Source organism: Camelus bactrianus, chromosome 2 (genome assembly GCF_048773025.1).
Source record: "Camelus bactrianus isolate YW-2024 breed Bactrian camel chromosome 2, ASM4877302v1, whole genome shotgun sequence".
Classification (NCBI taxonomy): domain Eukaryota; kingdom Metazoa; phylum Chordata; class Mammalia; order Artiodactyla; family Camelidae; genus Camelus; species Camelus bactrianus.
In genome coordinates, this window is record NC_133540.1 from 17,667,586 (window position 1) to 17,739,327 (window position 71,742).

Consider the following 71,742-nt stretch of genomic DNA (forward strand, 5'->3'; position numbering starts at 1 on the left):
AGATCCTGAGACAAGGGTTTAAGCAGAGGGAACTTATTTGGGAAATAAGGAGGAAACAGTGAGGAGGTAGTGAGTGTGAGTCAGGAAGGGAAGGGGGAAAAGCCAAAATCGGACTCGTTGTCGAGATCAATGCTGTAGACAACTGGGGATTCCTCCTGGAGATTTCGAGAAGGGTACAGGGTGCCTTCAGAATTATCTTCTGAAAAATAGGATGCTGGGCCATTTATCCATGAGAACTCCCCTCTTGGGTTCGTGTTTCTGTGTCTGCCACAGTCTTTCACTGTTGAGTAAGAACAACTGGGTTGCAGGGTAGGGTGGGGGACTGCAGCAGTTCCGAGCTTTGAGGGTTATGTGAAGGGGGGAATGGAACGTTCCACAACAGATTACAGGTGCTTCTGTTAGAAATCAACACTGCAATGGCTAAAAGAACGAAGTAAATTCCTGTTGCTTTGTAAATCGAGCCCACCCCAACTTCTTGCTAATTCTCTTTTCTTGTTCTATCTCATGGGTTCACTTCTCTATCTCCTAGTCTTAGAAATCACAAAGTAAGAGCTAGAAACATAGGTTTTTATTTGAAAAAAATCTTAATTTATTTTGGATGTTCTTTTAATACTCTTCTATGACACATTTGAGGGGAAAAAAAGGTCATTGTGTCTCCCAGGTTTTCAGTGTCTTTACTTCTAAAACAGATTAGATGTTTTCTAGGGTTTCTTTCAGAATTGGGCATGATTTGTGCCTTCTAAGCACGCTCATCCACCAGCTCTGCCTGCCGGGTATTCCTTCTGTAATCTGCGTGTACGCAGAGTTGTGTGCATAAAGAGACATAATAACTTTACAGGATTACCACCAGCCATGCATGTACCCATACATTCTCCCCGTTTTACCTTCTGTAGTGCCCGAGGTTCTCACCCTGAGCTTTGATTCTCTGAGTTTAAGTATACTTCTAGAAGGTCCATATAAAATACCTAGTAGCTAAAATATATTGGGAGCAGTAAACACTATATTGGTTAAATAAATTTTCAATCTGTTTTTACTGTATAGCACAGGGAAATATATTCAAGATCTTGTAGTAGCTCATGGTGAAAAAGAATATGAAAACAAATATATGTATATTTATGTATGACTGAGGAATGGTGCTGTACACCAGAAATTGACACAACATTGTAAACTGACTGTAACTCAATTTAAAATAAAGAAATTTTAAATTTGATAATGAAGAAGAAATTTTCAATATGAGGGGAATATCCGATTGACAAATTGGTGCCCAAGAGGCAACATGTAAGCATCAGCAAGATACTGACCAGACTATCACCAGTCATACATTTCATAATACTTTCTATCGCAAAAATTCATGGGAATACATGTGTTTGAGGGGTTGCGATTGTTACTTATTGTCCTGGCTGAAGGAACCAAATTTTTCCTCATTAACTTATAATTTCCCTGATGCTCTGAATTCAAACCTTTGAGTAATCAGTTCCGGTGTTGCTCAGGCAAGCCAAGGAATTGACAGTACTTAGGAGATCCAAGTGGAATGCTATTAAAAAGAAAAGAAAGAAAATCTTTTTGCTTCTTAAAATATTTAATTTTTCTAATTCACAGTCAAAAAACATTTCTTTATTTCTTCCACTAGTATGTGGACCATTAAGTGAAGAACAATTCTCACTTGAAAGACTTAATGAGAATAGAATAAAGTATTTAGCTTTATTCTTGTAAACACATATGCCCAATTGAATAACCAAGTGGAGAAAGAGAAGCTATTAAATATTTGCTCTTTCTTAAGGCTCTGGGCCAGGGCACTGCTTCTGCTGCTGACAAACCCCTGTCCTGGGTAGAAGCAACTGCCAGAGGGATCTGTAAAGACCCAAAAGGAATATGAGGGATCTAGGATGTGGTTTAGACGATTTCCTAGGCTTCTTGCGACATTTGCACGTTGTTTCTCTTGCTGCAAGACTGCATGTACACTACAACTTATTGTAGAATCATAAAAATCAGAATTGTAGGTTGGATCAAGATTTTCGAAATTACAGTCCATCTTGAACACGTTCATTTCTTTTGATGGAGAAGTCTATTTGTATAGAAGTTAAATTAATTTCCCACATCCCACAACTAGCCAGTGGTAGAGTCAAGACTTGAAATGAAGCTTCTGACTTCTAATGACTTCGGTAAATTAGACACAGCTCAACAACTTTGGAGCGTGAAGTATGCAGAAGTGCCGTCTCCCCGGTGGGTCCTAACGCATCACAGGGTGGACCCCAGGACGAGGGGTGGCGCCTCTGTCCTGGCCGCCTGGTCCTCAAAGCAACAGGTTAGAACTTAGACCAATGAATAATGCTTTCTGGGAAGACTATGTTAGCACTGACATTGTTTGGAACTGTGGGCATATTATTATTGCTTTCAAATTATCTGCAGACAAAGTAGGATGCCTCCCACTGCCCTGTGAGCAGTACGCCACAGGGGGCCAGTAAATTGTTCATGTCCGTGGAAGTTCCAATGCAACAATTAACTGCCACTAATTATTAGATGAAACTTAGGCCAGAAGAACTGGGAGGATGGGACGGAAATGGGGTTTAAGCACAAATCCTGCCTGTCATATAATGAATTTCTTTCCGCAGAGACATTCAAGTTCAATGATTGCCTTTGGAGTCATAAGAATATCCAAATCTGAGATGGAGAGAATAATTATTTATTTTTTACAAGCTCATCCTCTTATATATGCTAACATTTTGCTACAGGTGTTCTTGGAATAGAATAGTTAACATTTTTTCTATTGATTTAGTTAATGTTTGTTACTTTGCATTTGAAAGCAGAACTTGGCAAGTCAAATATTCAGTTTTGGCTCACGTTTTTAGCAAACAGACTGTCCCAAACACAAATGTGCTCTAAGGTTTACCGAAGTTTAGCCTCTATACCATTTGCAAATGGGCTAAGAGACACAGAAGGCTGATTGGCTGGGGCGGGGTCTGCAGGTGCATAAAAGGCAGCTGAGAACATCTGGGAAGGTCAGTGCTGTCACAGTGTCAGAGCTCAGGGCTCCTCCGACTGCGCTGTCACCATGAGTGGCTGCCCATTTTTAGGAAACAACTTTGGGTGAGTATTGCCCTCTGTTTGAAGTATGGCTAAGCTCTTGGGACTGCCAAGAACGAATGCTTTAACTTCTGAATTTCAAGTGCATGGAAAACTGTCACCCTTCTTCCCATGTTTAATAAGCTACTGTAAGAACTTACCAAAGGGGAATTTTTGTGTCTCATCTCGTTAGTTACTGTGCTTTGTCCAGCTTTACTTTTTCCTCCTCTCTTATCTGCAGATATGCTTTGAAAAAACTGTCTGTAGAAGGCAGTGAAGATGACCAATCACAAAGTGGTGTGAACAGAGCCAGTAAAGGAGGGCTTATCTATGGGAACTACCTGCACGTAAGTGGCGGCGTCCTCGCCAGGCTAACCGGGCCTTGTAGGCGCTGAATTCAGCTAAATGACATTTTCATATTTGGTGGGTGTTTTTTTTCCCCCCTCAGTCACCAAGTAGTTCTCTGGTCCTAAAGATACCTCTTTTCATACAAACTTATGCTTTCTCAAGTTCTGCTAGAACAACCCAAGAGGCTCATATGGGAAGGGTCACCTGTCCGACAGAAGCACAATAAAAGCGGAGAGTGCGGGATCTGGGCAAGGTGTACTCGTGATAAGATAAAGCGCAGATTACTGGCAGGCGTTGCACAACTTGTTTAAGTAAGACACGGTTGCTAAATCCCAGGCTACATAATGGCAAATGTATCCAGAAAATCTCTCTTTTTAATTCTTTATCATAAAGTAGAAGTGTGGAAGGCACATGCTTTCTTGAAATCATTAGGAGATGAAAGGATGTTACAAAGAGGTATTTGGAGATTATTTTTAAGACGTGAAATGATAGAGCCCTTGATGTCCTTATTGATGGGTTTCTAAGGATGAGCTGAGAAGCAGTGTTAAGATCTCCCAAGAAGGGACTCTTGCAGAGAAGAAAAGAACAGCAGATACACCGGAGGCTAAACAATTTATCAAGATTTCATGATACCTCATGAGATAGAAGGGATGTGATTTCTCAGTGAGTTCACTAGCCTTTGCTAGGGTAGAATCCTCCCAAATATAATTTCTTCTGAAAAGAATAAAAATCATAAGGCCAACTGACGCTTTATGAGGGGACATTCATTGTTTAAAAGACTATAAATGGGTTCCTGAGAATTTGGGATTCAGGGGACTTTTTCAGTATTGTATTGTACTTATTAAAGTTGGTGAAAATCAAGTCGTTCGATTTTAAAATCAGCCCTTTTTGTACTCTTTTTTTCCAGATTTATTGAGCTATAATGGACATATAACATTGCATAAGTTTAAGGTGCATGCATGGTGATTTGATGCATTTATATATTGTAAAGCGATCACCACTGTAGCATTAACTAACATCTGCATCACGTCACGTAATTACCATTTATTTGGGTGTGTGTGTGTGTGTGTGTGTGTGGTGAGAACATTTAAGATCTACCCTCTTAGCAACTTTCAAGTAGATAATACATCGGCATTAGCTGTAATCACTATGCTGTACGTTAGATCCGCATAACTGATTCCTCTTGTAACTGGAAGTTTCTACACAACTAGTCTTGCTCTTTTCTTGTTTAAAGCTGGAAAAAGTTCTGAATGCACAGGAACTTCAAAGTGAAATAAAAGGAAATAAAATCCACGATGAACATCTTTTTATCATAACTCATCAAGGTAAGTGGCCCAAAAGGTTAGGCGGTAAGTGCTTGGCGGGCACTTCCCGTCAGTAATGAGGGAAGTTCCAGCCCTTTTAACTGCAAGATGCTGGTGGGGCAAGGGCTCGCCTTTGTTAGCAGCCCTTGAGAATGAACAGTGTGCTGTCAGATAAATTCTCATAGGCCCTCCTTCCGGGATTTAGAACAGTCTTCTTTCTGTTAACTCAATGCTAATTGGATCAGGTAGGACTTTAGTTTTGTCCTAAATCCAAGGGGACTTTCCATCACTCGGAATTCACAAGAATTTGTAAGCTAAGATGTTATTATTTTTCAACTTGGAACTTTAACAAACTATTTTCAAAAACTAGATCACTCAGATTTATTATAATTGCACATGGCTTGTATAAACCTGGTACTAAACAGAAATATAAATTTTGTCTAAAATGTGTGCTTATGCTCCCCAGACTTCTAACCTCTGGGTAGTGGTTTTTAATGGAGGCGTCCATGATTTTGGAGGTTTAGGAAGTCCCTGAACTCTTTGAAATTGTGTGCAGAATTTCATGAATATCTATCTTACAAAGGTGACCCCCCCAAAACATTAAGATTTACTCTAAGATTGTTCGTGTCAGAAGTGGAAAGTTTGGGGGCCAAGGGCTGTCTTCCTCCTCCTGCTCAAAAAAAAAAAAAAAAAAAAAAAAAAAAAAAGCTTGTTTGTGTCATAGCACCGTGTTCCGAGGCCCAAGGACTCATGCTAGTCAATGCTCCATTTATAGATGCTTTCTCTCCTTCCCAATTCTTTGTGTCTTTTCCTCAAATGATTGTTTTCCTTACTGTCTGGCTGAAATGATCAACACCTTTGTGTTAAAAAAAATTTTTTTAATGGAAAATGATTAGCTTCATGTGTTACTTCTTTTGTTTTTTTTTTAAATTTATCTTATTTTTTTGTTGGTGACTCACACCAAGACAAAATTAACAGGGGAGGAATCACAGCAGGGCAGCACAGATTTGGAATTAGAAAAGGGTTTAGAATCCCATTTCTACCATTAAAGATCGTGTAACCTTGGTGAGATTTCTGGACCAGAAATGCTCTCCATTTCCCGATCTATAAAATGGAAAGAATGATTGCACCCCCTCATTCATGGAGTCCTTGTGAAGACGACGTGAGACAACGTGCATGAAGCCCTTAGCCCCAGTTAGAGTAGGCACTAAGCACACAAGGAATGGCAGCTGTCATCACTTGATGGGGGCTTTCTTTCCATCCTTCCGTCAGACACGCGTCAGTGGGTCTTGGGACTTGGCCACACAGTTAAACCTGAAAAATGGATGCATAAACTGATCAAGAAATATTGGACTGGCTCTTTGTCCAAATATGAAAATTAGATCCCCCGAAGTCTCCTTAACTGTAATTTAAAGGCATAGTTTGACTCCCCTAATTAGTACAGAAGCCCGAATAGAATGTGCTGGCCATCGCTAAGATGACTAATCTTCCATGCTCCTCTAATGACTGCATTAGCCATTTAATTCCTCTATTTATAAAATCATCACCCAGTGTTTACATTACACCAGACACTGTGCTGGGAACCAAGGGAAACCGATGAATATGACAGAGTTTTAGACTCTTCAGAAGCTTGTCCCCCTCGTGATAGTCTAAGTCCCTAGAATCAAGAACCTGTCCTCTTCGTTAGGGTAATGAATGCTGATGTCTTGTCTTCCAGATGAAGCTGAGCATCACTTCTGCTCTCGGCACAGCCCCAGCCTGGGCAGTCAGAATCAGTTCATGGGCCATAACCTACGAGACACAAACAATATTTTGTTGAGAGAAATCAACACGATAATAACTAAAGCCTGTAGGTCACGTGCCTGGCGTATTAAACCAGTCAACAAAGGCAGGCTTTTATAACGTTAGTACTAATATTTGCTTGTAGCATAAAATGGGGCCACATTGGGAGTTACTGATTTTTAAATTGCAGTTTTATTTCTCTTTTGATGTGTTAACCATGTCTTTCCTCTCATTGTGGTCAAAAGGCTCCTGTAACTTTCCGGTTGACAATGATTCTCTCATTCCAGCCTATGAGCTCTGGTTTAAGCAGATCCTCTGGGAGCTGGATTCTGTCCGTGAGATCTTTCAGAATGGCCATGTGAGTTGTTATGTCACCATATTCTTTTCATGCTTTTTTGGGGAGAATGTGGAAAATATTATTAATAGTAAACGTTTAATACCAAATGGGGGAATTATTGCTTAATGAGAAAATAAAAAACCCACATTCATGATTACCTTACCCTTGCTTTAAGGTTCCTTTCAAATTTTTGCTTCAAGCCCCTTGATTAAGACTCAACCTTTTCCCTTTCAAAGAAGTTCTTACGAATGACGGTAGATTTCTGGGACAGCTAGTGTAGATTCTCTAATGAACAGGAACCAGAGTTGTATTGCTAGGAATGTTTGCTGTGAGAAGCTGGGAGCAAGGATGAGGAAAGCGAAACAGGAGGAGGAGGTGGAGGAGGGAAGAGACAAGACATGAGGGGCAGAGGAGGGGCCAGAGAGGACCAGGACCAGCAGGAAGGGAGGAAGGCAGAGCCAAGGGTCCGGGGAGGCTCCCACACTGCCCCTCCCAAGCCCGCCTCCTGCTCCCGCCCCTCCCATCCTTGGAGGACACAGGACACAGGTTGGGTCGTTCCACCCGGAACCCCTGCTCCACATGAGCGGCTGGGAGAGAGAACGCGGGTCCACAGACCATCCTCCTGTATCTGTGGACAGAGTTCCCACTTACGCCGATGGCAACTTGCAGCCTCAGTAGAGAGCAGACCTCCTCAGTGTTAATCTCACCCAGGAGACCCCACGTGACCTTTATTCCTTAAAGCAAAACTAAGAGACACCTTTACTTTGAAATCAGTGGGAGGCATGTGCCACAATTTCCTTGCTTCCATGTAGTTTTCTATTTTTAAAGGAGAACATGATTTCGACTTTGCAGACATCCCTTGTGCACAATTCAGAGTTGCTCTGAGTTCAACATGCATTTAAGGCACATTTTAGTCCCAACGTTCCTCTCTAAAAGACAGAGAAGATCAGTAGGGAGGCACCGTCGTTTACAGTCTAGTTTGTGTCTTCTAGAATTGGGGCTCGATCACTCAGCGCTTCGTGTCTTAACCACCAGGTCAGGGACGAAAGGAACATGCTGAAGGTTGTCACCCGAATGCAACGAGTGGTGGTGATTCTCAAACTCCTGGTCCAGCAGTTCTCCGTCCTGGAGACCATGACGGCCCTGGACTTCAATGACTTCAGGTGAGCACGTGGCTTCGTAAACAGGTGGGGGGGTCACCACTCCTTTCTGATGGGCGTGAGAAGCCTGTCCTTCTGACACTCTGTCACTAGGAGCACCTGGGAGAGACCACAGGAGCACTGGAGCCGCTGTTGAAGATACTTTATCCCTCACTTTTACCTAGGCACATAACAAGTTCCATTAATTTCAGTTCATCATGTGTGCCCTGATTTTACCCCAAAAGGGTCTTAGATAACCTATGAAAATGGCTAAAAAGGCTGATAGAATACACACAGCTAAATTTAAATGATTCCAAACTGAAAATGAAAGAGAAACAGGAATGATATTTAAAGAAGCATGTCAGCAAAATTGTCAGTATAAGTTATGGGTCAAGTAGAAATTTTAGCTGTATATTTCCAGAATGAGATACACACACACACACACACACACACACACACACACACATATACATATAAAAGTTTTTTTTCATACCAAAGGCTGAGAAGAAATGTTAAGACCGTCAGGTGCTTTTAACAATGTAACAGGCAGGGTCTTCTACACGGTTGAGAATCGAACAGAGAGCAGTCAAATTCCTTTGTAGCGTACTTAACAGAGGGACTTCTCAGTGGCAGTGAGAGGAAGGACGTTTGCAAGGGTGTGGGCCCGGGGGCTGGGGGGACAGCCACACCTGTTGAGGGCCTGTTTTGTGCTGGGCCACAGCCCACTCGCCGTGCTTGTAGGATCTCGCTGGTGCTCATAACAGTTCTAGGTGGTGAGATTAATGGCTTGAACTTTTAAGAGAAATTGAAAAATATTTCTAAAGAAGCTTTCAGCATTATCGAATAAAAAATATTGCTCAGTGTTCACCTGCCTTTATCTTAGGAGGCAGTTTAGTACACACAGGTGCATATATGTTTATGTGTGTGTATATACATACATGTAAACACACACACACACACACACACACACACACAGCCTTTGGCAAACTATACAAATATTCCAACTTTAAGTTGCCGGCAGCCGTGGTGATATTCCAGTAGCTCACTGTCCTCATCTGGGTGAGGTCCCAGCCATGGGGCCAGCTCTACAGACACACGCCTAGGAGAGCAAAACCCACCAGCTCTCCCAACAGAAAGGACTGCTCCAGCGACTAACATACAGTATCCACCATCTCTCCCCGCTTCTGTCCCCTCCCCGCCTGTTCGCATAGAGAGTACTTGTCCCCAGCGTCCGGCTTCCAGAGTCTGCAGTTCCGACTGCTAGAGAACAAGATGGGGGTTCTCCAGAGTCTGAGAGTTCCCTATAACAGGCGACATTACCGTGACAACTTCAGAGGCGCAGACAACGAGCTCCTGCTTAAGTCTGAGCAGGAGCAAACGCTCCTACAGCTGGTGGAGGTACACCTCTGAGGCTTTTTCTTTTATTTATATTTGGGTGGGGGAGGTAATTAGGTTTATTTATTTACCTATTTATTTTTAGAGGAGGTTCTGGGATTGAACCCTGGACCTAGTGCATGCTAAGCACACGCTCTACCACTGGGCTACGCCCGCCCCCTATTTCTAAGGTCTGGTTCGATACCTCAGGTTCACGTAGCTTCTGCTGGACCAGAATTTTAAAGCCCATATCAGAACTGGGTTGCATTCACTGTCATTAAGAATGAATTTATAGAAATTCTTAAACTTGTAAATTCAACTAATTAAAATTTTAAGAACTCCCTTGAGAACTCCAGAAACATTTATATAATCACGTGTTTGTTAATATTTAATAACCTCCTTATGTTATTAAAATAATCCTTTTAAACATTCTTGCTAAGCAACATTTAATTAGCTGATTTTTAAATTGGGTATGCTTATTTATTTAATGAACTTTATTTCTTTAAAATAGTCCATGATTGAAAAGTTCCACAAGTTGTGCATTTTTCTTAATGAAACTAAATTACTAAGATTCTATTCTTTAGAATTTTCCCCTTTTGTGTCTTAATTCTCTCTGGGTCTATAAATAGTCTTGAGGGTTTGTTAATTTGCTTCTACATAAGTAGATTATTAAAGAAGGATTATAGAATCTTTATCCTTCACAAAGACTTCCTTTGCAAGTTAATTTTTTTTTTATTTTAGTGAATTATACTCTGCTCATGAATCCCCTGGCTATGGTAAATGCAGATTTAGGTGAAGAGAGGTAATACCGTTTAATTACTTGCAAAAATAAGGAGAGAAAAAAATCACAAAGCTGATTTCAAAACAAAAATAGGCTAAATAAGAACCCATAGAGATGCATGAATTTGGTTTTATTTTTAGATTAAAAATCTTGTGGAATCTTAAAAAAATTGAGAAGGTCATTCATTTCAACATTGCTGCGTATACAACGTCCCTGCATGTGGAAGAGATCAGAGCTTCTACACGTCATAATTCCTTCCAACTCCTAAGACATAAACTATTTTGGGAGTAAACCAGTATAAAACAGTATTATAAAACCAGTATTAAAACAATGTATAGATACGTTCATAGATTTTCAGGACAAAATTGGGATTTCTGTAATAATATATTTCCTGATAAAGAGTAAATATTATTAATATGCTTGAAAGGAAAGAGAAAATATTTACACACAAAAAATCCTTACTGACATATTTCTCAAAACTATGAAAATTTCCTGTTCCAAGTTCATAAATGTTAGTTACAAAGTGTCTTATATATTTTAAATTTTACAATGTATTCACTTGAAAAATATTTTCTTAAGGCATGGCTGGAAAGAACCCCAGGCTTAGAGCCACATGGATTTAACTTCTGGGGAAAGTTTGAAAGAAACATTGTCAAAGGCCTGGAAGAAGAATTCACCAGGATTCAGGTAATTATGACACCAAAGTAAACTCGGCTTCCTTCAGAAGTAGTCCTGGGAATTTTATTTCAGCAATTTTCTCTTAATCTGTCATTTTCCTTATAGCATTTTTCTTTTACAAATACACCTGCTTGGTATATATTACATGCTTGATTTAATTTTATTTATGAACACTACAAATAAATTAAGGAGTTCATTGTCAACAAGATTTTGTCTTTGAGGAACAGATGAGATTAATAGACCTCTTTTCATTTCTATTGAGAATTTCACCTCATGACCAATTCAAGATAGAAGCGGGCTCACAGAGGACCAGTCAACCCGATGTATTTAGTCCTACAGCTTCCCTTCACTGGTCTGCCTTTGCTGGGTACTTCTTTTTGGCTCTCAGACAATGTCAAGTTTCTCTCACTTAAAAAAAAGTACTGTTGATCCCTCATTTCCCTCAAGTCACAGCCCCTCACCTTTCTTCACGACTACATTTCTTGAAAGGGTTGTTTCAGTGCTGTCTCTCGGGAGGCTGTGTGGGGCAGTATCTAAGGCGCGGACTTGGAAGTCACCCTGCTGGGCTCCAGCCCCACCTTCACTTCCTTACGACCCTGTGACACTGAACGCCCTTCACTTCACTTCCATCACTGGCAAAATAGGAAATAAGAGTGTCTACCTCGCATGATTATTACGGACATCCCACTGGGCTCGCAGCTGTAGAGTGTTTAGGACAGCAGTTGGCATGATTATTCCTTTCTCCTCCCATCGGATTTTCACCTTGACACAGGCTGACCCCATCATTACAAGCAGCCTCCATGTGCACAAACTCAGTGGCCATCTTTCATCTCCATTTTATGTCTCTTCTCCTGGCTTTCAGCATTAACGGCTACTTACACTTCTTGAACCCTCTCCCTCGAGGTTTTGGTACCAGCGCGCCGTCTTCTTCGAGTTTTCTGTCCCCTCATGGGCTTATTTTTCTCTCTCAAACCAGTAAGCGTCGGGGATTCACAGCGCGTGGGCTCAGAGCCTCCGTTTTCTCCCTCTGCCCACTTCCCCTGTGTGAGCTCATCTGTACCCACTGCTTCAGCGTCTGCTTGGACACCAGTGACTCGCAAAGGTTTACCTCTAGCTTAGACAGCTCCTTGAATTTCAGATCATATACGTCACACCTTATTTTCATTGCCTCTTGCTATGCTCAAAAGCACACTGAAAATAACCAGACTTTCAGTTTCCCCTTCTACCTAATCTTTTTTTCTCTCCTTTCTTTTAAATTGACATATAGTCAGTTACAATGTGTCAGTTTCTGGTGTACAGCACCCTTCCACCCATTCTTGAATCAACTTGGTCTTCTCCAAGTTGAAGAACTTTTTCTCCTATCAACCATTTAGTTTAAGACAGACACCCACTTGATCCTTGACACTTCCATCTCTCAGCCACCTCTTCAAGCTAGCACCAAATCCTACTGATTTTACCTACGAAATGGCTCTCGAGTCCCGCCCTTTCCTACCCACCCCCATCAAGGGCCACTCGCCATGGTTGTTTACCTGGACTAGAGTCCCAGCCCCTCATCTGTTCTATGCATCTCCCATTTCAGCTCCGTTCAAATTTATTCTCTGCCCCGAAGTTTGAGTAATATTTTCAAAATGCAAATCTAATCACATTTGCCTTTTGCATAAAACTCTTGGATGGTTTCCCATTGTTTTCAGGATAAAGATAAAAATTCTTACCATAGTCTATAATGTGTTTCGTGGTCTCGTGTGGTCCAGGTATAATGAATTTCCTTTAAGCTGAATTTAGTTCCTTGAATTTATTACCATCGAGTCTTTTTTGTGTCATCCTCTGGGCTTGGAGTACTCTTCCCCAAGTAACTTCCTCCCAGTCTTCAAGTCTCGGCTCAAGGAAGACTTCAGGAAGGTCTTTGCTGACCTTCTGCTACTGTAAGTTGTTAGGACGCTACACTGCTCCTTTACACCACTGTCCGTGGTTGCAACTTGGTTTAATTTTTCAATGTTTTATTCCCACTGGGCGGAGATCTGGGAAACTCATTTTTGCTCACAACTGTATCTCTATCACATTATGGATAGTGTGATAAGTTGATAATGAATAAATGGATAATGAATTGGCCATAGCATCCTTACACATCCTTACTTACCACGCAGCATGGCTGTTCTGATAAACTGAATACAGCTGGGGTGGCTGATTTTCGCTCCCGCCCAAATAAGTGGGTTGTAAGGAGAGCACGTGTTTAGGCAGGCAAATAAGAGTTTCCTTAAATGAATCAATAGGGGTCAAATGAATAAAAACATAACAGTGAAAAACATCTAAGAAATTGTATTCACAGAATACTCTACTGAATATAGAATTTGAACAGAATGACTAGTTTCTCTGACTAGGAATTCTTAATTTTCCCCACGTAGAATTACTTTATTTTCTTATATTAAATGATCACTGTCTAAAAGTAGATCTTGACTGACCACTTGTTATTACCTTCAGTTTTGCTCACGAGTCCATTTCTCATGATATTTATGGAGAACATTTGAGTTTAACAGATCACATAACCTTAAACAAAAGGACAGAACCGGTGGATATGAGGAAGAGCCCGTCTCGTAAGCCATCATCTCCCAGTTGTAGGGTTAGCTGATGCAGTAAATATTCGAAGTACTCCCTGTCTGCATCCGGTTGGTCCATTCCTCACAAGCAATGTTTCCTAAAAGGAGAATCTATTCTCTCTCGGGAATGTCAATGCAGTGTTTCTACCCCTCCCCCAAGGCTAAGGAAGAGTCAGAAGACAAAGAGGAACAAATGGCTGAATTTCAGAAACAAAAAGAGGTGTTACTGTCCTTATTCGATGAGAAGCGTCACGAGCATCTTCTTAGTAAAGGTAGGTGTTCTTATTCCAAGGATCCTTCCCTGGAACGTTACTGTATCAAACCTTCCACAGGGGACGTAAAATGAATGTTACGTCCCCTGAGAGAATCTGGGAATTTTTTATTTATTATGGAAGTTAAGTATATTCTATATCAGGTTTTCCTAACAAGACATTTAAAGATTTGGAGAATTTAAAGTGTATATATGTAATGATAGTTTCCTGAATTCGAGCTAAGGGATAAAATATTTAAAGTAACATTTGCATTACTTTCTAAAAACATGGAACACTTAATTATTTGAGGTGATGATGCCACATTAGTCAGAGTACCTTAATTTACCTATTAAATGAACACTTGCTACATGTCTTGCAGGGGAAAGACGGCTGTCCTACAGAGCACTTCAGGGGGCTTTGATGATCTACTTTTACAGGTAAAAGCAAATCAAAAGAGGGGAAGTCGAAGTTAAAATTGAGGAGTAGATACAGATAATGCATCAAGTATAAGGTTTATAAATTGCAGTCGTAGTTTAAAGAAACTCATTTAGATTTGGGGGAAAGCTTAGAAAAAACTGACATTTCATGAGGGTTTTCTTTTAATTTAAATAACAAAGGTTCAGTTTTATCCTTATAGTGGGCAAAAAAAAAAAAAAATACACACAAATTAATCAAATATCCTTTTGATTAAATTCTGCAAAGTGTCGTGTGACACTGAAAGTCCTGTAGGGCCAAAGTTTAATCAGTCTCAGAAACTCAGCCATGAAATGTGTTCTGTCATTTGACAATGTTGTTAGTCCTATTTTATAAGATGAAAAAGAATGGATGAATAAAAGCTGTTGTTCTACTTATTTGGCAATTTCAAGTCAAATCGCTTCACTGTCTCAAGTGTCTGAGGTGTCCACATATGTCCTCCTCCTCCATGTGTAGATCCCATCTTTGTGTTTCAAAAATTAAATGTGTCAAAGCAACAGATAGCATGCTAGTAAAAAGCAAACCCCCCCAGAAAAACAACAAACAAAAACACCCACCAAAACAAACCCCAAACCCTATCTTTATTGGATGTCTTACTTGTATTTAATTTTTTATTTAACTTTTTATTTAAGTTTTTAAAGATTTAATTTTTTTTATTGAGGTACAGTCAGTTTACAATGTTGTGTCAATTTCGAGTTAACTTTTAAATCCTCTCAAATCTGTTTTTCAGAATGGCAGCATAAAAAAACCTTTTGATGCTTTTCCTAAACTCTTAGTAAATATATACCATTCAAGCTCGTGTGTCCTCAGCAGAAAATGTACTGAGTGTTGAAGGCTTAGATGAAAAAGGGAAAACAGCTGTATTAGAGGACACTTTAAGGAGCAGTCTTTGTTTTTATGTTTTACTATCTTTGTCTGGAAGGAGTTTTTGGCTCTTATCAACCAGAAACTCTGAGATAGTGTTCAAGTCTGCCTTTTAATGAGAATGAGTCAGGTATGACTCTGGCTAGCTGCTTCCTGTAAGTCAAGGAATGTTTTAGATTCCTTAATCACATGCTGTAAGGTGTGTGGTATCCTCTTGGTTTTTGAGGTGAGGAAAGGGAGACTGAGGAGTGAGCCGGAGCTGCTGCAGCCCCTCAGAGGCAAAGGGGACATTTGTTTCCCTTCCAACAGATGATAGAATGCACTATCTTCCTAACACACTGGATTTTCAGGTCTCTTATTGTTATTATCATGATGATTATGATTATTTCTCCTCCAGGGAAGAGCCCAGGTTCCAGGTCCCCTTCCAGCTGCTGACCTCCCTCATGGACGTGGACTCCCTCATGACCAAGTGGAGATGTAAGTCCCCCCTCCTCCCGGACCCCACCATCCTTCTCCCTCACCCAGCCTTCCCTCCCTCATCCCTTCTCCACCCCTTTGTGTGTCTGTCGATTGCTTTGTGCAAAATCAGCTCAGCGACTTCTCTCAGGGCTGACCCATCCCGCACACCCAGCCGGCCCAGCCCCCAGGGTTCATGGGACTTTGAGGTCCATGAAAATGTTTTCAGATAATCAGAAGAAAACAGTAAACCTTAGGTCAAAGAAAATGCTTTAATAGATCATAGAGATTTATTCATTTTGTGTCAATACAATTTTAAAATGTATTTTCAATAGTTTTGGGTTTTGTTTTTTTTTTTTTTCAAATGGACGAAGTGTCTCCTAAAGGCAGAGTGAGGAGGGGCTCATGAAAGTCGCGGTGTTCAGACTGATGTGAGGGTGGCTGGAGTCACGGGCAGGCAGCCTGCGCACCTGCGGGGCCCTTGGGGCGCCACCGCACCTCCCACGCGGCGGGGCGATAAGGTGCGAGCCTGCTCTCGGGAGCAGCAATCACCGCCAGCCCTCGGGTTCAGAGCCACGTGGAATATCCGGCAGAAAATGTCCAGGGACTTAGTCTGTGTGTCTGTCTAGACAACCACGTGTGCATGGTGCACCGGATGCTGGGCAGCAAAGCCGGCACCGGGGGGTCCTCGGGCTACCAGTACCTGCGCTCCACAGTCAGGTAAGCGGGGAGTTCACCTCCGGATCTGGGGGGAGTCCACGTGCATCATCGGGGAACCTCATTTACACTTGCTCCGGCCTGAACTGCTGAGACACACTTCTAGTTGGGTTAAGTATTCCTGTTGGAGCCTTCGGAGGTCATGGTAAAGATCCTTCGCTCAGACGGTCATCGCTTTGGTCCTGTGATGAAAGGCAGGCATGGTACCGAAGGCCGCATGATCTACGCGGATGCGAACGAGTTAATCCAAGGAGAACCGTTCTCAACTCGTTCTGGCTCAAGTCTGGGCAAGACTAAGACAGCTGTCGCTAATTCCACTCATGTCCTCCTGGCCAGACGAATGACACAGCTGAAAAACTGTCCCTTGTTTGCCAATATGACTCTACGTCAGAGCATAAAATCTGCTCCCGTTCACTCCGGACAGTGCCCTTTTCATACTGTTTACAAGGAAAAGAGGTCCACGTGGGCTGAGACCTTAACATGTGCCAGAGAGATTTCTAGGACATCCGTGTCCTTATTTTACTTAGGATCCACAATATTATAAAAATAGATGGATATACGAACAGGGAGACACAGTCGAAAACTGGGAAAACTACAAGGCCCCCTGGGAAAGGGGACTCAGCTGCGGAATAAATTAGATGCGCACATTTGGCCCCCAAATTCTTTACGGTGCGCTGTTTTCATCCCTGCTCTTACTACCAGGTTGACCACGTTATGCACAGGCGGCATTCTCATCATTTTTATACACTGTCACTTTCCCTGGATATACTCTGCAAGCGTGAGACGTAGATGACCGTTGGCACAAAAGGAGCCACACCTCTGGGCGGTGGGGGTGATGAACACAGATGGCGTCCCTAGAGTGTCTCCGCCCCGTTAAATCTCCCCGGAGGCCTGGCCGGACCTTAGATTTTATTTTCCAGAGTTAGAAACCCAAACACACACTGCGGTTTAGACAACTTGTCCCAGGTGACGTCAGGTGAGGTGTAAGGGACAGAGCGAAATTTGAATCCAATTTTGACTCCAAAGACAAGTGTTCTTCCGCTATAAAACTGCCAAGAGTTGACTGACAAAGACAAAAGCAACTTTAAATGTGACACTTTTTATAAATCTAAGATGGCATTTCAATTTTTTAATGCCTTTGCATTATTAATAAACAGCTTCTTTACAGGTGGGACATATTTTCCAACAAACAACTAGGAACACTGATGATTTACATTTAACTTTTTGCACACCATCCTTTAAAAGTGAGAAATTGAGGACACACCTTTATCTTTACGAAGGTGGCATGACAATAAAACAACTCTGGGTTCTAATCTGTAACAGCCTGACCCAGATCACTGAAACATGTAATATTGTTTTATGAGTGTGACCTTTGGATGTGGACTAAAAATGAAGCAAATTAAAACTAATACTATTTGATATACACAACATGTAACATATAATACAGACTGTAACATTGAATGTTAGAGCAAAATAATAATAATTTGAGAAATTTTACCATATTCCATGCCAGTAAGTCTAAAACATCTGTATACATGTGTTTTTCCAGTGACAGGTACAAGGTATTTGTAGATTTATTTAATCTTTCGACGTATCTGGTTCCCCGACACTGGATTCCGAAGATGAACCCAATTGTTCATAAGTTCCTTTACACGGCTGAGTACTGTGACAGCTCCTACTTCAGCAGCGATGAATCAGACTAAAACCACCTGCAGAAATCTATGAAGAACACCGATTTCTCAGTCTGTGGTTTTTTCATTTTCTATGAATTTTCATGAATATAGAGTCCTAATGTGATATATGTACATACATAGTTGAGCACTGTGGTGCTCTGATTCAATCCTAGGAATAATTTTATTGCCTCCTGTTTGGGAGGATATGAGACTAAGCATTAAGATAAGAAATTAACCCAGTTAAATTGTAACTTATACATAGAGTGTTTCCCTATTAAAAACTTAATGTCTCGGATACACACTTCAATGTAATCATTTAATGTAATTATCATCTCATTGTTTCATACTTTATAACCTTGTAAACTTCAGCTATTTCAAATATTTTATGCAATAAAATGTGCATCCTGTACAGAGGCTTATTCAATTAACAGTTTTAAATAATAAAAATTAGTCTTTTGACATACGATCTTTTGGAAACATTGCTTGTGTATGTTAGGACTTGATGCTCACGACAGAAATCTGAAACTAACCTGGGGGCGGGGGGAGGGATTTACTGGACAATGACGCCACCAGCTCCGAGAACTGGGAGGCCCCTGGGGAGCTCTGAGCCCACAGGGATGGACTCAGTTCCTGGAGAATGGCACTCCTAGAACTTTGAGGACCCTCTGTCTCCCCTCTTTTCTGCAGGTGTTGGCTTTCTTCATCCCTGTGGTACACGGGCTCCTCCCTCAGGCTGGGTGCCCGCTCCCAGCACCTCTGGACCCCCACAAGGGAAAGTGCTTGTCCCAGCCCCAGGGCTCAGGGTCTGGGAGGCAGAGCCACCCTAACGCACAGCAGAATTGAGGGAGCAAGGAATGTTTTTTCCAGAAGAACGGAGAGGTAGACAGACTAGACAATGATCCAGTTCATTTGTAGTAAAGAGAGTTAGACTGAGAGTTTAGATCAGACATGAGTTTCATTCTTCTCTTTCTAGCTTGGTCCGGCAATCCTTAGTTAAATTTCTGTTATGAGGGGAGTACAAAATCTCATCAAAAAGGCTGGAGTGTTCACCAGCCTTGCTCTGGGGTGATTATCTACGGCAAGCAGCAAGTTCTTGGTGGAACCGAGCTATTCTTTGGTCTCAATCACAAGTTTTTCTTATGGGTCACATTGTCTAATTCGTCTCTAAATGATATATAATTGCTTTTGCCTACATGGCTTTGGGGGTGTGTGTGTGTACGTACATGTACAAAGAGTGCAATGGGGGTTAAGCTGAAAAATACAGGGACAAGTAACATGGGGGCTAAAGGCAATCACTTTGAAATAAGTCAGCAAACTTGAGAGCAAACCATCTATTAATTTTCTGCTTTGGTACAAACCACCAACTTAAGCCCCAGTCTCCTACCGGTATAATGAGAATAAACATACTTACCTCATCATCTTTGTTTTTACTGCATTCTGTTGATATTTATTTTGTAGTTGGCTTTATTCCTTTGATAACGTACGTTTAAAAAGCTAAAGATCGAATCTGTTCTTAGAAACAATAATTAGTACATATATGAAAACTAAAAAAATGTGCAGTGTGCTGTGTATACGTATTTACATGCAATATAATGTGTATGTGCAGTTGTACTGTAATAATTCTACATAATAAAACTGGAAAAAAGATAGAAAGACAGACACATATATGTCTATATTTATAATCTATTATTTCATACTATAGTTTTATAGTTTGCCTTTGTTTTAAAATAAACTAAGCTAACACACACACAGAAATAATGAAGAAATATGTTAATGGATGTTCTGTCACCAAGATGCCTTGAGATCTTGGAATAAATGCCATTATTCAAGGCTTATTCTTTTAATAATTAAGACTAAATAATTTGATTTAGCTATTTTTATCTATGTTTCTTGGTGCAACTAAACTATATAGTTGCAAGAGTTTTTTTATCCCCCCAAATGATGTAGCAGTGATTCTTAATGTAAATGTCAAAACAATTTATAATCCCAGTTAGTAATCTTGCCCACATTTAATTTTGCTTCTAATCCTGGCAATCGACTTCAGATAATTCTTAAGTGACTCACAGCACCACTGTAAGGCTGCCTACCTCAGGACTCACTTGGAGACCCCTGTGAAATCACACCCATGAACGTCTTGGTTATCTTCATTCTTACTCCCAATCATGATGGGAAGATTTCACTGCTTTCCTCTTAGCCTCGCTGGGTGAACGTCACACGCCTTCTATGGCTGGAGCACAGCATATGCCCGCACCGAACACTATCGCTATTGAGGCTGGGGAAGAGGGCAGGGCTTCTTCCTGAAAGCTCCTTTAAAAGAGTTGCTATGTTATCTTTCGGGCATGGGAGCCGCTGAATGGTCTAAAACAGAGGAATAACCATGATAATGGTGTCTTTTAGAAATGCAAGTCCAGGGGACATCTAGCAGACGGAGTGTAACACCCATCGGAATCACCTGGAGGGCTTACAAAACAAAGAGCTCTCAGTGCTCTCAGTCCTGGTCTTGGGGCTGTGCCTGGAGACCTTCTGGACTGAGGGACGCACCTTTAGCAGGGAGAATACACAGCAGCGGAGGTGAAAGGCACTGAAGAAGGAACGTGCCCCGAGGAAGGGACAGGAGAGACAGAAAGGGGGCAGGTGACTGAGGGGTGGCTGAGGTACGGCTGACCTGACACAGTATCGAAGAGTTCCCTCAATTTTACCGATTCAGTGATGACATCACGTTGATACTGTTGGACTAGATGGAGACACCAGGAGGTGCAGGAGTTTTTGTTGTTGTTGTTTATTTGTTTGTTTGTTTTGTGGAAGTTAAGGGAGAAGGGAAGGTTAAGGTGTCTATGGAGAAAACCAAAAATTAAATATATGGATTCGGAGCTGAGAAAACTCTTGTGTGAATGTAAAGCACGTTAACACTGTGTTCACGAAATGTCAGCCCTACACTTGTGGACAGAGGCTTCTTAACCCAACATCAAATGCAGGTTGTTTTATTATAAATGTCTTCAGAATCCAGAAGAGCTGAGAGGTAGGACACACCTTGTAATTAAAAATATCTATCGCTTGTAAAAGACTACCAGAAAAGAGTTCATATTTTACAGAAATCAGTAAATTAACACAAACTAGACCAACCAAGACATAGTTCCTTTTCGGCATACTTGGATAAGGAGAACATTCACCAAATTGTATATCAATTTGTCATTCTGGAACATTTCCAAACCTGAGTCAACACACGCTCTTTTAAAATTGCTTTCAGTTGGTGTAAAGAAAAGAAATACAGTGTTTGCTTTTGCTTTTCTTTCTCTAATAAGAAGACTGATAAATAAAGGCCAACAGTGAGAGAAAAAATGGGATGTTCTCAATTGTTTTTTCAGCGGTTGTTGCAACCTTCACAACTTTGCTTCTAAGACGGTCTACATTGGAACGCAACCATGAGTTTTAGAGGAGAGATACGTGTACGTGTATTACTTGATACAACCTTCTTACAGTCGTGCACATGGTACCATTTGCACCTATATTCCAGAAGAGAGCTTTTCATGCTCTGCGTTCCTACACAGCCACACAGGTGACAAAGAAGCGACAGATGGACATCAGGAACCCAGGACCAGGGGACAGCCAAAGGGAGCATCAAAAGCTCCTTTAAGATGGGACTCTGGGGAGAACTGGGAAAACAGAGGCTGGGAAACTCACATATTGGCTGACACCCCAGATTAATGAGATTGAACTTTGAAAGGGGTGGTGCCTCCAAGTGGTGCAGGAACAACTGAGTGAGGTCCTGAGGTGGACAAAGGCTTGGAGAGATGGAGCCAAATAAATGCTTATGAAATGGAAATGGAAAGTAAACAATGAGCCCCTCTTTAGCCAGGGGGGCCAGACCACCAGGAAAATTGAGAGGTTTCACAGTCAAGAGGAAGAGAAAGAGTGAGAAATACGGGCAGACACGCTGTTCTTCAATCCAGGGAGAACAAAGGAGGAAATAAGATCTATTGGACTCCTACTGGCAGGGAAAAGTTCCAAACAGCATTCTGTCTCTGAGGCAAAGCTACGCAAGACTTTCCTGTCTCATGGCGGCCATACTGGTCATCTAATTTCAGTCGGGCTGGCTGCTTCTCTTCAAAGTGGCTTTGTTTTTTGCTTCTTTCTACGTGATCTCTGCACAGGCCAAGGGGTAAGCACCGTCTGTTGGGGTAAAACAACTGGCATTTGAAATTTCTTAAGAGATTTCACCTCGGAGGGCCGCGCATGCAACTGTGAGAGGCACACATCCTTCAAGGCTGGCTGTTCTCATGTACATGGGCGGTTGGGGCTGGCGACTGTATTCCATGAGGAAAAGAAGTTCTTGTCACCTCTCCAATCCTACCGCAAGTATGCCACTAAAAATAAACAAACAGCCAACCAAAGCAATCGTCAAACGAAACCAGGTAACAGCCCCTTCAAAGCGAGGAGACCTAAAATATCCCCAATCTGACCTTCCTCCGAGGAGGAAACCTTCCCACAGACTTGCTCCCCGGACGAGATGCTGGCGTTCTCCCTACCGACCCGGGCTGTCCCTCTCTCCGTGAGAAGAGAACACCCTACAAGTCAGTTTGAATGCTGCGAGGTTCTAGAACCTTCGGTGGGTAGTTGTTAAGCCCAGGAGGCCAAAAACGCCGAGAATGAAGCGCCACACCTCACCATGAACCTCCAGGTTGGCAGCCGTCTCTCGAACTCACACGAACACAGCAGAAACAGAATCCGCAATGCCTAAGAGGAGAAGAAATGGTCGGTACCGCCCTGTTCTTCCTCACCCGCCTTTCAAACGGCAAATTGAAACCGCTTTCATTTAGGTTCAGAAAGAGTTAATATCTACCAAGAAAGTAATCTGCTGGTTACAACCACCTGTCAGTGTAAACACGGCAACCTCAGAAGCAGGTATTAGAAGAGATGCCTCATATTTTTGTTTCAAGAAACTACCAAAGAAACAAACAAACAACTTATTAACTGAACAGGTGAATGTATCTGAAATGTATCGCACTATATCTATATATATATATATTGCTTAGAGGCAGTAAAATTATTTTTAGGATTATTTTAAATACAATTTGAAGATTCATATTCTAAGATTTGGAGTCTAATAAACTTTCAATAAATTACCAGCCTGCTACCGTTTTCTTAGCACAAAAGAATGCAGACCTCAGCATCACGGTGGAAGTGATTAAACATCCAGTCTGAAGACAGGATTTCACTGTGATTAGCTGTGTCTTTGAAATCTCTCAGGGCCATTGTGTATAAGAGTAATGTGATCACCATCAGAGATTTAACTTAAGGAAAGGATTTGAGTTCCTGTGTAAGTACTAATCAACCAGGCAGGAGATGGAGACTGAAACCGGGAAATGGGTGGAGAGGAGAAATTATCTGAACTCACCCTTTGTAGCTGGGGGCCGGGGAAGAGGCTGTGGACTTAACTGAGGCGATAATGAGCCTGAATTATATTCTTGCAACTCTCCCGCCAGGGCTGTGAAGGCGGCTGCCCTCAGCCCAGAACCGGCACTGCAGGCGCACGGGAGACAACTTTTAACCCAGACCCCGCGCCAACCACAGCTTCAGTCCTCGACGGTGACCACATCACTTTTATGGACAGTGGCGCAAGGCAGATGGGCTTCCATGGCCCCAAGAGATTTCAGAGACACAGTCAATCACAGTGAAGTCCTGTCTTGGAGAAGGATGCTGATCGCTTCCGCCCTGCTACTGGGGTCTGTGTCCTTTCGTGCTGAGGTAAGCTGTGGCTAGTGGCAGGGGGTTCAAGGAGTGGCAGCATCAATTCATCTGCATTTTCTGATGATGTCAACCCCCCAGTGATGCTGAAAAGTCAAAGCCTGATTGGGTTGCTGGCTGAAAGATTCCTAGGATGTTGACTCCTTTCAACACATAGTTTATGGAACATGTTTTACTGGGGTGATGGGACAGGCCATGTATTAAATTGCATGGATTCCACTTTATCGAACAATTGGGCAGTCCTCACCTGACTGAATCAAAACATAAACTCTCAAATTTTTCCATAAGTCTCTTCTATCATAAATATCGCCATCTGGAGTGTTGTAAAGTTTTTAAAAGTTGCATACATGTTAGAGCTAACGAGAAATTAAATGCTTTCTCTCATACACAATATAGTTTTGAGTCCAGCCTGATTTGGAAAATATGCTATTTTCTAGATCAAAAGTTTTAGAATACAGTTTGAGTACAGATTTTAGAATATGCTGAAAAGACATAAATAGCTATTTTTAACTTGGCTTGTTGTTAATTAACAAAAAAATGTTGTTATTCAATAAAAGAGCATGTTTGCTATTGGCTTAAGCCTCTCTATTCCAGTGGGTGCTTGGCTAGAAGTTTGTAGGTGACAAGGGGCATATTAAACCAGAAACAATCTGAATGTTCAGATTTTCATCCATTTTGATACAAAGAAAAAGTGATTCTTGATGATCCTAACTAGGTATTATCATACATAAAAGAATGGAAAATCATATAGTTATATAAAGCAAATTTGGAACTCGGAGACATTTTTGGAGAAGTTCAGCCCCCCAAGTCGAGTACTTTTCTCGTTTTCAAAGTAGTTCACTTTGGTAAATTATTACTGTATCTTACAGTGCTTTGCTCATTATATTGGTTTTTTACTACAGTCCCTCCCCTCTTTTAAAACAGGAATATGTGCAGTAGTGTCTTTTTTTAAAACATGATTTTAGTTTTATCAGTTGGCTAAAGGATGAAGGTTATTACTGTGAAGGTGACTTGGGTACCCTGGGCACACAAGATGGACTGGACAGGTTTGTGATTTTCATATACTCCAAGTCCCTTCCTTGACACTCAGCCTGGAGTGTACCATGTAAATTCATGACTCACCACAAATGTTACCTCCCATTTTAACGTGGGCATAGCCGTCAACTCCCCACGAACTTCCCCATGAGTTCCGCACAATCCAATATGGAGGACTTCCTACAAAACACAGAACCGTAAAAAACCCCAGAGAATATATTTGTGGTAAAAGAATGCTTATTTAAAGTTTGGTTTTGGAAAAGTATAGTGACTCTAAGAAAAAGATAAAAAAAAATGTAACTTATGCCAAATTTAGCTAAGTAAACACGAGCTGTGCTTAGAGTCACAAGCCAATCAATGGAAAATATGTTTGAATTTGTTTCCTTGATATGGTTACTGCACAAAATAAACACACACACACATTTCCAGGGAATTTGAAAAAGGAAAAAAAATTAATCGTTAGATAAATACAACATGCACTTTATTTTCCCAACAGTTATTCTAAATGCTCCAGATTGAGAAGGCACATTATTTACATCAAGAATTTAGGACCAGTTTAACAAGGCATCCACCAAAGTTAATTGGGGGAACCCACAGGTGTTTTTTCCTGCAGGTCTAGTGAAAAGGTGCACCGCTAATCCCAAACTCCTAATTTATCCCTCCTTGCCCTTTTCCCCTTGGTAACCATTACTATATGTAAAATACACTACTGTATACAAAATAGATAAACAACAAGGACCTACTGTACAACACAGGGAGCTGTATTCAATTTCTTGTAATAACCTATAACGAAAAGAATCTGAAAAGAAAATATATATGTATGTGTATGTATAACTGAATTGCTTTGCTGTACATCTGAAACTAACATTGTAAATCAACTACACTTCAATAAAAAAATTTTTTTAAAAGAAACCAAAAAAAAAAAAAAAACCAGAAAAAAGAAAAACTGTAAGGTTATGAGGACTTAGCTATAACCTAAGTTATAGGTTATATCTATATAGGACCAATTTCAGCATTTTAAAGGATAGCAACCACTTGTCAAACTGCAGGTCAAGCGGGAAAGCAGCCATCAAGTCTTGTTAGCACTCACCTGTTCGGTCAAAGCCAGTCACGAGAACGGCGTGATTCGCCTCCCCGCTGGAGCAGTGATGCTGTATGATGCCGCCCAGGTAATCCTGCCAGCTCACTGCATCCACTATCACTATCAGGGGGCCTGAGGTAAGGAGCACTTTTGCCATTTCGTCTTCTTGGTCACTACCAAAAGAGGAATTGTTGGGTTAAGAAGTTTCATTTTCAAGGTAAAAATATTTTATCAAAGTGATCTATTTAATCTGAACATGGTTAGGTTTGGTGGCAATTACCAAGACTTAAGTGATGGAGGCTAAAAAAAGTCTGTAAGGTTGGCAATCCAGGGTGGCTGTGGGAGTCCAGAACACCAGAAACCCAGCTGGTTGTATATGAGGTTTCCCTTCTCCAGGTCAATTCATGGTCCACAATGGCTGCTGGAGCTCCAGCCATTTCACATGTATTTCAGACAGCAGAAAGTGGAAAAGGAAGTGCTGCATCCCTGCTGAGATCCCAGAAACGATCCCACTTTCTGTATGTATCTGCATGGGTCTCAGTGGCTACGACTCAGACAGATGGCCACATCTAGCTTCAAGGAAGATGGGAAACAAAGTTTTGGCTACAAAGTACCCAGCTGCAACATGGGGATTCTTTAATAAGGAAAATGGAAAGCCTGGATGTGTGGAGATATCTCGCCATCTCTGCCACACCAGGAAGAACTGCGAGACCAGCCAATTTAAGTTAGTGAACATCAAATAAAGAAATTACAGGGAAGGGTTACCCAAAAGAGGTGAATAAACTCACGGGGTAGAGAATGCTAAGATGCCACAGAACTAGGAGCAGGTTGTGAAGATGGCAAGAGATACAGTTACTGCTTTCCCACGCGGACTTGTACTGATAAAGTCTGACAATACACAGTACTCCACCTTCATGGATCTTACAGGGACATGATTAGGCCATTAATTTACATTTTTAAAGGTCAGCTATGTGGGTGCAGGACACTGAAACCAAGTGACTGATATTTCAGGCTGTTAAGATAGCATTTGGGAGTTTATGGCTGCAGCAAACCATGGCGAATTAGTGGCTTGAAGAGTGAGTAATCCCTCATCATGCCAGCCAGAGATTAGCTTCCATCAAGGGGATATTCTGTCCACAGATGAGGAAAAAAACACAAGTGCAAAACAGTGGAATTTATTGAAATAGAAACCACACATTCACTCGAAACATTTACTCATGTTACCTGTTAACGTGAAGATCTGTTTTTGAAGATCTGTAAGTAGGCATTTCTAACTGTCTTGTTACAACAAGGTAGTGAATAGAGTTCCCTGTGCTGTACGGTAGGGCTTTGTTGTTCAGCTACTTTATACACAGTAGTGTGTGTCTGCTAATCCCCAACTCCAAACTTAACCCTTCCCAGCCAAACGTGGGGACTTCTTAGGGGCCTCTCCTGTCTAACCAAAGGCCGGGTGACTCCTGTTTCAAGCCCAGTGCAGCGACTGCTGCCTTGTCTCCCTCCTCCTTCCCTCCCTCTCTCACTGTCTCTCTCACTCACACCAATCCCTTTTCTCTTGTTTCTTCCTAATATTTTCCAATTTGCTACTCAGGACAAGGGACTCCCTGAGTCTTTTCTCATGACATTTTGAAGAGCTGGCTCCTTTGTCTGCACACGCCTCACCTAGATTCTCCAGGAACTCACTTTCCCATTTAGAAAGTGCGTTACCTTCACCCTCAAAGGAGGTGTGGACCAGTGTGCTCAGTGACTGCACATCCATCATGCGTTCTGTGTGTCCTGCCCTCTCGGAACCGAGGTGCCTGGTACATGGTCCCTCGTCTCCCTGAGAGCCCCTCCTGCAGATGGGAGCCGTGTGGACCAACAGCCCGTGCCCTGACTCACAGATGGTTATTCAGAGGGTCCATTTTGGACAAGGACCCAGTCTCACCCTGGACTTCTTTCAGACCCATAGGGAGACACCAACTGGACCAATAGTACATTCAGTGAGCATCAGGGCAGTCTGTCACCTTAGCTGGATTTAATTTAATCTATTTTCTCTGTTTTAAAAGACTGTGCAAAGCTCTATTCATCTTTTTTTTAAGAGAAGCCAGGAGTTGGGTGAATCTTCCTCTGTCCTTGTCACCCTGAGCACCTATTTTGCACCACATGCAATGGTCATAAAGGACCCCTAGCCACTTGGAGTTCTCATGTGCTGTTAAAGCATTTTCTAGTGTTTATTTTCCCTGAGCCTGTCCAGAGTCACCGTGACCTTCAGGTTCCCACCGCGGTCCTCTTCCTCTCCAGTCCCCCTGACCCCTGCATCGTCTCATGCTTCTGGGTGCATGACCTCGTTGACCCCTCAGCATGCTCTCCCCACTCGGCCCTGGGAGGAGAACTTCAGTTTACGCCTTTCTCCCAGCTGGTGACTTGAAAGATGCCAGCAATACAGGGGGCTCTTGGTAAGCAGACTGCCTGGCATTAGCTAGTGTCCACACAAAGTGATTTTTGTTGATTCAAGAGTAAGATTGAAACATGCTAAGGGTAACCGGGACACTTAAATTTGGAAAGAGATGTAAATGTCAATTATGCCTTAAACTGGATTTAAATGTGTGACTTTAAGTTTGCTGTTTCTATTTGTAATGATCCATGGGAAAATAATTAGATTGCATTTAAGAAACGGCATCTCTAGAACTCTGTGGTGATCACCAATTCGTCTCCAGTAAAAAGTCGGTTTTAAAACAATTAAGGGTACGCAGTGATGCAGTCAATCAAGTTATTAATTCCAAACAGTCTACAGAAAATAAATTAAGAAACACGGAGAAGAACACAACAGAAGAAGACACATACCTGAAGTTGTACGCGGAATAACCTTTGATTGAAAATCCAGAATGTGAAGCTGGAAAGTAGCGGCACAGGCCGTTTTGGGCTGTAAACGGGTATTCCAAGTCGCTCACCAGCTTTACTTGCATCTAAAGGAAAACAATCACCGCACATATCCTCCGTCACAAGGCTGCTTTAAAAATGAAACAGAACTTGTTACAACGTGTGAAGTAAGATTCCGCTTGGCCACATTCGTCATGTGGGTATTCCTGGAGTTACTAACATCTTATAAAGTCAAGCTTTCGGTGTTTTTTGTGGACGTCCTAGGTAATTAACCTCGATGTCTTTCTTTGTCCTTTGCTCCTGTTTCTCCTGAGCCTCGTTTTCCTAGGACCTCCGATCTACTGATCAGGTGCAACAGTGTCACCCACGCCCGCCGGCCACCACTGAGGCTCACTCCACCCCACAAGCATCCTTCTCTCCACCTCCCTCTGCTCCTGCGTCTGGCGTGGACCACGAAGTTCAGAGCTGTCCAGCCAGCATCCTCCCCTCCAAACGCTGGGCTTACGGGAGTGAGGGGCGCACTACGCGCTGCCGCCCGTGACACACAGAGCAGCTCCTGGTGTGTGGGGACGTGAACACAGTGGGTGCGTGGGGAAGGATGTTGGTGTGGAGGACCCTGTCTACACAACCTACTAGCACCCTCTCTGTGGTCTCACCCAGTTGACGCTGAATCCTGGAGGATGTCACAGAGTGTACCTGGGTAAAGCCCCCGGAGACGAGGAGGGGAGAGGGCCAGGGTGCATTTCCGTCTCAGCTACTGGCTTGGCAACAGGACCTCACCTCTCAGGGCTCATTTCCACATCTCCATAAAGAGCTGCGTGTTTCGCTGATCTCCAGTGCCCCTTTTAACCTCAATTTTCAGAACCTTAACCTTAACATTAACCTTAATCAGAAATCCTATGGAGCTGAATAATCATACACCCTCATCTTTCTGGGTCATTATGCATTATTATATATCTGCAAAAAAGCATTTATTAAGCAATGTTAAATAATTTTCTGAAAACAGACTTCAGGTAAGATTTTCACATTTTGATTTCTCCATGGCTGACCTGCCCAGAAGTGATTCTTTTTTTTTTTTCATTTTTTTTCCTGCTGTAGAATATCATAATCTAATGTTTTTATTTGTTTTTAAAATTAAAAAAATTATTTATTTTATTTTTTGCAGGAGAGAGGGAGGTAATTAGGTTTATTTATTTACTTATTTTTAGAGGAGGTACTGGGGATTGAACACAGGACCTCGTGCATGCTAACCATGCGCTCTACCACTGAGCTATACCCTCCCCGTTTTTAAAATTTTTAAAATTGAAGTATAGTCAATTTACAGTGTTGTGTTAGTTTCTGGTGTACAGCATAGTGATTCAGTTATACATATATATTCCTTTTCATATTCTTTTTCATTATAAGCTATTACAAGGTATCAAATATAGTTCCCTGTGCTGTACAGTAGGACCTTGTTGTTCATTTCATATATAGTAGTGTGTATGTGCTAATCCCAAACTCACACTTACATGTGGAGAACTATGAAACGCTGATTAAGGAAATCAGAGAAAACTTAAAGACATGGAAGGATATCCCACACTGTTGGGTTGGAAGAATCAATATTGTCAAAATGGCCACACTGCCACTACAGATTTAACACGATCCCCATCAAATCACCCAGGACAAGTTTCACAGAACTAGGACACATAATCCTAAAATTTACATGGAATCGCAGAAGACCCAGAACTACCAAAGCGACTTGTCCTTAAACCTTGTGATGAACTCCAGCTTGGCTCATCTACGTTTCCGAACCTGAAAACACTACTTTGTATGTGAGAGTGAACTGTCTTGAGTTCGGAGCAGACGTGCAACAGGCAGTTTAAAAAAGCAGGCACCTTACTGAGCCAGTTCAGGGCGCTGAGCGTCGACCCTCCGCTGCAGCCGTAGTTGTCGTAGGAACAGTCGATGACCTGCTGGACACTCAGGGCCTCCAGAGGCTGCCCCGCCCTGGCGCGCGCGGACTCGGCGGCCGCCACCACGCTGAAAGCCCAGCAGCCGCCGCACTGCGGCCGGGGAAACAGAGCGGTGCCCGTCAGCCAGAGCCCCCCCAGACCTAGCTCACCGCGTCTCTAGACGTCCCGCGTGAGCGAGCCGAGTCAAGCAAGCAGGGTCTGGAGGCCGGCAGAGCACAGATGCTGACCCTGGAGATTTTCCAATGGAAAAAAGAAAAGAAAACCAAATTCTCTTAGAAGCATCAAAATCTAGTCACAAATGAAAGGTACATGGGAGGTGTCGCTATTGCAAGTCGGACAACGCAAAATCAAAGTGAGTTTTAGAGACTGGGGAAACACTTGGACTGGAGGTCTTTTCAAAAATGGATCAGGTCACTGAACAGGTGGCCTCTGTCCTGAAGAAGTGTACCCCCCACCGCCCCCTCCAGGCGTCACCCTGACACTGCTGCTGTGCGGTTCACCAGCTCCCCCGGGGGCGGGAGGAGAGCGAGGCGGGGGTGAGGCTGCAGGTGCCCGCGGGGCAGTCCTTATCTGACGGACACAGGGCTCCGTGAACGAGTTTTCAGTCTATCCAGTTGCTAGCGCGGGCACATCATGAACGCATCGAAACGTCCCAGCAGTGGAAACCCATACGGATCCTTCCTCCCTGAAATACTGGCTGACGAGTTTCCTGATGTTGGATCTGGTAATTCGGACAAACAAGACCAGAAGAATAAAGTGCTGGTCCTGGAAGCAAGGGGGGAGGTGGAGGAAACGTCCTTGGGATTTCATGCAAGAATGAAGGGTCACAGAGAAGGCAGGGATGAGGGCAGAACCGACTTAACCCCACATGCTGCAGGAAAGGAGGGGCACCTGGCCGTCTCTGTGGAGTGAAGTTCTGAGCGGCTTCAAGTAGTCTTACGTACTGTGTGTCTGTCCCCGGAGCAGAGCAAGACCTCCACTCAGGGACTCCACTGCAGGGTCTCCGCCCCTTGAGCAATGTCAGTGCAGACCCTGACACCAAAGTGATGGCTAGCGTTAGGTCACCTCCCCAGAGCCACCCAGGAGGGCCTTCCTCTAGTAAAGGGATTTCTAGTTAAAAGTTCCCCTTCCACACAACGTAGGCACTTCTGGATGGTTTCAGACTCCCACACATTTGATAATGAATCCAATAATAAAGCAAATGATTTGGTGGTGGCATTGAATGCACAACATTCAGTACAGAACCTGAGACATAAAAAAGGATCATCCCAACGAGACGGAAGCGCCGGCTTTAGGACATGGGCCTCACGAGAGGAGGCTGAACGACCCATTGAAGTTCCCAGTGCAGACAAGTTGAGACCACGTCCCTGTGTCCAGGGACCGACTTCCCGCAGCACTAGACACTCCGTGTGCCTGGCGGGGGCACAGAGCACGCACACCAGCCCTCCACCAGCTGTCAGCGCAGGGGGCTCACCACCGGGGAGGCGCACACCCACCTACACCCTTTTTTTCTTCCATTTTTAAAAACAGAAGTATAGTCAGTTACAATGTGTCAATTTCTGGTGCACAGCATCGTGATTCAGTCATATGTGTACATGCATATATTCTTTTTCATTATAGGTTACTGTAAGATGCTGAATCTAGTTCCCTGTGCTACACAGTATAAACTTGTTGCTTATCTATTTTATATGTAGTAGTTAGTATCTGCAAATCTCAAACTCCCGATTTCAGAGACTCTTCACAAGGACTCACAAGCTGCAGCCCCTCCCGCCCCCACCCCCACAGGCTCGCTCTCCAGGGTAAAAGGCTGCATTTATTGCTGTGCGGATTCACTTCTTTATCGCTTACCATGTGTAAAACTGCCCTGCCACTTGGATTACTTTCCTGTGTTTTCTTTAAAGCGTCACGCAGTTTTTCGGCGCTGTACCCTGACTTCACTTCTCCTGCAATCCTTATTGCAGGATTTTGTACAGTGGGCGATTTTTTAGGAACATTTATGTCACATTATAGCAGGACTGACTGCATCTTAAAGGATCACAGATAAAATGTGTGTGATCCTGCCCGGGTGGGGCTGGGGCTAAGTTTTCTGATGGCGCTCAAGGAATGAGCACCCAAGGGCTCAGGGCACTCTGGTGGTGAAGGTATTTGATTTCAGGTGACTTTTTCGGTGTGGTTCTCTTTTTGAACTACTTGTGCATTTAGCAGTCAAGTCTGCCTCCCCCAGCCCTCTGTCGGCGGGTCTGCAGAAGGCTCGGTGGCCTGGCACAGCTACGGGGCAGTGTCCCCGTGTCAGTGCGGGAAACAGCCAGCAAGGCTTGCCTCAGAATACAGGCAGGACCTTGACATCTGCTCCTTCCAGCAGGATTCTCCTTTCACTGTCACTTTTTGCTGATGGGGTGTGATTTTTACCTACGGAAATGCAAGTCTCATTGAACTTGACCTCAAAGGTGACCTCCCATGCTGAGATGATTAGAAAAGAAAAAAAAAATCTTAAAACATACCGCCTGCTGGTTTCTCACTTGCGTTACAACATGCTTGTCCCTCCAGTCAAATCTTAGCGGCAAAGACACGTTAGGGATGGCTTTCTGCATGTCCGCTGGGTATCTGGGAAATCTGGAAGCTCTGCTTCTTAAATAAATGGCTGGATATAAACATGGAAAAGACAATCAACATTATATTATAGAAGTTCTTTCTGGAGGAACTTTTCTACAGAAGCAATAAAGTTGCTAATGAAATCTGCCATTTGTGCTTTTCTATAACATGAGATGGATTAGCTGAAAACTACAAGAAATACAAATTTCCATAATAGGATTGGAGCTGTCACATGAAATGACTTGTTTGATAGAAACAGGTCAATATAAAACTGACTATAATTGACATTACCTGCTTCATCATAACCCATGGAACCATGGTGTCTTGAATAGAAATAGCAGAGAAACCTGGAGAAGGGATAAGCTGTTGTCCCTCAGAGCCACAGGGAAGTGTCCGTATTCATAATATTTAGATCTGGAGCAGTAATTTGAAGAGTGTGGCCATGAATTTATTTTCCTGTCAGCACCTGTACATGCTTGACACTTACTGTTTAATAAATGTTAATGTTACTCAATTCACCAGATTCACAACTGAACAATTCTCAAAAACTAAGGGCTTAAGTTAAAATCAGGAACCCAACCATCTAATAGCACCACCATCGCACCACACCTTTAAACTCTTCAGGAAACAAATAAGAAAACTGGTTTATTCCGTAGACGGCAGTGGAGTTTTCACGAGGAAATAAAGAATTCAAATATCGATGTCTGTTAAGGCTTTCCTAAAAGGGGGAAAAAAAAACACGCTGATTTATATCACTTGTTAACTTTCCAGAGCCATTTGTGTGTAACTGACTTGGAGATACTTTTCAGATGTAAAAGTCAAAGCCTGACTTATTTCCTGCAAGTCACAGTAAAAGATTATATAAAATAATCAGATTACATTTATAAATGTTTTGTATTAAAAATACTGTCTGATTTCAGGAATAATTTTTGAGGCTGGGAAAGGTACGTCTTAACCATTTATAATTCTCTTCACCAAGCATGCTGAAACATTAAATATATATTTATTTAATGTAGTGAGAAAAATAAAATAAACTGCAAATAAACACTAGACACTAATGGAAGTTGTCCCCAGTGGACACTCCTGTGATCAAACAATTATGAATCTGGAACAGGTTGTCATTTTTATCTTTGGGTTTCCCAGCACAATGAATAAAGTATGAAAAAAAAATGAATGAATAAATAAGTCTGATTCCACCTGAGCTGTATAGCGCTCCCTAGTTCATTTATGGTAAAAAGGCTTGGGGAAAGACACTCATCCTTGAAATGGCCCAGGAAGATCGTCTGGTTTGTCTGTCCCAAGGGAAAAATTGGACCATTGTTTACGGATTTCTCAGCTTTGAGTTTTGTGACAATTCCCTTAGGCTTGTGTTTTATACAGACGTGTCCCAATGTCCTAACACTGACCAACTGCGTGGGTCAGTGAAACTTCAGGACACCCCTGCTGGGTAAGTTCCAACTCCAGCTCTTCCACGTTGGCTTGTGCACCTGTGTGTCGGTCTCAGAAGCCTGTGAGCAGAATGAGGGCCAGGCTGGTGTGTCTCATCACCACTGAGCTCCCTGCACTCAGTGCATCCTGGCGCGACAGACTTAGTAATACATACATGATTGCACTGTGTAAGCCTCGTGCCCTTGATAGCTTTAAGCTGTATTTTTTTTTCCTATGTATATACATTCTTTTGCAGATTATTTTCCATTGTAGGTAATTACAAGATATTGAATACAGTTCCCTGAGCTCTACAGTAGGTCTTTGTTGCTTATTTATTTTATACACGGTAGTGTGTATCTGTTAATCCCAAACTCCTAATTTCTCCCTCCCCCAATCTCCTTTCTCCTTTGGGAACCATAAATTTGCTTTGTATGTCTGTAAGTCTATTTCCAGTCTGTAAATAAGTTCATTTGTATCTTTTTTTTTAGATTAAACATATAAGCGATATCATACGGCGTTTGTCTTTCTCTGTCTGACTTTACTTAGAATGATGATCTCCAGGTCCATCTATTTTGCTGCAAATGACAATAAGCTGTTTATTTTTAAGTAAATTATTAATGAGACTTGTCATAATCTTATTTTTTCCTCATTAAGCATGCCTGGAAAGGTTGCTAATTGATGAAATAATCAATAGTTATCAAGTTTTCCACATTTAAAAATAACCTTGATGAAGCAAGGCTTTGAATATAATTTGGAAAGGAGATGTATACATATAAAAACAGAGCTGGTATGAGGAGGCCACGTAAGACACAAGCCAGCAACAGCAAACTGCTGAGGATTTCAGAGGACTCATTCATTCTGTAGTATTTACTGGCATCTTTGCGAGTGGAGTGATGGGGGAGGCACTGGGAATGCAGGGCCTTGATAATGCCCAGGGGAGCACGTGGAGTCAGGAGAATGGGCTCCCAGGCCTCCACCCGCAGGGGCTTAACCGCTGTGTCTGAATCACACGACTACACGAAGCGGGCCGGGGTCCCCACCCGCTGCACCCAGCTGGTGACTAAGCGCTGAGCCCGGCCTGTTCGGGGAGACGCAGGTTTGTGGCCGGTGAGCTCCCATTGTCTCCCCTCTTCCTGCAGCTCGGGGCAGCCCTGCACCCAGACACTCTCCCCACTACTCCTGTGATGAAGAAGAAAGGAAGGAAAAAGAAAGAGGAGACACGTCAAGGACCACTATCAGGAATGGGAGAAGGGCTACTGCAGATGCTTCTGGCACTAGAAGAATAATCTTTTGACAACTTTATGCCAATAAGATTCATAACCTGTATGAAATGGACCAAGTCCCTGGAAGACCCAAATGACCAGATCTGGATACTCAAGAAATAGGAAACTTGAACAGCTTTTTAGCAATGAGAGGCTCTACATTCCTCGTTGAAAATCATCCCACAAAGAAAACTCCAGGCCCTGATGGTTTCATGAGTGAATGTTACCCAATTAAAAAAGAAATAATGCCAATCATACACACATTCTTTGAGAAAATAAGAAGAAGAGAATCCTTTGCAACTTCTTTTATGCGATTAGTATAATCCTGATTTCAAAACCAGACCAGGACATCTCGGTGAAAGAGAATGACACCTCAGTGGCCCTCATGACTACAGATGTAAAATCCTTAGCAAAATATTAGCAAATCAAATGCAACAACTTATAAAAAGACAATACATCATGGCCCAGAGAGGTCCATTAAAAAATCTACGTAGGTTTAACATCTGAAAATCACCAACATCATACGCTATGCTGATGGAATAAAAGAGGGAGAAAAACCATATGATATTTTCAATAGATGCAGAAAAAGACCCTTGACGTAATTCACAATCCTTTCATGATAAAACGTCAGCAGTGAATGAAAGGACACTCCTTCAGCCTGACTGAGGGAATCTGTGAAATGCCTGTTTCAACCAGAGGCCAGCTTCCAGAAGAATCCCATGTGTGAATTTCCATGTGACTCAGGTGCAGTGACTTCTGTCATTTTATGGCTGTCACCAGCCTGTGCCAAGACTGCTTGATATTTATAATGTTACTTGTTGGCAAGAGAAAAATCCTCTGAACTCCTAGGGGCTCTACCCACCTGTCTCCCCACCTCTCAGCTCTACCTCCTTCTTTCAACTCTGCAAGACCATTAATAATATTTAAAGTACTCCCTCGAAGAATTCTGAGCAAAGCATAATTCTCTCATATGTCTACACACACACACACGGTGGATTTCTTTATTCTCTTAAATTTGTAACTAACCAAAACGTCTTACCACATAAACAGATACCACATTGCTGTGTGATCTTTGGCTATATACTGAACCTCTCCGGGCTTTATTGTCTTTGTTTGCAAATGGGGCAATACTGACCCGGCAGAGTGTGAGTATTAAATAAGATAATGTTTGGAAAACACATATGACAGTGTCTAATATAAAAATGCTCAATTAAATACTGTCATGTTCTACCTTTTCCCTCTTTAAACACAGAACTTTTGGATGATAGAAAATGTCATTCATAGATGATGTTTTCACATTTTCTTAGGTTAATGTGGAGCAAATCTGTCTCACGGAATCAGATATTACCAGGGATCTACTGAAAGTAATAGACTGCTTTCATAGTAAAATAAAATTATCAGGATATCCAAGAACATTTCGTCTCCTATTTGCTGTGACAACAGGACTCTAGTTATGTCTCCATAATGGTGGTTTTGGATCACTTAAATCTCAAAAAGTCCTGTATCTTGCTTCTGGAAATCACTATTCTTTCGAGTGACTTTCTGGTCTAATTCCATTCTAGTGGCGAGGACAGGTTTCCACAGACACACCACACCCTGTCCATCTAGGCTGAGATCCTGCTAACATCCTTGGTCACAGAACCAATCAGCACACGCGCTCAATACAAGGCAACGGAGGCTGGAACACCAGTCAACTACACAGGAAACGGCCCTAAGGCCAAACAAGATTTTAAATAAGAAACTGACCCTTCATTTTGTTTATGAAAAAAGAAGTGTACGGTTTTGAGGGATATACAGGAAACCTATCATTTGCTAGCTTTGAAAGGCACAGACGTGTGAAAAACAGGTGGCTCACTTAGAACTGATAAATCAAAACAAACTTTCAACAGATCTGTGGACAAATAATCATCTTCACATATTTTTGTTTGGTTTGGTCTTAACCGGATGAGTTACAGTAAGACACACCAGATTCCTGCCTGGAAGGGGAGTCAGGGCCAAAGAACCTAAGGAAATTATCCTACGATTGTAAAATGAGAGAAAACGTGTCCTTCTGACAGTAATATGTACCATACACCCTAAGTCTCTCTAATCAAAACCATACCTTAAGGCCCTGAACCTAAAGCTACCTTTATCATGCCTTCTAAAGCCAGCCCTCCTTCTGAAAGCTGGAATCTCATGTACTCAGAGTTGCCTGTGTGTGTGCGTGTGTGCGTGTGTCTGTGTGCGCACACACACACACGCTTAAGGAGTCACATTTTCCAACTAATGATTAAATGTCAGATGTTTCTGAGTGGTCTCTCCTGCATCTAATCTGCTGCTTTGCTGGCCCAGCTGGGATATTTCATTAATTCTCTACAATTCTTACAAATCCATAAACAGAAAGGAGGGACCTTGTTTGCTCAAAACAAGAAACCAAGAGAACTGTTTCAGTCTGAGAAGGATAAACGATAACTCAGTAAGAGACCTGGCCAATCTCACAGAGAGATCAGGCGGGAGTTTTAAAATTCCTGAGAAACTGACCTTTTTCCCAGATGACTGGAAAGCGCCTCCTCTTCCCTGGGCATCTTAATTTCCCTAACTTTCCAATTATTGGTAACAATAATTAGGAGTTGTTCTCTGTGTCGGGTGAGTTGAGAGGAAAATGACCATCCTCAAAACGAAGTAAGAGTAAAATTCCCCCCGTGGGGGGGGGGGCGGGTAGGAGGTGGGGGGGGGGGTCTCAGCTATCTGTTGGTCCTTAACACCACCTCTTGAAGAAGAACCAGTTCAGTCTTATTCACAGACTGCCACTAAGTGAGAGTAAATTAAACAGTGCATTTTCTTCCTGCAGGTGCTCAACTGTTTCTAAAGGAATAAGCAAATCCTTTAAGACCAAATTGCCTTTGGCTCTAAAATGAAATTTTTCAGCTGTTGGGTACCCTAAATATGCAGGATTGAAGGGATTGCTAAACTGAATGCAAGCAGTTTTCTTAGGTGCTTTATATGAATTAAGTTAACACCGTACCAGGCAGTTGCTAATATTGCTCCAGTTCACAGATGCCTGAACTGAGGCATGGATAGGAAATGTGTCTTAGGTCGCACAGCTGGGATCTAGAGGAAGGTGTGGTTATTCAGCCAGCAGGAAATCCTCAGACGAGATAGAAACTTTCCTGGGCTGCACATCAGTATTTTTGAGCTGAGAAGGCAGTGAGAATTTGATTTATCTTCCCCTCTGGTATCTGGGTTTTCTTCTAACAGTGGTGATTTGCTATGCACTTAGCCGTCTGGTGTGTGCCTGGGATGTGCCCCCGGTACGGCCGGGATAAGCTGCATATTGAAATCACCGAGAAGCAAGCATGGTTTGTAAGATCACTTCCTGCCTGGCACGCTCAGCCCCAAATCTCTCACTTCTGCTTCTCAGACTTTCTCTTAGAGTCCTCAGTGGCAGGTTCCGAGGTTTGGTGGAGGAGAAATCATACATTTTACAAACAGATTTAAAGATTCAAAACGTTCTCCTGGTCGCTGCTTTTAGTTCCTGGAAGTTGCGGGTAAGTCCAGGAACGAGCAAAAAGTAAAAAGTTTGTGTTGGAGTGCTGCTGAGACGTTCTTAGGAGTCTTGGGAGCCGTAAACCTTAGATGGCGATGTTCATCTGACCACACGGCAGTGTGCTGGCCAGCACTCCTGGGCAGTCGATAATCCAAATATCACAGGCTGCCGTTGGGGAAAACAGTATTAGAATAAAATAATTTTTTTCAAAGGATGTACTTCTATAAATTACCACTTTGGAAAAGTTCCCTAGACAAAGCATTTTTTGTATGTTCTGCTGGAATCTGTATAAAAATAGTGTGCACACATATCTAACATGCAAAGTGAAATAAGAAAAGTACAGTCATTTAGTATTTGTGTGTGTGCGTGCAAATAAAGATTGAATTAAAAAGTTGCCCTTTGGCGAACTGCCTAAAACAGCCTGGTTTGCTAGTACCCGTCTTCACATTCTCCTGTTTGCTGGAAAATGGATTATAGTTCCGTGTTTAAACATAACAATCTCCATATACGAGGCTATAACTTCTTCGAGGTTAGCACATGCCTTATTCTCCACTGAATCAGTCAGGAAACCTAGCCCATCTCCTTATACAGAGTAAATGTCAAAGTAATGGATAAACGGTGGACAGGTGAACAAATGAATGATAAATTCTGGCCCGAGACCTCAAGGCTATGATGCATTTTCATTTTGGGAGTGTGCGCGTGAAGCTAGAGCCAGGAGAAATCACCACTCGAACAACAGTACCTTACGTCACATTCACCTCTTAATCTTTCTGGTAGATAGAAATGGTGCTTTCAGGCATCCTTGGATAAAGTCTTTCTGGAGGAAACCACCACGACTGTAAGGCGCTGTGTCTAGCAAGCACCTGTGGCCCATTAGTTATGCTCATTCACTGTAAAATGCTATCATCTTCTATTGAGACCTAAAGAAACGTGCCTAGAAGTTTTTCTTTTTGAAAAAAATGTAGCATGTAACATCACGGCGAGAATTTATAAGGTGAAACTCCTGAAACATTATGCAGGAGTCACACGTGTATTAGCACGTAGACACTCCACCTTTTATGGCCCATTGTTGGGTCTGTGGTCTCCAAAGGGATAAGAGGACCACCTGCCCTGTGGTCCAGCCATGAGCATCTCTGAGCATCTGTGCACAGGTTGTACCACAAAGGCAAACAGGCATGATCCAACAGCTCTGGTCACTTCCAAGGAGTAAAGAGCAGAGGGAGGGGCCGCTGTCCCTCCTGCCACATCGGGTATCCTGTGAGGCAGCCTACAATCATCCAGGAGGAGCCTGGGCTTCACCCCACAACAATGCGATGGTGGTTTGTGGGCAAATGTAACAGATGCCGCGCAACTTCCAACGTAAGGGCTCTTCCTGGGGAACTTAGGAAAATAAAGAAGCCGCGGAGGACAAAAACCTGCCACCAATCTCTGAACCCAGGGCCAGGAGAAACAGGCTGATCAATCATACACTTGCTCCAACTGTGTCCGCAGTGCAATTCCCGGAATACTGTTTTCCACACCTTGCTTCAGACAGCCGCTGCTCACCACCCCACCTGCACAGCTGACGGGAGCTCTCAGCCATCCCGAAATAGGTCACCGACATCCGAGGGCGACAGTGCCAGGCCCTCAGTATGTGTCTACTCTCTCCCTGTTGCTGGTCGATTCTCCTCCGCTCCACACAGATCACTTTATAACTCTGCTTTAAGTTTTAAACTTCTTTTTTTTCCATGTTAACTTGACTGTGGAGCAAATTTTCTAGATTCTGTTCATCGTTTTCCCCTGATAGGTAAACAGTCTCAGCCTAACCGATTCATAATCTGACATTATGAGTTAAAGAGACCTTAACGTGTAGAGTTACACTGAGTTTCAGGCTCAGCGCGCTTTAGTGCATCCTGCCAGGAAGATGCTCGTGGGTACCCAGCAAGCAACACTCTTTCTGCCTTGACCCATGACCAGCTTTCCCACCTAGGTCCAAACAGCCATCGAGGTTCAAACTCAAGTTTCCAGTGACTGCAGACAAGAACCCTAAAAACTCTCCTTTCCTGGGGCCTCCGTCTGGTGAAGCAAACTCCCACTAAAAGCAAATGCTTTGAACACCTTTTCAGACTTTTTCAACTCGAGGTTTTTCAATGTACGGAGAACCCCTGACCCTCTGTCCTCCTCCACTTAAAACCTTCCATCCCCCCACATATACCCTGAATTTCTCCTGAGAAGACTTGTCTTTCTAGACACTCATCTCCTGGGACTGGCCTCCTCACAGGCCCAGTATGAGTAATTACCGCATATAAGTACCTACATATACATTTATAAATAGTATAAATTATATACATTTAAAATATACATTCATTACACTGGCCTCCAATCCTCAAACATTATTTTTGTGAGGCGCATGGCGTGCTTTCATTTCTGCAGTCAATGAACACACCACCAGTGCAGGTGAGAGCATTCTCCCCCTGAGGGCTTTGCTTCACCACCATCTGCAACCAGCCTCAAGGCAGGAGTAGAGTCCAGGATAGAAACTGTTCTCCAGCAATTGTACCAGTGCTTCTGGTTTTGAAAGCTACTGGAACACAAGACCAATAAAATGGAGATGGAAATACACGGCTTGGTTTAAAGAAGAGGAGACGGGATCAGGGAAGGCTGGCCCCTTCTAACCACTGGAGCTGCAGGGCAGAGCAGGGAGCTCGAGGGTCCCATGAGAAAGCTCATGAACATACCAGGAAAAGTAATAACTACAATTCCGATAAGTTGCAGCGTTCTGGATTAGGCATGAATGGATTTTCCTTGATAACGAATGAAACCACAATCACGACATCTCATGAGTTAAAAAATTATTAAATAGTACCAGAGACACAGAACACAGGACTCTAAATCACGATCTTTTGCAGTTTCCTTGGTTTCAGGAAAAGCCTTATATTTATACCCAGCTAACTGGTCTGTTCCTGGGTCTTAAAACTTGGTGGAATCTGAAATGATGAATGAAGCCTTTTAAAAATGATCTGAGAAGGAGATAAAACTCCTCTGCCTTCTGTAAATCAGTCTCCACCGAGTCAGGTGAGCTTCGAAGGTGGTGCACTAATTCCCGGAGCCCGCGTTCAGGAAAATCACCAATGGGTAGGATTCTCCGAGTTTGCTAAATGCACGCTTCGTTGATAAAATTCGGATTACAGAAGGTTACCAGCGCCCCCTTCCGGGAGAAGGACGCCAGGTGCCCTCCGCCCGTTTCTGGTTCCCGTAACCTCAAGGTGGACAGTTCAGGAGGGCGGGGAGGACGCCTAGCGGTGTGTCCTCCCATCAGGAACACCCGGGACGCATCCAGTGCTCGCCTGGGGCGCATCACACAAACCCACAGCCACACGTCTCTCCTGAGGACCGATCTGCGGGCCGGCACAGGCCTGGGGCGGAGCGACCCCTGGCACCCGGGGCGGAGGGGGAAGTTCGCGCGTCCGCCCAGTCCAGAAACCCGGGTGCGTCCTCAGACTGCGCTCGGGGACCTTCCGCCCCGCCCCGCCCCGCCCGGCCCGTACAGGAAGGGACAGGCGACCCTGGGGGTGGCGCTCGGGGACCCTCCGCCCCGCCCAGCCCAGACGGGACGGGCAGACGACCCTTGCTCCATCCACCCCCCAGCCCAGACCCCGAACAGGGCTGCGCGGTACCCGGAAGGCGGCCGGAGGGTGGCGGCCCCGCGGCGGGGTCGGGGTCGCGGTCTGGGCGCCGGGGCCGCAGCAGCAGCAGCAGCAGCAGCAGCAGAGCAACCAGAGGTGCCTCAGCTCCATCCCGCCTCAGCCATTTCCTCTTTCGGTTCCCGGGCTCCTCCCCGCGGCGGGGCGGGGCGAGGGGCCGGGGACTGGGAGGTTGTGGGGGCTCGGGGCGGGGGCGGGGCCGGGGCGGGGAGTGGGGGGCGGGGCCGGGGGCGGGCCCAGGGTGGCGGGGCCGGGGGTGGGGTGGAGTCCGGTTCTGGGTCGGGGGTCCGTGCGTCCAGGGGCTGGGCCGGATAAACACTCGTATTGCTGATTTTCTCAGCATTGTTCTAAGCACCTTACAAGTATTACCTTTATTCCATCCTCGTTAACAAATCCTTCAGTGGATAGTATTATCGTTGTTTCCATCGTACACATGAGGAAACTGAGACACAGAAAAGGTAAGGTGCGCGCTCAAGGCCGTGCATCTGACAATGGTGGTCTCGGGTTTGGACTGAGATGGAGTCTGGCTCCAGTCTGGGCTTGCGGCCTCTCCAGGTCTGCATCCTCACTTTTATATGCTTTATGAAATTCTGCAGTTTCTGAAATAGGCATTATTAATTCATTATCAGTGAGCACTAGGATTGCATGAGATGTAAACTTTAAACAACCAGCTAAAGATAGTCAAATAACCTGGAACGTGCGCTGAGAAAGATGCTAGTGTTAAACTGGGGAAGTATTTGTATGGCTATTAATTTTATAAGAGGTTAGTTCTTTAATGATTGCTTTTTACAATACGAAGAATTTTCTATCCTGACATAACCTCATGACTGCAGGATTTCACACTTGTCCCTCACCTCTGATCCTTACAACAACTCTCGAGGCAGAATCATCATCCTTACTCTGCAGTTGAAGAAACTGACTTGCCGTGATTAAGGAACGCACTTGAGAGCCTATGTAGTCAGACTTCAGAGCCCAGACTGGGCTCAGTCACTCCAAGGAACACCTGCGGTTGTTTCTTCTCATTATTTTTATTTTGTGTTGGTTTTTCTTTATCAACAATATCCTTTGTAGTCCACTGTGAGCTTTCTATGTTCTGATACGATTTACAGGAAAGTGTGACACTCAGTAACGCAGTTGAGTCATTGTGCTACCTCCGAATTGAAGAGCTTTTTTTTCCCTTTTAATATGTTTCTCTCTATATTATGGGAGAGAATCCTATTCCTCCAGGCAATTAATCAGCTAGTGTCTGGACTGGAATATTTGATTATCTTTGGTTTTGGATATTACAGGGATATTTTTATTACTGCCACAAAATCCACCTCTCATCTCCTTTGTGAATGTTGTTGCTAACTGGATTCATGTTGTTGTTGAAGTCATCTTGACTTCTTATATTGGCCACATTTCATCAGAACTACATAAATCCTGAATGAGAAAATATGTTACATACATTTCTGGGTACAAGACTTTCCAATTTCCTTTAAGGCTGAAGCAGAGAAATGCTGTCTGAACAGCCACTGCTGATGGCAGGATTTGTGAGGCTTTAGAAGTAGCTCATTCCAGTTTCCCAGCTGGAGGGCGGTGCATCAGGGGCCGCCAGACATGCGCAAAACAAAGAACTAGGTGGTGCCTCCACCAGCCAGCTTCCAACCAGGAGGGAAAATGTCACCGGTGAAAAGCCCTGCGTTACACCTCCTTTCTCCAACAGGCACTGGGACAAGATGCCCCCGGAAACACCTGAAACCAGACTGGTTTCTGTAGAAACCTCGATCCATTTTTGTTCTGCTGACATTTGAATAAATGTAAACAGAGGAATGCACACACTGTGGATGGAGACAGCTAGTGGGTTTATCTTAGAACCATTACTAACCACTCATAGCAAAATAGTAGTTCTCTTCTCATAGACTTAGATTATTCCAGTCAAGTATTTCAGAAATCTGGGATTTGTAGGCAAAAACAACACATTTCACATGGCAATAATATTTTGCAGGAGCCTAAAACTCCCTTTCTCTCTCGTGTAATCATTTTAAATAGCAGAGATGTGCCCTTTTCAGGATCTAAGAAAATAATTCCAGTGTCCTTTATTCTCAGAATGTCACTAATTCTAATGTAAATTCTGTTTTAATACCACTCCATTCCCTTAATTCAGATGGAGCCTGAAACAATTACATGCCTTTTGACTTCTACTGCCTGTGCAAAAAATCACATTATCTCAAAGATGAGATGTAAGAAAAAAAGAAGACTTGCAGGAAGAGGCAGGCATATAAAAAGACCCATCTTCAAGTGGAATTTGCATAAATGAGGGTGACTCATCCTGGTTATGAATCTAACTTTACACGCAACAATTACAGGGAACTCTATAACTCAGGAACCCTATGAAAATGAGAACTACTTGCAGCCAAACTCCGGAGGCAGGTGGTTGCAGAATGATTTCATTTCATTGCTTTGAAGGATTGCTTGGTTTAAATGATTTTTAATTGATCACTATTTTGTTTTACAAATTAATAATGTATTAATGACATATGATATCGAATATTTTTATATGTTCTTTGCCATCTATTTATCTTCTTTGGTGAGGTGTCTGTTAAAGTCTTTGCTCCATTTTCTATGGGGGTTGTTTATATTCTTATTGCTGAGTTTTAAGAGCTCTTTGTATATTTTGAATAGCAGTTCTTTATCAGATGTGTCTTTTTCAAATACTTTCTTCCGGTCCGTGGCTTGTCTTCTCATTCTCTTGCCAGGGTCTTTTACATTTTAACGAAGTCCAGCTTACGATTTCTTTCTTTCATAGTTCGTGCATTTTGGTATTGTGTTTTAAAACGTCACAACCACACTGGGGTCGTGTAGGTCTTCTCCTATGCAATATTTAGGAGTTTTACAGTTTTACTTTTTACATTCAGGTCTATACCCACCTTGTGAAGGGTGTAAGGTCTGTGTCGAGATTCATTATGTTATACATGGATGTCCAGCTGTTCCAACATCATTGGCTGCAGAGATTATCTTTGCTCCATTGTATCGCCTTTACTTATTTGTCAGAGATCAGTTGATTATATCTATGTGGGTCTGTTTCTGGGGTTTCTATTCTGTTCCGTTAAGCTATTTGTCTGTTCCTTCACTGATACCTCACTGTCCTGATTATTGCAACTGCACACTAAGTCTTAAAGTCAGGCCGGGTGGGTCTGGGGCTTTTTTTCTCTCCTTCAATGTCATGAGGGCTCTTCTGAGTCTTCTGCCTCTCTGTCTAAACTCTAGAATCAGGTTGTCAGTATCCACAAATTAACTTGCTGGGCTTTTGATTGGGATTCTGTTGAATTCACAGATCAAGTTGGGAAGAACTGACATCTTGACCATACTGAGTCTTCCTGTCCATCAACATGGAATATTTTCACATTTATTTAGTTCTTCTTTGTTATCTTTCATCAGAGTTTTGTGGTTTTCCTTATACAGATCCTGTACGAACTTTCTTGGACTTCAATTGCTAAGTATTTCTGTTTTGGGGGTTGCTGATGTCAATGACATTATGTTTTTAAATTCCACTTGGTCATGATTGGTATCTGGAAAAGAGACTGACTTTATTATATTAACCTTATATCTTGCAACCTCAATATGATCACTCCCTAGTTCCAGGAGTTTTTTGGTTGATTCTTTCTGATTTTCTGCATTGATGAATCTGTCATATGTGAACAAAGACAGTTTATGTCTTCTCTCCCAATCTGCATAACTTTCATTCCCTTTTCTTGTCTTATTGCTTTAGCTAGGACTTCATGTACAACGTTGAAGAGCAGTGCTGAGAAGGAATATCTTTACCTTATTCCTGATGATCACTATTTTTATACCATATTTGTGCACTGCAGTCTTTTAGGTCATCCTTGGGCTAAGACCCTAAATAATGCCACAGTGGGTGTGACATACATAGTGAATAACATACAGCCTTGGATTTGGATAAACATGGGTTCTGACACTTGTTTGCTTATTGTCTGTGTGACCTTAAGAAACTATGTATCTTTCTCGATTATATTGTGTATAAATTAGAAATAATTTCTAGTTCTGGTGTCATTATGAGGATTAGAGATAATGGATAAAACATGCTTGAGCACAGAAGTTGACTCATCTTAGTGGCTGTAATTGCTTGGCTGTAATATCTCCCTTTGGGACAAGATTCAGAACCAACATTTGTAGACTGTACTGTCTTTATGTTAAATCCTTAGGCAAAAATCACTTCGTGTTTGAAGACAGTAGCTCTCCACTGTCTGTTTTGCATCTTAATAACTTTCCTTACTGATCTCAACAGTGGACTCACAGTCATATAATTTAAGAGCTACTGTCATCATCATCAGGGGAATAAGGTAATTTCCTAATGACTAACTTGTTTAGGTTTTGTAAATACAGCTGTAACTTCAGCTTAGATATTCCCCCTGACCCAGCATATTTGGAGAATTTTTGTTTAAGTTTCTATTTCTTCACTTACAGATGTTTATGGAAATAGAGTTGTTGGAATTTGAAATAGAAAATCGAGGTAACGTGATTTCTGCGTGGACTGTGGGAAGAGGGAATGTTATATGAAGTTCAATCACTAGCTTGCTCTGTCTGTGCGATGCATTAAAAGGATCTAACGGCACCTGATCTGTCATTGAGTTATTCTGGACCAAGATAACACTGTTAACCTCAAGCCTTAGGCAGGTGGTTGAGAAATAACTGAAGAAGTTAAATGAAGCTTAATTAAACACATATCCTCCTACCGTGGGGCTTTCTGAAACTCAACCCACACAGTCAAGGAGTGACTATATTATTAAACAAAGCAGGCTGAAGATGAAGATGATTTGAACCCAAGACGTTTTAGGATCACTAGGTTCATGGGATGTACAGCACATACATATCTAGAGTCTAATCTCTTTAGTTTGCAGAAGAGACATTTCCTAATGAGATGGAGAGCTCCTAAAATTTACATAGCCAGCCCCTGGAGAGCAGAGCTTAACATGTTGATTGCTTCTGTCATTCTTCTAAGATCCTGTGCTGCTGCTCTGAGTGGACATGCCCTCCCACTTTTAAACTGTGCTTTTTTCTTTTTTGCAACTTGAAACACACCCACTGATGATCTGCCTTATGCAGTCATAAAATAGAGCTATAAACCTGAAAAAAAAAAAACCAACCCTTCTGCACAGAATTCTTAACAGATCATTTTGCACTTGCCAAGGATAAGGTTTGAATTGTTGAGAAAATCAGTATTCAATGGTGGGTGTAAGATGTTCAGTCTCTATTGATTCACATCACAGTTGGTTAGTACTGAATGTTAGCTATTACAGCGGTATTGTACCACTAGCAATAGGCTACGTAATTCAAAAATAAGTTAACATTTTTGAGTTCTTATTTTCATAGTAGGCAATGCATTTCTAGTTTCCATCCATATTATCTCATCATATTTTCAGGAATTCTTTGTCCATTTCCTTGTCAATGTCCCCTGAAATAACAGAAGGTTAGAAAATTAGCGTTTGTAAAGATAAAATGATTGGATAAAGAGTGAATGATGAAATGGTGAAACGGTTTGAGCAAGCAGACAGACCAATTCCCATTTATTTACTGTGACTCCCTGGCATTTCCCCCGAGGGCGTTTTAGGGTCTATATCTGAAAAATACTGTATCAAAGCAACCCATCTTTGAAAAGTTACATGAGATGCGGTACGTGAAGTACCATCCTGCCTGGCACTTAGCTAGTGCTGGTTAACGTGAACTCACATTAGTATTTGTGTCATTATTCCTACATGAGAATTTTGCATCACGGTGAATGGATAAGACCTTGACACTTTCGCTGGATAGGTGATCCAAACTGATTTTGTTTTTATTTATGAATTTTAACTTCAAGTGTAGGATTTCACTTGCTGTTCATTAAAACAAAAACTTACTTACTGGTTTTAGTAAATGTGTGACGGTTCGAGTCTGACCACATGAGGGCAGCATGGCACCTTTTAAGACAGGGATGGAGTGGTGGGGGGTGAAAGCAGTATTAAAGCTATGGAAATCACAGGTACAAAATTAAAGAAGACTAGAAGGCTCCATAATGATTCTCTAATCCAGACTTCCATCTTACAGTTAGGGGAACTGGGTTTGAAGAGGCCAGTTAGCAAGTCCCCCGTTACACAATGATGTCTGTGGATGGTGGCAGAGAAACACCCCACAGCACCAACAGCAGAACGGTTACAGCATCACCAGAGCACCTAAGTGCTCCGAGACTTTGTATTATGCACTAATCGTGTGTGTGGCAGCATCGTAGAGGAAACTGAATATTTCTGTTAATGAATTAGCCTCAGGAATGGTCCTTCCTGGAGAAACAGAAAAATAAAAAGGAAGAGTCTCATTTCCAGAAGACGTGTGTGCTTGGAGGCAGGAGACCGAACCATGTGACTTCTCAAGGTTGTCATTAATATTTTGCTCACAGCCTTGTGCCTGTGCGTTGCCTTGGAACTGCATCATCGACTCCACGAAGCAGGAGCTAGCCAAGGAAGGGTACTCTTCTGTTTTGCCTAGGAAATTTCCCCCTTTTTTTAACCCACTTTTTCTCCACTTCCCACTTTCAGCCACAGAGGTACACAAACACACACAAACAGCCAGAAACATGCAAAAAATCCATCCCTGTGGCCTTATCATCGTGGGGACGCCTGTAGGGGGAGAGTTGCTTTAACTTGGCACCCACAGTCTTCATCACACTTACCCCCTTCCCCAGCCTGGTGAGTAAGCACATGTCCTGCTGTCCCCACGTCCCTGTCCTCCCTCATATCTGTACCTCTTTGCAATTCCTTCTCTCCTCCTCACTACCATGCCATGGCATTAACCCGTCAGCCTTGAACTTTGCACACTGTGATGCTTAATTTTATGCATCAGCTTGCCTGGTCCACAGGGGTCCCGGACGCCTGGTGAAACATGGTTCTGGGTGTTTCCATGAGGGTGTTTTTGGGTGACATTAACATTTACATCAGTAGGCTGGGGAAAGCAGATTGTCCTCCGTGATGTGGGTGGGCCCCATGCAATCAGTTGAAGGCTGAACAACAAGATCAGAACAAAATATCTCATCCTCCCAAGTAGAGAAGAATTCCTCCTGCCCGATCTTCTTCAACCTGCGATGATGGCTTTCTTTCAACTCAAGCTCAGCCTGAAACCCTGGCCCTCCCTGGACCTGAAGCCAGACAGCCTTCGGAACAGAACGTCACCAGCAGCTCTCCTGGGTCTCAGGTCTTTGGATTTCAGTGGACTTACCCTGCAGATCTTAGGATTTTTGTGTGAGTCAGTTCCTTGTAATCAATCAATCCATGAGTATGTCATATTGGTTCTGTTTCTCCGGAGAACCTTGAACGGTACAGACACTTTGGTTCTCTTCTTATATTTTCAGATGAAACCAGAATGTCATTTGTACAACAATTTGCTCGTTAGGATTATTCACTAACTAAATAAATTACCTATTAAACATGAAATCCCTACCTTACGCCGGCACTAACCTTGAGTCCTCAGTAAGTGTCACAGATTTTTGGCATTTAGTGGGGATTTAACAAGAATGTGTTGATGAATGAATATGTAAATTCAATTACTTATCTTTTGAAGGGATTTTTGATTCTGTCAGAGAGCTGGCACTTTTCTTTCCGTCTACATGTGGGTGTCTCACAGCACAAAGGCAGTACTTATATTTTGGTTGCTAGGATACTTCTTTGTCCAGCCACAAGCTGTGCATATTATAGGTCTGGGCTGAAGGACGGAACAGGTGCCAAGAATGATTCACTCAGAATAAAGAGGCTTAAGATAACAGTGTCAGTTGTCAGTCAATGTTAGATCATTAGATTTTTAATTTAATGTCTTAAAGTCTATAATGGGACCTTGACAGCATAGACTCTGACATGTTACAGGTAAGACAAATGCGACCCTTAAGAGCGGTTCATGCGGCAAGTTGGTGTGGTTAGTAAATGAGAGGGTGATTACTAGAAATAAGATCCCCAAAGACCCAGTCCTCGCTGCTCCCTCACAAGCAAACAGCTTCTCTGTTGGCCTGTATCCAGCACCCCCTGGCAATCAACCCCCCAGCAAACCACCACCATCTGTGTCAAAGCTCCCCTGGTGACCTGCCCCCCATGAGGAGCCCCCCCGGGCACCATGCTCCCCCTTGCTCACTGGGCATCAGCATCTTTTCCTTCTGTTCCTGGGTCTCGCGGACCCACACGTCTGTCCACACACTGGGATCCTGTCTTCTCCTCTGAGCCTAGAGGTCTCTCCTCCTCAACCCCCACATTGCTGGAGATCCACAGTGTCCCTTTCTCCCTTTAGACTTCAGCCCAGGTGTCCTCCCTGACCTCCGTGATCCAGGCAGCACACGTACTGGGGGTCATCTTCAACCCCACTTCTCAGCTTATTCTTCACGAAACATTAAACTCTCCAAAAATATGCTGTCTTTTCAATTAGTTTTGCTCTTTCTCTGTATCCCTGGCAGTAAATATCTGCAAACTACAGACAAATCTCCAGGAAGGCAGAAATCTATTTTGTTGATTTTTGTGTTTTATGGAGTGTTCAGTGCTCTGTATGTGCTAGACCATCATGGGATGTTCTTTGAAATGATGGACTCTGGTTCAGTGAGAAGAGCAATCTGAAAATGTAGTTCATCAGCTTGACTCCCGCATCAGAGGCTCACTTGCAAACACGGTTCAAGACTAAATAATCAAGTAAAACTTCAAAAGTTTAGTGCTGTCTAAATCAGAAACTGCATTATTTGAATGAATTTGTTAAATCTGTATAGCATTTTTACACTTTGAAATGGGAGGGATTGCATGTGTGTGACTTTGGGATTAGTTTTGAATAGAAGATATGTGTGTCTTTAATTAACACAGATAATGTTGGGACCTTGTCTCAGACATTTAGTGTCACCTGAGTAGGATTACATGAGGCACACTCTGCCATCGTTTGAGTGAGGTTCTCAAGAAATCAAATACAGGAATACGCATCATGTAAAAAGTATGTCCACTGACAGATGACTGGATAAAGAAGCTGTGGTAAATTTATACAATGGAATACTACTCAGCCATAAAAAAGAATAAAATAAAGACATTTGCAGCAATATGGATGGACCTGGAGATCATCATTCTAAGTGAAGCCAGGAAAAGAAAGAAAAATACTATGTGATATCACTCCTATGTGGAATCTAGAAAAAGAGGACACTAATGAACTTATCTACAAAACGGAAACAGACTCACAGACATAGTGAGCAATCTTATGGTTACTAGGGAAATGGGGGTGAAAAGGGATAAATTTGAGAGTTTGAGATTTGCAAATGTTAGCCACTATATATAAAAATGGACTTTAGAAAACCAAATTTGCTCTGTATAACACAGGGACCTATATTCAATATCTTGTAATAATGTTTAATGAAGAAGAATATGAAAATGAGTATATGAATGCATATGCATGACTGGGACACTGTGCTGTACACCAGAAATGGACACATTATAACTGACTGTACTTTAATTAAAAAAAAAAGTAATTGTAAGTCTTAATGACAGGCAAGAATAAAAACGTAAACTGTCTTATTCTACCACATTTCATGATTTCTCTGGTATTCAGGAAACCCAACAGCTTATATTTAATCTTTGCTTCAAATAAAAATGAAATGTATAAAATCGAGTTGCAATTTTTCTTTAAATGTTATTAATAGTCTAACTTCATGATGCATTTTGATTGATTGGTGACTTGCCGGCTTTGAGAGTCAACGTCCTTGGTTGGAAGTTGGATGAGCCAAAGGCAGGACGCGCTCGAGGTGGGGTTGGGTTCTGGGTGCCGGGTACTGACGCGGGAGGTCGCACAGCGGGAACATGGACCCAGGCTGGGTGAGCAGAAACGGAGGATCCGGTAAGAGTGAAGATCGGAGGCAGAGGCCAGATCTAAACCCACAAGAAATGCTGTTTGGGGAATTGTTGCCAAAAGACTAAGCCCGATGGAGGTGGAGCGGGCGCTGCACACCCGAGTCAGGAGCGCATTCCGGATGGTGCGGAGCACGAGGACCTCGCAGGTGCGGAGCCGCCCTGGGGCTGGGGGTGGGCTGAGTCGTCCTGATAACGCAGTTAAATTGCCCCATTCTGACTTTTCCCCAAGTTGGGGAGCTGCTGCTTCTTCAGCCTGGATCTTGGAAGGAAGATAGGACCAGTCTGAAGCTTGCGATCCAGTCTGGCTTGGAAAAAAGGTGAGCCCAAGTGAGGTCAGCCCAACAGCAGAGCCCCACCAACATGTGAACGTGGAAGGGGATTGTTTTGGGTGATGCTTGCCCTAGTGTGCTTCCAGCAGAAACCTGACTAATTTACCCACTGGTGAATGGTTATGGTTAGTAAAATGGTGCGTTTACTGAACAGAGGATACAATGATTAACTGGAAAATACACCTAGAAATTGAAAAATTATATCCAGTTAAACTGACAAAAAGTGGATCATCACTATTTGTTTGTATTTTAAATAGCCTGCTGGATCTCGTTAGGACGACTCCAATAATTTACCTCCAGCTATGTCTACACAGCCCAGTTGTCTGGACTTTGAGCAGTTGTGTCTCTGTCCTTAGGGCAGAAATCAATTGTGGGGCAAGATTCTATTTAGGGAAGGACAGACAGTTAACCTGCACCAGGATCCTGGTGTCTGTACACTGGGAATTTCCAAACTGGATTTTCCCAGTGAGCATTTCCGACAAACGCCATGTTACCATGTGGACTGAACCGTGTGTCCCGTGTGCAGATGACGCACAGACCTGCTGATCCTGCTCGGGTGGAACGCCTGTGGTTACTCCTCTGCATTGTGACCGAGCGGTCCCATACACTGTGCCCCTGCCTTTCTTTCTAGAAGTGGGTCTGTGACAAACAAGGAAAGAAATGCAGTGATAGTCTCAGCCCTAAGGGCATGTGTGCTCCCAACAAAGCTACGTCTGAGGTATTTGTTTGTTTGTAAGTCATTAGCGTATTTATTTATGTATATGGATGCTTTAAAAAAATTTTTTTCCTATTTAATTTTAAACATCGTGAAGTTAGGGGCCATTGCTTTCATGAAGGCTTTTCATGCGGCATCCTAGAAGGTTTTCAATACACATTTTGTCCCAGGAAAGACTGGATTTCTGGTTTAAGAAGTGTCCAGGTTGGGGAGAAGTGAATCTATTTCAGGCATTTTTCTTTTCTGGTGCATGTCTGGCATGATGAACTTCCTGATATGAAATTCCAAAGAAAGGACTAAGGCTCAGGGCCTTTTGATTTCATATAAATGGCCCCCACTCGAGCATCCTGAGACCCTGGCTTTCCTGGTGGACGCCTCTGGCAGACACAGCGTGGTCGGGCTGCCCGCTGTCACCCATGTCCTTGCTGGGGGAGCACCCACGTTGCCCTGGGGGTCCTTCTCCAGGAGGATCCGGGAGGGCCGGCTGCTTCCCATCTCCACGGGGCGAAGGTGCTGACCACCCGCCGACGGTCATCAGCTTGGGCGAGGGCGACCATTCTGGGGGTGAGACCTGAGGGGTGGTCTGCAGGGCTTCTGGCAAAGGGCTTCTTGATCTTAAAAAACTCACAAGACTGAGCCCGTCCTCTGCCTTAGATACAGTCAGGTGGGGAGGGAATCCCTGCAGCTGCTCTTCCCTCTGGCAGAGGGGAGACCGATGGCCTGAGGGTTAAGGAATCGGGCTTTGGAGTGAGTGCCGGCTTCCAGTCCCATCTCTGCCACTGGCTGGCCACGAGGGCTCCTGCCAGGTGGGGAGTCCCTCAGGGCTTCCTTTCCCTTCTCTGGAAAATGGGTGAGAGTGAATATTTGGAGGATAAATGAGCATCTCAAGTCCCCTCTTGTGAAAAACAAGAATAATGAGAGGTCTCCCTCGTAGGACCCTTATGAGGATTACACGAAGTAACGCAGGTAAAAGGCGCTTAGACTGAAGCTGGTGCGCGGGTGGTGTCAACAAACGCTAGCTGGAAGCAAAGCGTCAGCGCGGGGGGCAGGCCCCAGCGGGCCCCAGCAAGCAGAGCGGAGGCCCACTTGTACTGCGTGTGGAGCTGCCAGCGCCTTGAGACGCTTTTTCACCAGATTTTTAAAGCTGATGTCATGACCTGGGCCACTACAATCAGGGTGTTCCCTGCCTTCCAGTGAAAATCATCTTGATGACATGGATTGCCCGTCAGTGCAGAGGGAGTGGACCTGGTGTTCCGTCACACCTGAGAGGCTGCTACCATGGGCTTCTCTGTCCACGTCAGTTTAGACCCTGCTCAGGAAGAAGGGAGAAACTTACGCATACTGAACACTCTACTTCCACTGGGGTGAATTTTAACTCAGCCCCCAACATTTAAACGCTCTTCACCTCAGTGACCGACGGAGCTGATCGCAAGTGCAGGCACAGTTCTGAATGCGGACCCTGTGAATCATCCCAGCATCACACAGGGCTTTAAAGGGCTTCATCTTGGGCTAAAGCAGCAGTGAAAGCTCTGCATGTTGGCTTTCTTCCAAATCCAGCTCCCAAGGCTAAAATTCTCAAGTCCAGAACATGCACTGTTTAATTACCTGACGACTACTGAGTCTCGTTTGAGAAAACACAGTTTGATCGATGGGTCCAGCTGTGGCCCCCGTGCGTGAATTTTCCGATCACTTTAAGATGCTGGCTCCGCAGCTGTCATCTGGAACTTTAACATGCACTTGCACAAAGCTGCTTTACAGGCTTGTCTCCATCCATGAGAGAGGGACGGCGTTTCTCAGGGAAACTTCAATATACAATTTGTTACATATCCTAGCGATGCTGTCATCAGTGTTAATGTTTTTGTTTTTCTTAAATGTCCAGATTCTTGTAAATGAACAGTTTAGAATGGAGTGACCTCAGGACAGGTTTTGCCCAGTAAAGGACTGTTTGCTGAAGTCCTGTTTTTCTCCTGCTGACACAGTGATGCTTCTGACAGCTAGGATGGTGGAATGGGATTCCAGATTCTTCCATTCCCACAATTTGATTAGGGAAACCATCGGAGGAAGGGCCAGTCCACTGTCGTCCTCACCAGGGCTCTTGGAGTGATCAGGATTGTTGAAGGAAGGGCTGGAAGCGGGGAGACTGGCTCCTCATTGGGTTGGGGAGGTTTGGGGACGATGAGGCAGCAGGTCTAAGCTTGTCTCTGAGCAATCTCTGATTGTGCTTAGGGCACATTCATTGCGTTCTTACCATCTTCCATCAAACCCACCTGCGCCGCCCCTCCGAGATGTCGTGGGAAGGAGATGTAGTTGCGATGGCAACTTTAGTGAGAAGAGGGACCTAGGGTTTTCAAATGGCCAAGCAGAGAATAACATGTGTTTTATACAACATCATTTTCAATAATGCTTTCTTGTCAATTGAAGTCTAGTCGATTTACAATGCTGTGTTAATTTCAGGTGTACAGCACAGAAATTCAGTTATATATTTATGTTCTTTTTCATATTCTTTTCCATTATAGGGTATTACAAGGTATTGAATATAGTCCCCTGTGCTGTACGGTAGAAACTTCTTGTTTACCTATTTTCAATAATGCTTTCTCATATCCTTTCTTTGTTGGGCTCCAGTGACCGGCATAATCCCAAAGTCTGCAGGAATAAAGGCAATCTCAGTGTAAGAAGGGCATCTTGATGTCTAACTCTGAGGAAACAGATCATTTATGTGCTTTCAAGGTCACCCTTTCCATTGCCAGTCAAAAGGAGAGCAGAATAATCATTTAGTTGGAAATGTCTGTTTTGACATTACAGGGAGGTGAAGAGATTTCTCTCTGAACTCTATAAACGTTAACAACATGGCCTGTTCTGTAGAAGTGTTTCTTTCTCTTCTTTTTCCTTTAAGGACATTCTACTCTAAACCCACTCAGGTGTGTTTAGCATGGGAACAATTCATGACTTTGACTTCCATTAAGTTCCCTGCGAATGCTTCTGCTGGTTTTGATAACACTGAGAAAGAGAAGAATTAAGTATCTGGAAAGTGCAGCAATATACTCCTTATAGGGAGCATTTAGATATTTTTGTTGGGAGGTTATTCCACACAAAGTAGAAAATCCTCACAGCATTCAGAGTTATTTATCCCCGTAAAACATACTGACTTTGATTTTCTTTAGCAGAACTGAATTTCCCAAGCGTACGTCCTTCTGTGCAAGGGGGTTTCCACCCCTGCACGTAGCGCTAAACAATAATGACTTCAGTTCTTTCGGTTCAGAGAGAATTTTCTTGTTTTTGCTGTTTTTCAGGTCCAAAGTCAAAGATGTGAACTTGTTCGTCTTCTTTATTGGTTTGTGGGACAGCCACCCAGCGGAGCGTCGCTGAGACTGATCGTGCGAGGAGCCCTGGTCCAAGGGAGAAAGGAATGAATGGTCACCGCTGTAAAGCAAAGGGTCAGGTGGACACCGGGTGGCGTCTGGCTGGTTGCTCTGAGTTTGGAGTCATGGTGATTATTGCGGGAATTATTGCAGGAGTGGATGAACTGGACTTTGCAAAGCTGTATATGTAACTTCCGTTTTATTTCAGGGTGTGTAATGAAGGGGTGGGGAGAATTCTCAAATCTAGGTACAAAATAGCAAAGCTTAGGAGTATTATTGATAATTTCTATTTTTTATAAACCTTCTGGCTATGATTCACCATTTTAATGTTAGGATTTTTCTTAACAAACTAAAGGAAAACCACAGGGAATATATATATATATATATATATATATATATATATATATATATATATATATATATATATATATATATATATATATATATTTTAAACAAAAGAGCCCTAATCTACTTCACTCTGACAGTGATTTGCATTTAATGTGTGGGACTGTTTGTTTTTACATTCTTACCTAAGATGCTGAATTTTTTTTTTTTGTCCCTTGCACATGAGAGGAATTTTTCATAATTTGTGTGATATATAAAAGCCTTCCTAGTCTCTATGCATTTAATGGTCAGTTGGTGCTACATTTATTTGTCCTTGTTTATAGCATCTTTTGAAATGTCCTGTGCACCATATAAGAAACCACTTTCTCTTCTAGTTGGTTGATCACAGAAAACAAAAACAAAAACAAAAACAAAAAACCAGGGATTGAAAATACAAAAATATTGAGATGTCAAAGATAGACTAATAGAGAAGCAACGTTTATCTAGTGAGTTCTAGAAGAAGAGACAAATGGAAATAGAGAAGAGACATTAGAAGAAATGATAGATACTTTTTCAGACTGATAAATAAATAATTCCTTAGATTGTAGAAGTAACTTAAGTCCTGATAATCAACTAGGCACTGAGATTCACTGTAGAGACTGCAGAACCACAGAGATGAAGAGAAATATATTAAAATGAGCAACAATAAATCACATATTATAAACAATAAACCACAGGAATCAGAATTTGACAGTAAATTTCACACTGGCCAAAACTGAGTGAAGGAAAAAAATATGACCTTGAAAACACTGAGAGGACATAACCATCAACCTAAATTATCCTTCCACAGTGAGGGTAAAATAAAGATATTTAACGTAAGGGTTAATCTTTATCACTCATAGAATTTTGCTGAAATGATAAACGAAGTTTATCAGGAAAGAAATGGGACCCAGAAAAAGGCTACAGTGAAAAAAAATTTAGAAAGAAGATGTGGGTAAATAGATATAAAACATTACATAGTATATGTAATTTCCATATAATATATATGGAAAATATAATAATAATTTAATGATGATAAATAAAAATTGAGGATTTTAAAGATGAGAAGAAACTAATACACCAGGCAAATTTTACCACAGAAGATAGATCAAAATATTTTAATTTTTATTATTAATACAGACATATTAATTAACACTCACCTTTATTAAGAAAAACATGCACATACAAATTTAAGGGTAACCAATAATGGGTTCTTAAACCTAGCTGGAGAGAAGGTGAGTGGACTGGAAGACACATTCAATGATCTTATTTAGAATGCGGTACAAAGACGAAGCCTATGTGAAATGGAAAGAAAGTTTAAGATACAGAGAGGTTTTAGAAAGTCTAACATGCCACTAACTGAAATTCCAAAAAAGAACAGGAGAGAAGCCTTTGGAAGGTGTACCGAGAGTATATTAGAGGTGATAAAAGGTTATGATCTGTAGACTTAAGAAGTCAAATAAATAAAAGCGTTTTTGTATTGTGTGAGGCTGTATGATCATTCCCAAACATTTTCCACTCCTTCTTATGGAGACGAGGTATTTTCCACCCAGTTACTGTTGAGCCTGATGATGTAGCTTGCTTAATGAAAAGAAAGTGGCAGTGCCACGGGTCCCTGCCGGGCTGAAGCCCTGAGAGCGAGCATGCGTTTTGTCAGGGTTTCCTCCTCTTCCTGCCGTGATGCTGGAAATGCCCCAAGTCAGGGCTCATCTCTCAGCCTAGATGCAGACAAATGGAGACACGGGGCAAAGCCACGCTCAGCCCACAACGGACACGTAGCACGGATGACATAAACTTCTGTTGCGCTCATCTTCGGGTACGACCCTTTAAGTCTTTCAACGTGCAGTTTAAGCTAGCTGAGCAGTTCTCAGTGGGGAATGATTTTACCCCCGGGGGGTACTTGTCAATGTCTGGGTGCACTTCTGGTTGGAGGAAGGCTGTGGTCATGCCGCTAATCACCGTATAAGCTACGGGGCAGCCTCCGCAAGAGAGCTACCCAACCCAAACGTCAGTGGTGCCCAGCTTGAGAACCCCTGATGAGCCTACCTCCTGGTCTCCCCAGACACGCTGCAGGAGACGGCACGTCACCAAAGACACGGCGTCCTTAATGGGAACCACCGAGAACTGACTGACTACAACCCAAGAACCAACAGTTGGACCATCAGCTGATTTTTCAGTGGAAACCAGAAGGCCACGGAACACCACTTCAAACTGCTGAAAGAAAATGACGGTAAACATAGAACGGTGTAATCAGCAAGGCTATATTTTAGACATGAGAGCCAAATAGTGGCATTTTTATGTAAACAAAACTAAGACATTTGCTGCAAGCAGACCTTAAGTACAGAGTATACCCCAGCCTCCCACTACCCTGAAAGTCATTCTAGTGGAGCGGTCTGACATGCAGAACGCAGTGGGGAAACAAAGAAGCAAATGTGGGGTGCATTTCCACAGACTGAGTATATACAACAATATCTCACTGAATCAAAAATGAAGATGAAGTTGAAATACTTGATAACTATCAAGTGAAAATCAGAGTTAAATTTCCCAAGGTCCGTGTATCATTTGAAGTTTCGTATAGCTTAGTATAGAAATTAAAATTTCTAAGGTCTCCGAGTCTTAAAATATATAAAATTGACCTTGGCAGAAACTTACAAGAGAAACTGACAAATCTCCAGTCATCTTGGATTTTTGCTAGCACATGAGTTCATGCCACTCTTCACATCCAACGTCCTCACTGATGAGAATGCAAAGCAAGGCTTGGAAATACTAAAAAGCAAGGCAGGCTTCTATTCACTTCCATATTACAAGATTTTTCAACCCAGGGACAAAAGTTGGACTAACATCTAGATGGAAAACTGTTAAATACATACATACCTGAAAATATAAGAAAGAGGACTTTGCAAATTCACGTGTTTGTATGATCCCTGAGTCAGAGTCTGGCTACAGTGTGGGTTGGTACTGAAACGATTGTCTCTAAGATTAACGGTTTTATTGTATTCATTGGTAATGGGCAGTCACAAGATAAAAATAGTATTTTAACTTATTTTCTATTATGTGACCCAATGAATGTAACATCCATTATTTAAAAGCAATGGGAACATTATTAGATATACCAATTACATGCAAAACAAACGGAAATTAAAAACCACTTTTTTCATTCATTCACTATATACAACACTCTACGGTTCAGCCGAAGGTGAGCAACAGCCAGACAGAGTTAAAGATTAAACTGAGAATTGTGATGCATAGTTTTTTAATTTTAATACCGAGGTCTGTGGAGAAAAGATAGACAGCAAATTAAAATTGTAGACAGAATATTAAACATGTAATCCCTGAAAGACAAAATTGGTTTCACAGAGCATGTTAGTGCCGAGGTTAATGAGAATTTGTTGGACTGGTTTCATCTGTGAAAGTAAGAGCTTCCATATGTTTCTTTCATGCTTTGTTTATTTTCCCAAGGCACAGATATTGCCTGCCTGCTAAATGGGCACATTAGTAAGTAGCTATTTTTCTCAGACATGGTCTCAATGAATTTTGTGACCAGTAATAGCTGGACATACTGATCATTATTTCCATGTTTTAGTGCAATATAAAAAAAGAAACAAATGAAAAAAAACTATTTTCTTCCATATCTTGAGAAAATTAAAGTAGAAAAAAATTCATGTTATCTGTATTTAACTTAGTCATCACTTTCTGAAATATTCCCCATGTTTTTCTAAGTTTCATTTCGGAAGGTGTTCTGCACATAATAGGATCACTCAGTATCATAAATTACTATCTCACAGTTTCTTTTTACATTTAATTTGTGTCAACTCTTCAAAGTGAACCCTGGATTGCTTCAACAGCTCTAGTTACAAATGCTTGCACTTCTAACGCTGTCTTCTGAAAACTGAACTGTAAAAGTTTGTTGTTGTCAAAGGGGTAAATGAATGAGGACTGGCAGAAAAAGAAAACGTAATCATAATAATAATTTAAAAAAATTTTTCAGGCTTTACCATGAACTGTACGAGTAATTTACAAGTAATTTAAAACTCATCCAATCCTTGCCAAATCCAACATACCATACTGTGATTAAGCTCACTGTGTAAACTGGGAAATGTGTAATAAAAACTTTGGCTTCAGTCCAAAGAGAAGTCTGGTGACCCCAGTGACGAGGAAGTAATCCCCAAAGCCCTGAAATTTCCTGGGGGACCAGGGTCCTGTCCTGACTCGTGGTGGGCCTTGGAGACCACGCTGGATCGTTATGCTAATGAGGTGACTCTCATTATTCTAATGAGGTGGTTTATTATGCTAATGAGGAAGACCGACCAGGTGACTAGAGGGATAGGGCTTTGGGCTCACCTTCCTGGAAGAGGGGAACTGGAGACTGAATTTAATCAGCCACACCCACATCGTGAAACCCCAGTAAAACTGCATACTGAGCTCTGGTGAGGGTCTTGGGCTGGAGATGCTCTGTGCACAGCCCTGCGGACAAGGGAGCCTCATAATTGTTACCCCCAGATTCCCATTCGGTGCATCTCTTACTTTGGTTTGTCATTTGTGTCCTTTGGCCACAGTAAAACTGCAACAGCAATTGTATATAATAGTAGGAATATGAATGCTAAGTGTATATGACTTTTCTGAGTTCTGTGAGTTTTCTAACAAATTATCATTCCAGAAGGTGGCTGGGAGAACCCCCAAACTGATGGTCACCTCATCCAGAATGGGAGGGGTCCCGGGGACCCTCAACCTCCCAGCGGGTGTGTGAAGAGAGGGCAGTTCCGTGCGGACTGTTCCCTCAGACTTTGCTGTTTGGCGCCCTCACTGCAGACTTGGGCAGACTCGACCGTCAGGAGGGCTGTGTCTTTAGCCCCGAGTTGGGCTGACTCTGGGTGGGAAACAAAGCCTTCATTTGCTATTTTAGCTAATTTGCTCAAAATCCTGCAGTAAACGTGTGGAGAATTTGGTACCCGGATCCCAGCAGTGTGTTCTTTTTCCTTCTAGGTTACCACAAGGTACTGAATACAGTTCCCCGGACTACACAGTAAGAAATTGTTGCAACGCGGTAAACTGACTATACTTCAATTAAAAAAGAAAAAGTGTTCAGCGTAGGAGTGTGACCGAGCTATACGCCCTCTGGCATGAAACTGACGCATGTGTCCTAACACAGTCAATCAGCAAAGACACACACAGGGAGCTCTGACATCAGCCCCTCCTCGGGGACCTGGTTCTGAGCCTCAGCCATTTTTTCCCAGGGATCCGCGTGCATCTCCTCTGTGTGTCTGGTGATTCGCACCAACCAGGTCATCTTTCATTCAAGGACTTCTATAAACGCATCATAGCATTTGAGATCCAATGATGTTCTCTGAGTCTTTACCTCTGGATTGCTGAGGAACAATGTGCTTTGCTCTCTTTTGTTCATAAAACACTGGCGGTGGTTGGGGGCGGTGACAGCTTTCTCACCTGCGTCCTGAGCACACTTCTCGGTATCTGTGTTCCCCTCTGTGGCTGCATTTTCTCTGCAGAATCCGAGAGCTATTTTTATCATGTGGTAATGAGAAGAGGAACTAAAAGCACTGGGGACCCTTTATGCTGAAGGTCCCAATGGAAAATAGATTTTCTCCTCATTGTAGGATGAAAACTGTCATGTACAACTACAGAAAATATTGCATGGTTTCTCCACCTGATGATGACTACATTACAGAAGTGTGAGCAGTCCAGCTTCCACCCTGAGGGTGACACTACCATGTGTAATGTGGGTGCGGGCGTGTGCAAATGTGGAACAGAATAAAAGGCATAATGGTGTTCACCGCAATGCTATGCAGATTTTAAATGCACTAAATCTGTTTTCTAGATAATCATACATTGCATTTTTTCAATCCACTTAGTTACTCTAATAAAAGTAGTATCTTATAATTTTATACATTTTCTTAATTTTAAGGTTTTCTCACCATTTTTATTTTAAGTGCTTATGGTTTGCTCCTCTTTGCTTGATTAGGTTGCTCTGTGGCTTGTTGATTCTGTTTTCTTCCAAGACCTCGATTTTAGACCTGTGTGTCTGTTCTGTTTCTTTATTTGCTTCCAAACTCGTTGATTACCGGTTTTAATTTATCAGTCCCTCTCTTCTCCCTCTTTTGGTCTCATTACTGTCTTGTTCTCACTTTTTTCCGTGCATGTTTCTCCTTGGAGCGCCCTGCTCAGGTTGGCTCGTTCCTAGGACCCCAGCTGCTCTCACACCGTGCGTTTCCCCTGCGCTCCCCGAGGAGTCAAGCCTAGTTGCAGACTGGGCTGCAGTTTTCAGATTAGCTCCCTGAACTTTCTGCACCAAGTGGAGAGCCCTCAATCTGAGGATTGCTACCTATGGGTGGGCTTGCGTCTTAGAACTGTTCGAGGTGTGCTTGCCTTTCCTGCTTCCTTCCCCGTGGTGGCTCACACCCGGCCAGATTTTTGCGGTCTTGCTGGCTCAGCCCGTCCACCTGCATATGGAGGTCCTGGGAGAAACCTTGCTGTTACTCATTTCCCCTGGATGTAACCTGTCTGTAGGATTCATTCATTGGTCATTCACTTTCCTTTTTTTGTATTTTTGCAGGGGGAGAATTAGGGATCTTCAAAGACTATAAAATTGCCTCCATCTTCTTTTGACTTATTTTTTTAATGAGCACTCTGGCTGCTAAACCAGTGAGGATGCAAGTCAGGAATGGCACCTGGGTACCAGTTGCAGGGCTACCATGGTGGTCCAGGTGGGAGAGGCTGGTGGCTTGGACACTTTGAAGGTTTGTTCAGAGAAAGCCTCTCTCAAGGACCAACTTTTGAGCTGAAGCCAGAAGGAGGAGAGGAGGCATGTGAAGAGACAGGAAGAGAGCCTCCCAGACATCTGCTGGGCCAGGTGGGAAGGGTGGGTGGGAGCATGAGCTGCAGAGACCGTGATTCAGGGAAGGACGAGAGAAGGAGGGAAAGGCCAGCCCCCGCCTGTCCTTGGAAACCCTCTCAGGGGTTTGAGACGCTAGGAAGTCATCCAGGTCACAGACTGGAGCACACGTGTGAGACAATGTCATAGGAGCAGAAGGGGAGGAGGGCCGACCGAGGCAGCAGGATCTCACCGTTGCATCAGAGGGAAAAAAATGATCTAATCTGATCTGAGGATTAATCTAAGTCTTTTCTGGAAAAAAAAAATTTTATACCTTGAAGGAGAAGTGCTATTTCAGTAGATGGGAAGAGAGGGAGCCAGCACTTTCCACACTTTTTTAGACTGAGAAAAACTAGTTCCAATGAAAAGTGTGCTGGTTTAGTAAAGTTCACCCCGTAAATACTCTCCCACCCTAAATAATCTCCCCCAAAGCGAAATTAAGGCATGCTAAATTAGCCTCCGCCCGGTTTTATTCTCATGGATGGTACAGGAGCCTCTCAGGAAAACTCTGATGCCAACCGTCCTGTTTTATTTTGAGAACTCACTTGTATGAACAGCAGAGGGGAAATCAGTTAAGTTTTCAAAGAAGCAGAAGTACCACATTTGCTCTGGGGCCCCGTTCCCCCGTGAGAAGCCCAAGTACTTGGTGGGGGTCTTAACCACGTTTCACTGGCATAGAATCTAACGATAATTATGGTTCATAGAAAACATCTTCAACTAATACGTGTGCACAGTGCTTTACATACATCGCCTCACACATCACGGCGACCCTTGGAAACAGGTCATATTCTTATGTCCACTTTACAGATGTGTCCACTGAAGCTCAGTGAGGTTCAGGCTACATTCAGCAACGTCCCTCTGTGAAATTCCAGCTGACCCTCGAAGCCAAGGCGCTGGTTCCTGTACCCCACAGAGATGAAGTCTCTGTTTCACTGACATTTCAGAGCACCCTGCCTTGGAAGCTGTGTGCTGTCAGCATTTTTAACCAGATATTTAAAGACCTATTTGACCTTTTTTCTTAGGACAAATTTCATTTTCTGGCTCTTTGAAACACGGAGGACGTTGCTCCCAAATAAATAAATATAGCATAAACACCACCAGAACTGTGTTTTCAAGGGCTAATTTAAGCTTTTTGTAAGTGCGTTTGATTTTTAGGACAGATCATTCTGTGATGCAAATAAAGTTCAGCTCTGCTGTGTCCTTGTTTAAAAGCTAGCCTTGTGCCTTTTTCCCAGGAGCCTGCGCGTGGTGGGGTTTGTTTCGTCGCTTTCAGATTACTTGATCAACAGCCTGCAGCACAAAACTCAATTTCATCCCCTGTGAAAACGTTCGGGCTAATGGTTTCAGACTTTGTTGCTCAATTTATCTGCCTCTTAGAAGGAGTCATTAAGTGGAAGAAACCCGCTTTGGGAAATAAGGAGTTTTTCATTTGCTGGTAGAGGCATTTTCTTTATAAAGGCATCATTAATCACATAGTTAAACCACTAATTAAAAATGTTTTACTTTGACTTGCTTTATTTTCCTGAACTACACTAAGCACCAGTCTGTCATGTGTAGGCAGGTAATGACCGAAGACCTCTGTGTCCCGTCTGTCGTTAAAGATTAATACTAACCCTGTGTTGCATTTCTCTTGTCACATGCGCCTGGTGTGTCAGTGTGTGTGTGTGTGTGTGTGTGTGTGTCTGTGTCTGTGTGTCTGTGTGTCTGTGTGTGTGTCTGTGTCTGCCTGCGAGCAAGAAAGAAGCCGCTCAGGCACAGGGGTGAGAGATTTTCCACCAGCAAAGAAATCACCATTCACAATGTATCAACCCTGGAAGGCAGCTGCCTACATTTATAAAATGTATCAAATGTAAGTATTTACCTTGCAGTTGCTGTGAATTCGTTCTTATCTCTGTTGGCGTCTTTTTCGCGGCTTTCAATGAAAAGAGTTAATGTCTATACTTTCCTTCGAAGGAACGAATATGTTCTAGCTCCTTAAAAAGGATTTACTAAAAGTAAATATTTGGAGCATTACTGAAAGATAAAAAGCAGGATGTTTTGGTGGAAAAGCAATAGGTCGGGAAGCAAAGAGTCTTCTGTTTTCTTTCCAATCTGCCACTAACTTGCTCTATAATGCAGATCCCAGAAACTCTTGGGGCTTGAACTTTCCATAGTTGCAAAATGACAAAGTTAAAGCTCGCAATTTTTTATTTTCTTCTACATCTTGTGTACCATGATGTCAAACTATCGTTTTGTGTTTAGATGAAGAAACCAAGTTTCTAAGAATACAGAATGTATTTTCTTCCCTCACCTACCTTGCCATTTTACAATCTTTTATATTCTGTTGTTTGATTAGAAGGTTCTGAACCACTGGGTAAAGGTCTTATCTTGAATGAAGAAAATAATAAAAAATGATAAATGCCTTGGTATTGCCTATTTTTATTTTTTTCCAAAAGGTAGAATGCAATTGTGCTGTGTTGAATGTCTTGCATAAGCTAAACCTGAAGACAAAGTCATTACTGTTCCCTCCGTGTGGTGTCACGTGCTGGGGTTGATAAAACTTGGCATTTGCTAGCGTGGTTTATGTACTTTCAGGGAGAATCTTGTTCTTACTCTCTTTTTTGCCTGTCAAAACAGAGCAGTAGAGAAATGTAACTGAAGGTATCAGTAGACCACCCACCTTGCTCTAACTTATTTGAAAACGTTTCCTATTTTAAGTTTAGGAGGTTGATAGCTTGCCTGCCATTGGTGGTGCTGATAAAAGAAACCACAGCAACCAGCGCCACGGGCAGTGAAGCGGGGCATCCTACACCACAATGCACCGCAGTCATTTACCTGGTGGTCTTCCTGTGCTTTTTTCCTTCCTGAGAAAGCCAAATGTAGTGTAACGAGTATGAGTTTTGGACTCGAGCTGGTCCTGGTTGGGCAACTTGGGCAACTTGGGCGTTATTAAATCCTGGTCATCTAATTGTCACCACTGTGAAATAGGGACAGTAGTGCCTACTTCAAAGGTGCGTGTGATGTTCGGTGAAACGCCATCACTGTTTCTACCGTACCCATCAGCAACTGTTGTTTCCCAGGCGTGGAAGTGAGGACTGAGAAAAGCAGGGTCCTTATCCCAGTGGGTCTTATATTCCTGCAAGTTATAGAGATGCATATACAGTGCCTTGAAGTGAGAGTTACCAGACACACATTGTATTTATTTAAAAAAAATTTTTTTTTAATAGAAGTACTTGGGACTGAACCCAGGACTTCCTGCATGCTAGGCATGGGCTTTATCACTGAGCTATGTCTTCCCCCATTTCCTTCTTTCAACCACCAATTTGCTCTCCATTTCTATAATTTTGTCATTTCCAGAATATTATATTAATGTAATCATACAACATGTAACCTTTTGGTACTGGCTGTATTCATTCAGCATATTTCTCTGAAGATTTATTGAGATTGATGTGTATGTCAGCAGATTTTTCCTTTTTGATTGCTAAGTAGTATTCCATGGTATTGACATACCATAGTGTTTTATTAACTGTTCTCCCACTGAAGATGGTTGTTCCCAGTTTTGGGTTCTTATGAATCAAGCTGCTGTGAATATCTGTGTCAAGGTTTTGTGCACAAAATGTAAGTCTTCATTTCTCTTGATAAATGACCAAGGGTGGGATTGCTGGGTTGCATGGTGGTTGCATATAACAGTTATTTCCATTTTTACAGACACAATCCATAAAGTAACACCTCAATGCTGGAGATCACGCAGGGAAGCCTTTTGTAAGTTGAATTACTGTTCATAAATTAAATCACATTTTCAATATAATAGCATGGCTGTGTATTTTGGAAAATGAAGAATGAAGAAAAATGTCTACATTAGTAAAAATTATTCTGCAGTTATTAGCTTTATTCCACAGTTCCCTAATTGCTAGCTTTGGTATGTATATTGGATTTTTAATGGACAGCCTCAAATGCGTTTCTACAGCAAGTGTCCCTTTCACAAGAGACAGAGTTAACAATGTGCCCCTCTGTCACTCCTTGACCTTTCTGACAATTGGTTATTATCCTGTCCCCAGGTATAATGTTTTCATAATCCAGTACTGACAATAGGCTTAGATATTTAAGTTTTGCTCTATTTGGATTCCAGCAAAACTTCTCTTTCTTTTTCTCTGCATTGCTTATCATCAAAGAGCAAGAAGCTATTTCAACACTAAGACATTTGGGAAGACGAGGAAGACCAATGAAATACTCACGGTTCTCGGGTGGTCACACTGTTTGCATATTACGACTCCTTGACGCAACTGCAAGGTCACAGACCTAACGTAATTCTTTATACAAATCAAACACTTGACTTAAACAAACTTTTTCCCCCCTAAGTTATCTAATAGATATAGGTTTAAGGAAAGTATTTTTCTGATTCCTTTGACTAAAGGGTTTATGTGTTTTTTTAACTCTCTAGATTGAAGTAGACTTTTCAGTGTGTGCCGCTCAGTTTTTTTCTTTAATATGCAGAAATATATTTCACAGAGTTGCACAAATTTATTCTAATTAGGAAGTCTGACTCAAACACTATTTAAAAATGTGATACATGTTAATGCCTTCAGATAAATTTGATTTATTAACTGCTTACCTTGCACTTTTTGAAAAGGACAAATTCATTCATCTGTTGAAAGTTTTATTATAACCTATGAAATCACTGTAATTAGGTATAAAAATCTCTAAAGAAAAGTACACGGAATTAGTGCCTGAGTGAGATTTCCATTATATACAAAATGCTCACAGCACGTCACCCGTGAAGTTTCCGCCTGACTCGCGGGTGTGAATGTCTGTGTGCAAGGCTGGAGCAAAACATTTCTGATCTATGATCATATCATTCTAATATAATAGCTCTCTCCTGTGTCAAGGTGTTTGATCCAATGGGAATTACATTAACCGACAGTAGAAATGAAAATCATTATTTGCCAGGCAATCTAAAGAGAACACTTGCGTTGTTTTGCTGAGAATGAGTTTTGAACTTAGTAACTGTTAATCTTTCGAAAAGTAAGAAATGATAATTGTACTCTGATCAATCAAATACTATTAGGTTTCCCTACTGAATAGGTTTCTATGGGTCTGTGTGTGGAGAGACTCGAGGAAAAGATGCTTTGGACCACCAGTTAAGGGCATTTCCCCCAAATCCTAGCAGGTGAGTTGAGCCATGCGTGATTATCAGGAATACTTTAGCTTAAGACCCAGTGCAAAGCTGACCAGAACCTCCTCACTCCCTTTCCCCAGACCATCACAGGAGCCACCTTCAGGAGAGGACACCTGGAACAGGGAGGAACAAATCTGACTCTGTATTAGATCTGTTCCTCTAGCTCTAACCCTGGGCTCTGTTTCCTGGGCTCAGTCATGCTGCTTCTGCACCTTTTGTTAAAGAATGTTACCTAGAGCCTGAAACACACAGGAAAACCAATCCTCAAGGCTCTGACCTTTAAGGGTATAACACTTTTCCATTCATATAGAGATAAAAAGTTGCAGAATAGAGAATAACATTTGTCTTGTTGGAGGTTTATAGGGACATCATGATCTGACCCACGTGGACAGCTGCAAGAACAAAGGATTCTGACCTCAAGAAACTTGCAACAACCAACCACACCCCCTCTCCTTTTTAGTATTCTGACTTGGGGAAGATGGTTCTCTAGGACATTAGTCCCCCATCTTCTTGGTCTGTCAGCTTTCCAAATAAAGTCATTATTCCTTGTCTCAACACCTCATCTCCTGATTGATTGACCTGTTGTGTGGTGAGCAGAATGAGTTTGGACTCAGGAACAATTCTGCAAGTAATCTATATTTTCTCATGAACAGTAAATGCTGCTTTCATTAAGTGTTAAACAATTCAATGATATTTTTAAATAGTGGTCTCTTATCTGATTCTGTGAGATGCTGGTTTGGTGTAGTCAAGTTTGGATTTTATTAGGCAATTAGATCTTTAGGACGACTGTATGCTTAATGAAACCATAATGCATTTACTGAATAAAATGAATCCTGCCTGTGTCAGTCTCCGATATTTAGTACTTGGATTGAAAGGTGCTGGATTTTTTTTATTGATAGATCTAAAAGACAATTTAAAAATTCATGTGGTGTACTGCAGAAAGACTCATAAAACTGACATTCCCAATTCATTATACAGAGTCTCTGAGTCATATCGTAAACCTGAGTTGTAATTTGACAGTAGAAAATTTCATCACATATTGGGGCCCCACCATACGTGACTAGCATCTCAAGCAATTATCTCTTACACTGAAAATATGACAATTTTACAGAATGCTATGTTTATTACTGAGTTTCCAAGGGAATTATTTTGGTTAAAAAAGAAAAATAAGGAAGAAAGGAAGGGAGGGAGGGAGGGAGGAAGGAAGGAAGGAAGGAGTGAAGGAAGGAAGGAAGGAGTGAAGGAAGGAAGGAGTGAAGGAAGGAAGGGAAAAGAAAGATGAATAGAATCCACCTGATTGTCTCTGTGGTTACCACATGGAGGCCCAAGAACAGTAGACTCTGGGACCACATGGCTCAGTGTTAACAGTTGTTTAGTCGCTCTTTTGGCAAATTATGTTACTATCAAGAAATGCCTTCTGATGAATGGTTTTCAACTCCAGAGAACAGAGACATCACAGTATATTGACAAAAATCAGTATTTTACTAGATTCACTGAATTCTAAATCTATGAATATTTTCATCCTTGGCATTATGTTCTTTAAAAAATGTTTTCAGAGATGAAATAACATAAAAACATAAGTTTTTGTGTCAGCACCATCTTTCATCTCCTTTTCTTCTCACCTACCTTTCTGTGTGTCCTGAACGAGATGCTGAGTCCAGCGAAGTCTTAATTATTATAGCATTTTATGTATCATTGTAGAAAATAACACATTGCCCACTTTTTTTTAATAAACATATAAACATGTCAGATATGCTAATGTACACATTTTGAATGAGGTCATCCATTTTTGAAAATTAAATAAAGCTTTTTTTTTCAGAATTCATGAAACAAGTACATGAGCAAGCCACCCTAAATAAGTAGGTAAAGTAATTTTGAAAAGAGTATTTGTTGTGTTTTATTTTCTAACACTGTAAGAGCCACAATAACCTTTGCTGTATATACTGTTAAATGATTTATTAGTAAACTCATCTCTTTGCCAAACCTAATGACAGGGAAAAATTGAGCATCAATTATTATCTGAAATGTTGGTTTTTAGTTTGGGAACTGC

General features: G+C 42.5%; 2 protein-coding genes and 1 long non-coding RNA gene across 5 annotated transcripts; 2 read left to right on the forward strand and 1 right to left on the reverse strand.

Moving 5' to 3' along the window:
• The first annotated feature begins 2,933 nt into the window (after positions 1-2,933).
• On the forward strand, positions 2,934-18,301 carry TDO2 (tryptophan 2,3-dioxygenase). The gene is made up of 12 exons (XM_010955484.3): positions 2,934-3,087; positions 3,305-3,410; positions 4,646-4,736; positions 6,785-6,855; positions 7,870-7,997; positions 9,185-9,371; positions 10,708-10,815; positions 13,561-13,672; positions 14,031-14,088; positions 15,387-15,466; positions 16,075-16,165; positions 17,712-18,301. The coding sequence occupies exons 1-12, from the start codon at positions 3,053-3,055 to the stop codon at positions 17,863-17,865; spliced, it is 1,221 nt and encodes a 406-aa protein (XP_010953786.1). The 5' UTR covers positions 2,934-3,052; the 3' UTR covers positions 17,866-18,301.
• Positions 18,302-20,800: 2,499 nt separating this feature from the next.
• CTSO (cathepsin O) lies at positions 20,801-43,140 on the reverse strand. 2 transcript variants are annotated; one of them, XM_074376556.1, is made up of 9 exons: positions 42,972-43,140; positions 33,709-33,817; positions 33,009-33,148; positions 30,430-30,597; positions 28,520-28,641; positions 25,706-25,869; positions 24,703-24,795; positions 22,496-22,569; positions 20,801-22,199 (listed from the first exon to the last, which is right to left on the reverse strand). In XM_074376556.1, the coding sequence occupies exons 1-8, from the start codon at positions 43,089-43,091 to the stop codon at positions 22,535-22,537; spliced, it is 951 nt and encodes a 316-aa protein (XP_074232657.1). In that variant the 5' UTR covers positions 43,092-43,140; the 3' UTR covers positions 20,801-22,199; positions 22,496-22,534. The 2 variants fall into 2 exon arrangements, with proteins under 2 accessions (XP_074232657.1, XP_074232648.1); XM_074376547.1 differs by having other exon boundaries at positions 22,501-22,569; positions 42,972-43,139.
• Positions 43,141-66,186: 23,046 nt separating this feature from the next.
• LOC123616980 (uncharacterized) lies at positions 66,187-70,247 on the forward strand. Of its 2 annotated transcripts, XR_012511301.1 has the most exons (3): positions 66,187-66,386; positions 68,225-68,278; positions 68,689-70,247. It is a non-coding gene; the product is annotated as an uncharacterized LOC123616980 (long non-coding RNA). The 2 variants fall into 2 exon arrangements; XR_012511300.1 differs by having other exon boundaries at positions 68,225-70,247.
• The last annotated feature ends 1,495 nt before the right edge of the window (positions 70,248-71,742 follow it).

Bases quoted from the DNA above. Each gene is read 5' to 3' on its own strand.
- TDO2 (XM_010955484.3), top strand. From the start codon at position 3,053: ATGAGTGGCTGCCCATTTTTAGGAAACAACTTTGG. The intron at 3,411-4,645 runs GTAAGTGGCGGC...TCTTGTTTAAAG, and splicing joins TCTATGGGAACTACCTGCAC to CTGGAAAAAGTTCTGAATGC. The intron at 9,372-10,707 runs GTACACCTCTGA...TATTTTCTTAAG, and splicing joins CGCTCCTACAGCTGGTGGAG to GCATGGCTGGAAAGAACCCC.
- CTSO (XM_074376556.1), bottom strand. From the start codon at position 43,091: ATGGAGCTGAGGCACCTCTGGTTGCTCTGCTGCTGCTGCTGCTGCTGC. The intron at 33,149-33,708 runs GTGTGGTGCGAT...GTTTATATCCAG, and splicing joins GTTTCCTGAAGAGTTTAAAG to CCATTTATTTAAGAAGCAGA. The intron at 30,598-33,008 runs GTATGTTTTAAG...CCCCGGCCGCAG, and splicing joins AAGTGAGAAACCAGCAGGCG to TGCGGCGGCTGCTGGGCTTT.